This window comes from Papaver somniferum, chromosome 5, assembly GCF_003573695.1.
Source record: "Papaver somniferum cultivar HN1 chromosome 5, ASM357369v1, whole genome shotgun sequence".
NCBI classification, from domain to species: domain Eukaryota; kingdom Viridiplantae; phylum Streptophyta; class Magnoliopsida; order Ranunculales; family Papaveraceae; genus Papaver; species Papaver somniferum.
The window spans coordinates 110201355-110273443 of NC_039362.1; the positions used below are offsets into that span (position 1 = coordinate 110201355).

The following is a 72089-nucleotide window of genomic DNA, read 5'->3' on the forward strand; positions in this document are numbered from 1 at the left end:
GAGTTCAAAAGGGCGTTCGTCGATGTTGGTACCGCTGTCAACATCATCCCTTTGAAAACTCTCAGAGCTGCCGGTATTACTCGACAGGAAGACACCCACGCTCCCATATCAATTAGGGACCACGAAGGAATCTTCAGAGACGCATACGGCTTCATCACTCTCAAAGTTACGGAAAGATTGATCTGCACTGAGGCCAAGTTTTCCATAATCCGGGAAGACCCTGGGTACGACATGGTCCTTGGAAGAACTTGGATTCATGCCGGAAGGATAACGATGCCTTCAACACATCCTATCATCGACAAGGATTCCGAGTCGAAGACGAAGCAGAGGACACACCACCGTTTGAGCATCTGGAAGAAGTAAAAACTCTGATGGGGCTTACGCAGGAACTTGGAGAAAATCCGCACACCTTTGTCAGAAGGTTTCGAGCTCAGGCAAGTCTTATTCCTCCTCTTGCTCCAATATTACCAATGTTCAAATACGCTACTATGGTCCAGGGACTTCTCCCCATGAACAATTTAGAAGTCATCAAAAGTTACGAGTGGGTAACTTCACCTCAACAATATTACACTCAATGGTTGGGTTCAGAACTTCTTCAAATCGGTCACTCCATCGAGAGGTTTATTGTTGAAGACTTGGCTAAGCATGATCAACACTATGCTGGATACTCTCTTCTGCGCGAGTGTCCATATGTGCCACAATCGTGAAATTCCATCAAACAGGAAATTCCGAATCAGCGGAAGATATTCAAGGCACGATCGACCAAGCATAACAAGTTTCATGAAGGGGACCTGGTTCTCAAAGCATTTCAGCGCGGTCTTCATTCTACAAGGAACTCCAATTGGGAAGGACCATTCATGGTCGCTAAGTCCGTGGCCGGAGGATACTACAAATTGATCAACACAGATGGCAGAACCCTACCAGTAATTCACGAAAATTGGCTCAAGGCGTTTATCTGAAATTATTGGACATTTAAGGTATTGGGCGTTCGAAGCATTCATGGCATTGGGATTTAACATTTAGGATTTTCTTTCATTTGTATTTCAATTCCTCCAGAACATTTGCAATACTTGCAATCAGTATTTGAATTCAGCAAATTATCAAAATTCAGTTCATATTTCGTAAAAGAAAATCTCTATCAAATCTACAAGAAAATCCTTAACCATCAGTCAATCCAAAACCATCTAAATATCAAAACCCAAGTATAAACCTCACATCTCTCAGAAGTTCAGAAGTTCAAGAGATCAGCAAGAAAAGGCTTTCGCTCATCAGCATCCTTCAAGATTTTGCAAAGCCGCCCTCTCCTTGTTCAACTCCTCGGTCAGCTTGGCAATCTTGTCCTCCTTCTCCTTCACAGCATCATTGGGAAAGGTATGTTCTTCTCACATGAATCCTTGATAACGTTTATTTGCTTACGAAGCCATTTCACGTTGAGTCCAAGTCTTTCTGAATTCTCCAAGTTAAACTCCCAATCAAAGAGTATATCTGGAGTCACGGTATTCCTGGGTCTCGTATGCATATCACTCACGACACGCAAGATAACGCCTACTTGCATGGTTAAAGCATAAGCACGCCCAGGGTTCCTACTTGCATCGTACAAGCGTGCATATCCAATGGGAACGCTGAATCCACCGACTAGTTCATGATACGGGAGTGAAGTGTTAAAGGGAGGATCGAAAGCAACCCCTGCAGTTGGATATTCATACACTATTATACGGTTCCCAGTCACTGGAGCGGCTCCCACGACCAAAGCAACAGTTCCTTCGGTATTCTCCGCCACTATCTCGGTTTCTTCTATCACTAAGGCAACAACCATCTGGTTTTCCATAACATCAGCAGCGACCTTCTCATGGCCTCGAAGTGCAGGGATGTTTGTCTCTTCATCAATAACTTCAGAAGGGTTAGAGTTATCATCATTGGCTCCAGTATCCTCAACTTCGGTATTTAGCACCTAATACGAAGATTACATGAGGTTAGAGTCACGAAGCCAAAGGAGATTATGAAACACAGTATACCCGCAAGGCAATATCATCAAAGTTCATCATACTACATTCAAGGCACGAGCAAATAACATGAAAGTCATGAAAACACATTTTACGATGAGTCCGTCTGAAGAAACTGAACTCTGCCCTGTACTAATAGACGAACTGGGAACAATATACAAGGAATATGAGGATGGGTCATATTCCATTATCTTCGTATGGATGTCCTCTATGACATTTCAAAATTTCATGACAATCCGATGAACGAGCGAGTAGATGTGGCCAAAATATCAAGTGATGCTCAATCTGAAAAAGTTCTGGAAGTCTCCTGGAAGTTTACTATTTCGCCTTTTTCAGGCTCTGAACGTGCTCAAAACTTAAAAAGCTTGTTAGTTAAATCTTGGAAATTTTCCGGGATTGAATTTGCACATGCAGATCATCAAAATCCGACTCCGGACAAAGATTCTACAGCGTTTTTACTAAAAAGCTGGGTTCTGAATTTTCTGACGACGAAGTTCGACTAAGTTTTCATATATCACATGGGTTCTCATTAATTCATTCACAAGTCAGCACTTTTATACTTCTATGGAGAATATACAGGATGTATACTTACTTGAGGAGTCTCCAAAGTGTCCAAGGGGTTGGAATTATCCACATCAATGACAAGAGGAACATCACTTCCATCCGGCTCCGAATCTTGGGAATTACCTCCATTCCCATTCCCATAGGATGATTGAGTCCCAGAATTCTCCATCTCCATGAAGACATCCTCCTGTACACGTCCTTTACAATCAATATTTTCATCTATGAAGCACCACATTTGAACATGTGAAGAAATACTTACAGTTTCTTCGTCACTCAAATCAGCGATTGCTTGTTCAGTAGCAGAAAATTGAAGACCTTCAAGACTTGATGGAGTAAAATTCTGCAACAAAATTAACAACATTGGCTTCATGATTCTAATGTTAATAGCAATGAAATTCACGGTGAGAAATATTGGGAACTCACCAAAGAACGAACTGGGGACTTCACGGTATTAGGTAACAGCTCATAACTTTTGTTCCTTCCTTCTCCGCCGTGAACAACTTCTCCAACCGTCCTGTAAAGAATTCGAGATCTTACGCTACGACCGTCCTGTAAAGAATTCAATAACATGATCAGAATACAGTTACCATGGTTTCATAAAAGATATGTGGAAAATCTTACTTGAGAACATCCTGGAGATAATTTTCGTTTATCACCAGAAAGGTACTTCAGTCTTGGTCGACCAGAGATCATCTCAGCAGATGGAGGAATCTTCACTGGAGGCCGACTAACTGTCACGAATTCATGCAATCTCTCGAATTGTTGATGCCAGAATTCTATATAACCTGGGATTACATATGCAAATCTATCAGAACCAGGAAACCAGTAACTATTCCCTTCCACGTGAGTGTGATCTAAACGAGACGCAAGTTGATCAACTGATGGTTTCCTTCTCCGGATAGTTGGAACACATTGATCCATACCCATTTGTCGATCCGCCCTATCAATGTTGTATTCTTCTACGGCCCACTCTCCATGCATAACGGATAACAAGTGACCAGGAGTACAGCTCAACATGAAGGATCTCTCACCATCATTCAGGTTCACACCAGATTTCAGAGTCGTGCTCTCTCCAGTACTGAAAGTCATTGGTTGAGAAACATAATCAGGAACCGACACCCACGGACGAAAGTCGAACTACGATTCTTCATCCAACACATCAATGAGGCGTGCTTTAGATCGAGGCTGCTTTGTAGACCAACGCATTATTCGAGCATTATCTTTCTCGGCGAAGATGTGACGGGCATCAGTATTTGGTCCTTGCAGGATATTACGTGGGATAGGCGCACAATTCTTGAAGTGCTCCCACATCAAAGCTTGAAGAAACATCATGTTAACATAACACTCAATCTTCATAAAGCCATTCGACACGCTGGAATATAACACCAAGGAGTCTAAGTTAGAATACAAGGAACCCATGAATAAGCTACCTATTTGGAGTTGCTCACCTTGAGCCATCTTAATATCAAAGGAGATTACGAAAGGCTTCAACAAATGTCCACTGTCTTCGAATATGTCTCTGGATAACCATAAGCATAAGAAAGCGACAATAGGTAACATACCGGTGATAGGACTATCAGAAACTTCATCTCTTGGCCACCAACGTGTCAACCAATGGGAATAACAACCTTTACTACCAGACGCCTTGTTCACTTCTTCCATCGCAACTGTCAGAGTGTCAAAAACCACTTTTTCCTCATCCAAAATACCTCCATAGAAATTACCTGTAATCGGGAGATGCATCAAAGCAGCCACATCTTCTAAGGTAACAGTAAATTCTCCCCATCTGCATATGAAGGTATGAGTGGGAACACATCAACGAGCCATCAAAGCCACGATACTTTTCATATCATGATTAATAAACAAGTTTCCAGAAGCTTGAATATCTCTCGTCACTTGCGCCTGGTTGAGCATAGCCCTGACATGAGGGAAACCCAACATATGCCTTGCCCATCCAGGAAATTTTTCCAAAGGGCGTCGAGAAAGCTTAAACTCTATGGTCGATGCAAGGAAAAGCCCTCGTTTGAGACAAAGCCGTATTACCATCTTCGGGGTCACCAATTTCTTCTGAGTCACAGTCCTAGGGTTGATCAGAAGACGATATACTGGGGACTTGAGATATGCTTCAGATCCTTTTGGATCCTCCTCAAAGAATGCATCGTCTATATTCGGAATGTTCTTCACGCCAGTGACATCCTCCTCTTCTTCACCAATGGAGGTCTCGTCCATGCGTGCATCATCCCTGGAGATGTCATCATCAGAATGCGATTCGTCCCTTGAAGTATTGTCGGCTGAAGAATTGGTCATTTTGCTAAAACAACTGCAAAGTACACATTACATTCTACTTCAGGATGTTGGCCAGACGTGAATCAAGGAAATACGGCAAAAAATGGTAACTCTTAACTCTTACATTTTGTACTCCCACTAACAATAGTGATAGTAACGGTAGAGTTACACCTCAAAATCGCTTGTCTCCTCGAAAAACTGCAAACACGGACACAATTTTCATAATGTGAACATTCACACAACTGACCTATGAAGTTCATAACAATACAATATTCTATCATAAATATATTGTCTATCTTTGAAGAATCCTCAAAACCCACGTTTTGATTTTTCGAAAAAACAGCAATTAATGCAACTTGCATACATAAATTCTCAAGGATTTTATCTAACGAAAACAAACTCATGCAAATAAAATATATCATCATATTTTGCACAATATATGTCACGGCTGCATATATATATAAAAAAAAAACTATTTTTCCTTCGTATCGTCATTATTTGTCTTTAAAACGAAGGTTTATTTCAAAAAAATATTGTGAAAGCTCACATCTCATACATATGATAAAGTTTTGTATTTACATGAAATCTCATAAGAAAAATTTTATCACTGGACACAAGTTCATCATATGAATTTTCCTTTGAGTCGTCGTAATTTGTCTTTAAAACGAAGGATTATTTCGATTTCGTGAAAATTTACTCCTTTTATGATAAAACCGTGGTACACATGAAAGCTCATACACTAAGTTTTATCACTGGACCTAGGTCCATATACTAAAAAAAAAAAACTCTCCTAAATCAGGGATTATAGTTAGTTTTCAAAACTAACGATTGAACGAGCATACGTTTTCAAAAAAAAACGAGGTTTTTTTCATAAAACTCACACTAATATACACACATGTATATAACTTCATCATGATCAAAGCATGAACAACCCATGATACTCATGGACATCAGCAAAAAAAAAAAGCACCTGGTCGGCCGGAATTTGGCCGGCGGCAACGGCGACACAGGCAGCGACGGCGCTGATCGGCGGAGAACTTCTCCTGCTCCTGTTGACGTGAAGGTGGTGGAGGGGTGATGGAAGCACTGGTAGTGGAGTTAAAAAAAAAGGATTAATCCCTTTTATATCAATTTTATTTCCAAAACCTAATTTTCTAAGGATTTCCTTATTGGGCCCGACCCGCGAATCCTAACCGACCACGGACTCGTCGTCCAAACCAGCGGTTCAACACCAATTTATGCTCATCAAACGACTCTCCAATCATGATATTGAAGCCTTCATCAAGTCGTGGTTTGCTCATGCTCTCTAAATCCGGTAACGTCTCAACTTACGACTAAGTTCAATTACTGGTATTATTATTTATGGCCGGAAAATCACCATTTAATGATGACTGAGGAACACAACTTTCCTCAGTAAGAAGGGGACTTAATGTAGATGGTGGATTTTCGACAAAGGCTAAAATCATAAACTCATAATTATACGAAGCTCTGATTCAGCAATCAGACGTGAGTATCGAGACACGGGTCTCTCATCAAATTCTCAATGGAGAGTACTTTCTCTCAGAGTACATGTATATATGTAGTCTCACGAATGGACAACGGCATATCTCATGAATACTAAATACTTTCAGTGATTATTTCTATATAGTATCACGAGATGGACGTCTCCTAGACAACTTGCTCTGCTAGTATAGAGCGATAACGTCTTCAGGAACAAACAACAAGTTTACCCTGACTATATCAAGGATATGAATTACCGACAAGCTCATATCGGGATAATTAATGCTCCTAGACAGCTTGCTCTGCTAGTATAGAGCCACAAAGTTAATTATTCCTAATTAAGATTAATTTTGTCGTGACATTCACTACTGAATTCCCAGAATAATCTATTATTGCTCCTATTCCATGGTCGAATCCACGACTGGTCCCATGGAATGGCAATAGCAATTGCTCATACTCCATGATAGAATCCACGACTGGTCCCATGGAATGGCACTAAACAATTGTTCTGCTTCTATGATCGAATCCACAGCTTGATCTCATAGAATAGCAATAATTATATTATCTCATTACTCCAATTTCATGATCGAATCCACAACTGGTCTCATAAATGGTAATAGATAAATCTTAGTTACTCCGATTCTATGGTCGAATCTAAGATCCCATGGAATGGTAATGCTCACTTTATTATTCTGAATTCGTAGTCGAATCCTAAGTTGATCCTATGAATTAATAATAAACATCTTATTACTCAGTTTTGTGAATTATTCTCCACTGAATTCCACAATTAGTAATAAATAATCAACAACCGGGCGTCTGAGCTACCTCTAAGTAAGCCCCGATTCAAATGGTGAAAGTGTATTCAACGACGATACACTAACAGTCACCGCACGAACGAGTATTTCAAAATACAACGAAACGATGAACCTATGAAAAATAGGGAAGAAAATAATAAATAATTAAAAATATTGACCAAGGTGCTGGGAACACGGACACACGACCTACCGACCGTGCCGTGGTCAGTTCCACGCCAGTTTTATATTTTTAATACATTTTTATTATTTTCCCTGATTTGATGAAAATTCTCTCATCTGATCAAATCTCCTTCGTCTCGAGGAAGCTCCTCGGTTTCATGGTACTTCCATAAATCCATAACAAATAATATAAAGTTAAGGAAAGGAGTGTGGGGCGTGACCATTGGCCAACCGACCATGCCTTGGTCCCAGCCGGCCCCACACCCCACGATTCCTTATTATTTTATTATTATTATTATTATTTCTCTAATTTCATGAAAAAACTCCTTGATTTCATGGTATTTTTTGCACAAATCATCATATAATAATAAAATAAAATAAAATAATGAAAACTTGTGGGACCGGGCCACTAGCCGGCCGGCCATGCCCTAGCCGGTCCCACACGCCCTTTGCTTTATTATTTTATTATTATTTATCCTATTTTTCCTTGAATTCATCAAATTCCTTGATTTTATGGTATTTCTCTCAAATTAGGAAAAATTCCCTCAAATCATCAAAAATACCTAAAAATATTTAAATAATTATGAAAAAACTCGTGGGACCGGGCCATAGCTGGACGGCCATGCCTCCATGGTCCCACACGCCCGTGTTTTTTATTATTTTAATATTTTGTTTCCATGAACTCATGAAAACTCCTTTAATTCATGGAAACTCCCTAAATTCATCAAATTTCTCAAAATTCATGAATTTTTCATAAAATCATCAAAATACTATAAAATTAAGGAAAAGGCACCACGGGACCATGGTCATGACCGGACGACCATGCCTTAACCACGGCGGTCCCACGCCTCCTCATTCCTTATTTTATAATTATTTTTCATCATCTCATGGTGTTTTCCTCATTTTCGTCGAAACCCTAATTTTGGCATATTTTCTCGAATGGATGCTCAATTGCACACCAGAAAATATCAAAATTCTCAGGACTGAGACGCGGACGCCTTAGGGACACGAGCACCTATCTTGACCGACCAAGATTGGCTCTTTGGCTCACGGAAGTCGGTCCCATCAATTTTCACAGTTTTGACCTAATTTGCACAATTGCTCGTATTAGGTCCAAAACTCTTCCAAACACTTTGGATTTTCATGAAGTGATCGTCAGGCGGTCACGTGACAACCCAGGGCCGGTTTCATGACCCCATGGTCGGTCCCTCACTCCGTCATAATTAATTAGGTTTTCTCACCTAAGGCTCAGACGAGCATTTTCGAATAAATGATTAAACCAGCATTTAATCATTCTTTCACCAACAAAACGTCAACTCTTCAGGAGTTCTTTGTATTTGCTCACGTGAGCATATGGACACTACATGGTTGATCCACGGTCCCATGTAGTCGCTCCCTCCTTTGTCCCATGGTTAAAATTATGACGAACCATGAATTGATCATCAATTGATCAAATTATGGTTTCTGAATCCAAGGATCATCATTCCAGATTCCAACCTTAATAATTTTACGACGACCTCATGGTCATTAATCTTATTAATTATGCTCGGTTCAACAACCAGTACTTTAATTAATATTTTGGTCACGCTGCCAATAATCCATCAGATGAGCAACACTTGCTCAGACGATCAAATATTCAACAATTCATCACACGAGCAACACTTGCTCAGATGATAAATATTTGCTCAAACCAAGGATTATCGGTTCAACAATCAATATTCAACGATCCATCGAATGAGCAATACTTGCTCACTTCATCGTAAGAACTATACCTCTGTCTCATGACATGTTCAATTCATGAGTTTCAGAACATCATGTTCAACTCAGCAACTACATGGACTCATCGTCCCATCAAACCACGAAGTCATCAATTGACTAACAAACCACGAGACGTCAATCGTGTCACTTTGGGGGATATCACTTAGGGTTTTGGTCTGCGGTCTACGGCACGTGTGTTCAAACACACGATGGAATATGAGCAAGTCGTGCAATCATTTGAAGGAATTCACGAGGTAGTGGGTGGAAAATCGACCAAGTCTCCACATGTTGAGAAACTGGTTTCAAACACGATCTCCACTTCCCCACTCCTTGATTCCATCAACTGTCACACTTCATGGGATCATGGTGTCTACAATTCCAACGATATAAATAAGTCTCTGAATCATGATTGAATCATCATCATCAGTATCATCAATCTCACATCAAACTGACAACACGGGATCATCAACTCATCAATTGAGCAACTACTCTCAATTGAGCAATTTCAATCACTCAAAGCTTATCATATTCAGAATTCACACACCCACAATCTTTGATTACCATTGATTCCACACATTTCTCAGCTTCCCTCCTACAGATCAACCCATCCTCTCTTGTGACCGAATTTACTCTGGAACGGTCATTGTCTTGATTTAGGCCGGAGTACTACAGATTGATCTCTCGAATCTAAAGCACCCCCTTTGCAGCGGTGCATCTGTGTGAGGTTTAACATTTCGCTCGGTCGAGGAGTCTCCTCCGTACGGTCGTCTCCTCAATTCCTTAGAAACCAGCAAATCGTTTTCCCCCATCTACAATGATGAACGTAGTTAAAGCAAAAATCTTTCCAACACATATTTTGAGAAAGATATAAGCGAGTTAAACTCAGCTCGAAATATCAAATGTGTATAATGTAAAGTCTATATAGCTATACGACTTAGTCTAAATAGGAGATAAAATAGAATAGACTTCTGAGTGATAGATGAGTTCAAGTATTCACATACCTTTTGTTGATGAAGTTCCTCCAAGCTCCCCTTAGTAGATCTTCGTCTTCAATCGATGAACACCGTGAAGTCTAAAGCTCAACTATACATTATATCCTAATCCGAGATATAGCTATAAGTAGACAAGAAATCAAGACTTGTAGTTTTGACAACTAAACTTGACAAACAAGCTTGAGATAGTAACGCTTGCGATTTCGACCGAGAAGAAATCGTGAAAAGACATGGAATGTCTCATAAATCGTGTGCGGAGCTTGAGAGGAGCTGAGGTTGAGATTCCTCTCTCCACGGCCGGTCACATATGTCATGTGGAGACCATATTATTGCTTGTGGGTCCCTTTGTTGAGCATGCAGATCTCAAGAGAGTTTGTCCATGTTTTTGGATAAGCATGTATAGTTCAGGCTCAATTTACTAGTCGTGAGTGTGTTTGAGAGGATGAGAAATAGGCTTGGATGAGGCCACCCGAGGTGAGTTTTATGTGTGTATAAAACTCTTCAGATGAGATAGATCAGTTTGGACGAGGACACCCGAGGTTTGGCTGACGCGACTGAGGCTGTCGGAGGTTAGACCGACGGATTTGAGACCATCATAGATTTGGCTGACGGGTTTGAGACCGTGTGATATTTGGCTGATGGGTTTGAAGTCTGTTTGAGACTTGGCCAACATGATTGTCTCTCTCCGAAGTCAGGTGGGAAATGTTTGGGAGAGAAAAGAAGGCTTGCACAAAAGGGCCGACATGACCAGTGTATCTCAGAAGCATGTTCTAGGAATCTGTTGAAAGGGCCCAGAGGCAGAATAACCAGCGTATCTCACGGGGATGTCCTATGAATTATTCGGAAACCTCAGTAAGTCGAGTTAGAGCCTAGAGTAGAGATGACCAGTGTATCTCACGACGATGTACTAGGAATCAGTCCTTGATCTCATATAGGATGAGTCTTGCTTACAGGAGACATGTATGTCTCCGCTCTGGGTCATAAGTCCGCCCGAGACGTTTTTACGCATCTAAAAAGCCTACATGACCAGCAGTATCTCGTCGAGTATGTATACTAGGAATCATGGTATCACAATCAACTGCGTCTCGCGAAGACATGCTGGAATTATGGTTGTTCTGGTTCATAAGTCTGTCAGGGACGTTTTACGCTCCAGAGAACCTATGTGACCAGTAGTATCTCGTCGAGAATGTGCGCTAGGAATCACGGCATCACGACCAGCAGTGTCTCGCGGGGACGTATACTAGAAATCGTGTTTATGGGTTCCTTGAGGACCAAGGGATTAATCTCTCCCATAAGAGTTGAGTTTTGTTTATGGTCTTGAAATGACACTTTTTCCCCCTATCCAAATTTCACTATCTACATTAGTCCCCTACTCAGAGTAGAACCTTGTTTGTTCTATGATGAATATATAGATGGTGACGAACCACTCAGTTTCGAAAATACAATCCACTCGTTCTTTTAGACTTACAGAGTCCCCAAATTGATGCTTAGCCTTCGATTGTTATGACTCTGATCTTGGAATCGACTCTGGACTTGGGAACCTCTTGGGATTCTATGTTTGGAGGCATTAATGGCATGATAATGGAGTCTTTATGAGACAAAATTCCCGTCTTGATCGAACGGAATTGTTAATTAGGGTTTAATTGGACAAAACCCTAATTTTATCTCTTTGTGCATCCTTGAGTTTCCGAGTTTATATAGGCGACTATGTGAGGAGAGATAGTTTTGAACGAATTCCTAGCTGGCTGCGATGTTGATGAAAATCCATGAGAGAAGAGAGATACTCTTTTCTTTATTGCACTTAAACTCTAATTTCTCTATTGTTTGCGTCTGATTCCTTCAGACATTCTGGAGAAGCTTTGTTAGAGCATTGCTCGGTCGAACTCACAAGTGTTGCTATATCAAGCTTTTTGTCAAATTTATTTGTCAAAACTATATCTTGATTTGTAGTCTACAATTAGTTAAGTCTCGGTCTAGGATAATGGAGTTGAGAAACGAACCAGTAATCATTTGCGTTCTACCATTTGAAGGCGAAGATCAACCGAAGCTTTTGGAGAACTTCATCAACAAAAGGTAAGTGAAGACTGAACCACCTATTTCTCAAATTATATTCACTTTTCTATCTTGAGACGATTGTCGCATAACTAATTAGACTAGCTTGCATAGACAAGAATTTCGAGTCGAGAACTAATTATTTAGTTTACGAATTTCTCGAAATATAATGACTAATCTTAATGAACATTTGTTCATACTTGATCAAATTTGGTGGACAAAAATTTATTGTACGGAACCAAACCATGATTCAAGTTTAAAATAGCCTGGAATAGTGATATGTGTCATTGATGTTATTCAGGAATGTTTCGAAAAGAATTAGAGAAATATAAAACTACTATATTCGGAATTTGTCTAAAGCCATATTACATGTATTCGTACACGTAGCGGAGTAGCTATATATCGACTTTCAGATTTGTGTGATATGCATACTCGTATGCACATCATGGGAAAATATGTTTGTTTGGTGATCCGGATAGGTATGTATATTCGTATACAAACCATTGTGGAACTGTGGTAAGGGAAACAAATTAAAATAATCAAATCAGTATGCGAGCCAAGACAGTTATATGTTCTAGAACCAGTTTAAAACCGGTACATAAACTGGACGTTCTGTGAACTCCGAAACCGTAAAAGGTCCAAAGTTTACAAACTGGAACGTGAAATAAAAAGTTCTATAGACTTCAGAACTTTAAATTAGTTCAAAGTTTGAAAACCGGTACGTGAACTGAAAAGTTTTGTAAGATTCCGGAACTAGGTAATTGCATAAGTGTCGGTTTATGAACTGAGAAGTTCTGTTGACTCCGGAACTTGGTCATTGCATATTTGCAAACCAGTCCACGTACTATGACTCAGAGATTTATGAACAGTTCAAGTACTTGTACTCTGTATATTTACAAACTATGTCGATTGTGATTCAATTGCGATTAGATTATTTCCTTGAAGTAATTTGCATTTGATCAATTATCTAATTAACATTAGACTCATTTGAACACATAATTGTGACTCAATATTAATGTCTTGTGAACATGAAAATGAGTGTTAAGCTTTTAAGTTCAAATAGGCTAGTTTCAGCTAACCATATTGAACATAGTCTTTATACACGGTTCAGTTACGGTTTGCCTAACCATAGTGTATATCTTGTATATGTGAATAGGATTGAAAGCTTTCATCTAACGGTGAATATTGATTGCTTGGTTCCAAAGCTATCTTAGCTTAAACCTAAAGCAACCTAGGCTTTTAAGTCTATATAAGGAGAACTCTTGGAAACTGGGATCTCTGAATCCTGACGCTACTTTTTGGTGGGTCCTAGTTGTATCTAGAGTCATCCTCTTTATAAACCATTTTAGGGTTTAGCGACTACAAAGACTTCATTGGGATTCGTAAAGCTAGGTCCAGTTTTCTTTTATCTTGATAACTTGAGTATCCTGATCTTGATTGTTTGTAGAGCCTTACTCCATCAATCAAGATAGATAGTAAGCAATAAAGTCTCTTCGTCTCATACTTTGTTGATCTGCAAAGTCTGGATTTTTAGGATAGCCAGACTTTTGTCTAAGTTGTTGTCGATTTTCATCACCTGGTCGTTTGATCTGATCATCCGTTTATATCGTAAATAAAGAAATCACTAAATAGGCTAAATCATTGGGAGGAAGATCTAGTTTGAAGTCTTCAATTGAGTTGAAGAAACTCTTAGTTGGTGTGAGACCGTGTAATCAATTTCACAGAAACTTGTTGGGTTCAAGAGGTGTAAGGAGCGCGATTGTACCTGAATCAGTGGGAGACTGAGTTCGGGCTCAATTACATTCCAGACCGAAGTTAATTGGTAGTAGGCTAGTGTCTGTAGCGGCTTAATACATTTTGGGGTTCAATCTGGACTAGGTCCCGGGGTTTTTCTGCATTTGCGGTTTCCTCGTTAACAAAACTTCTAGTGTCTGTGTTATTTCTTTTTCAGCATTATATTGTTTATCCTTATAATTGAAATATCGCAGGTTGTGCGTTGATTAATCACAGTAGCTAGGTCCAACCTTGTTAGTTGGAAAAGACTTAATTGATCCTTGGACATTGGTCTTTGGTACCGCCCAATAACTCTCTTTATATTTTGGTTCATGGATTCAATTCTGTAAACGTTCTAATAACAAGAGAGGGAGAGATATAACTCTAGGAACTTTCCTTGATTGAGTTTTTACTCTCGGAGTTGTGTTGAGTTTGTCCATACATATTTCCTAAGAAAAAGTTGGTGGTGTATTTTTGTACCCCCGGCGTTTTCATTTGGTATCTTAGCAGGCAAACACATTAAGACCTAACAAGTATGTATTTCAAGCAGTCTGACTATATGGACAGAGACGAAATCTCTACAGACGCACTCCAGAATTTCTTAGCGATTCTTTAGGATCTGTTCTCCTCAAGACTTAGTGTCTCACAAGATGATCTCGATTCACTAAAGACTAATACCTTGAGTGATTGTGAAGAATGGATGAATAAAAATTAAAGAATCCTCTGCAATTGTTAAAAACAAGAAACATCATGTTAAGAGTAAGAAGCTTTGTTGTCTTAAAAGATTGATTAACAATTTGTTTAAGGAATGCAACATAACGGGATCTGTTGACGAAGATCTTTTTATGGATTTTAAAAAAATATTTAAGTTCTTGGAATACATTGTTGTGATCATAAGTAGGGAAGTGCCCCCTTCGTAGTCCTGTCGCTGAAAAGACGTGCTATTAGTGTGGGAAACATGGGAATGTCATAAAAATGTGCATAACTGCTACAGTTTTGACTATTTCAAATGATATTGTTAAATCATCCCTTGATCACCACGAGGATGAAGAAACTATTCCATAAAACTTTCACGCCGGAGTTGTTTATGAGATGGCTGCTCATCCAACCTCTTGTTAGCAACATTCTGGCTTCACCCCATCGTGTATCAATTTAAGATGGGAAAGTTGTTGTAAAGGATTGTTTCTTTTCAGTTCTGTATTTTTCTATCATGCGTTTAAGATCACAAATCACACAACTAAAAGAAGAAACTTGTAACAAATTGATCATAACTTCACAAGTCGTTTAGCAGGCTCCGATTTCACGATGTTGTAAGATCAATATAAATTACGGGCCTTCTTTTTCCTGTGATTATCCATCTGTTTTCTTATGCTCTGGATTTTTCCATAGAGCTAAGAATAAGATTAGTTGTCTTATTAAAATTGATATTCTTGTCAATTTTTGGATTTGATCCGCATTTCAAAATACATGATAAGATTGTATCTCCTGACGGAATATTTTTTTTGAAAAAAGAAAACAAAAAGGAAAGTCTAAATTTCGAATCCCACACCCGAACTTGGTCAAGCCATTAAGGCTTTATTAAAAGAGTAATCATACTCCCCTACTCCTTCTTCTTCCGTGAGTTCACTAACGGGATTAGAAATTAAGGTTAGGGTTTCCATAACGGTGTGTTGCTTTCATAAATTGAGGTGTCAATTCACAATCTCTTGGTTCTCTCTTTTTTTGCAAGGTTATACATCAAGAAGGAGCAAATCAAGCAATCATCTTTAAAAGGAGCTATTCAAATAAGATCAAATCTTTTGTTTTTGTGTTTTCATGGCTAGAACAAAAGGAATTAGTAAAAATCCCAAGCATAAGAAAATTCCTGAAAAACCTAGGATCCGTTTTATTAACACGGATTGTAATGAGACCTTTGAAAGAATTGCAACTAGAGAAATTATTCTAGAAAAGAAATTAGAAGAAAGGTATGTTAAAACGGAAGATCTTGTTTGTTTTGATGAATATGATCTAGAAGACATTTTTAGTGGCTTGGGAGAAGGTTTGATCTTCTTACTAGGATGTTTTATGCGAACATGTACGATGTTAATCTCGATAAGATGAGCTTTAAATCAATGATTGGAGGAGGAACAATTGTTGTTAGTCAAGAGTTCTTTTCGGAACTCACAAATATTCCTCTTGGTAATTTTCAACTTCCAAGACCTAAAGAAGAAACACCATCCCTTGAAACCATTTCTCTTGAGCCTTGTGGAAAGAATGTTGGTTGGAAAGATGGGAAGCTTCCTACTTCAGAACTTAGCATGCCTCTTAAGGTTTTTGGTAAGTTGGGTATCCCCAACATTTGTCCATCCAAAATTGGGGATGCATATTGGAGCCATGATTTGCAAAGTTAGTTTATTTCCTTAAAACAGGAACTAAAAATCTTGACATTTGTGGGTTGATCATTTCTCAAATGGTATCAATGACTATATCCCAAGAAGATATTAGAATTTCCCTGTCTGATTGGACGCATCTGTGAAGAACTTGATATTGATCCAGTTGGGAACTTCATTGGAGCTCCCACTTTAGTTCGTGAAAGTAAGTTTAATCGTATGAGAATGAATGAGAACAAAAGAAAAAGGGCCTCTATTTCACCTCTTGACGGTTCTTGTGTTCCAATAACCTTGAGTTTTCTTCAATGAATTCACAAGGATGTTTGTAAGATCAACTCCAAGGTAAAAGGTATGCAAAAACAATTATGTATGATTGCTACAAAATTTCCCGACATCAAGGACGAAATAGACAAGATTCAAGCTTCCATGGGTGGTTCCGATGATGAAGAACATGAATAATCCTCTGACTTTTTCTTTTGTTATCTAGAAAACTTCTTTTGAGGATTTTATTCTTGAGAAGGATAACTAGGGTTTGGTATAGCAAAGATTGTGATTACACATAGCTATTTCCAATGTGCATGCAAGGTTAGAAATCCTCAGTATGCGGTACACCATAGACTAAGGTGTTGAAACTACACATGGTGGAAGTGTAGTTGAGGTTGTGGATCCATAAAGGAAGATGGAGACACCACCAGGTTCGATCAGTGCTCACCTAGAAAGGAAGTAGGTGAACAAGGCACAACCTAATATATCATTAACTAAATCATCTCATTATATTGTCTCTGATTATGTCCATGAATCAAATTGGAGGACGCTTTGAAGTTTCATGATTCAAGAAAACAATGACATCCTAAAGGATCATGAGAACACACACGAGTCAATGGAAAAATCGTGCGAACATATTAATAACCATTATTTTTATATATTGCTCAAGGAAATATAGCACATAAGATCGAACCATGTTTAATATCAACAAATAACATATTTGGCCTACACAATCCAGGTAAAACTTGGTTCTTTGACAAATATACATGTGTTTGGTATGGTAGTGCTAACCAACCAAGTGTAAAGCCTATGGGACATAGATGATTATTTGTCACAAAGCGCAGTGAGAATAAAGTCTTAAAGTATAAAGACTTTCCTTGTGGCGCTTTGTGATCTTGGAGTTGTTTACTAGATTGTAATGAACATTATAGCGTTCTTCTACTTAGTTAGCTTGGTAGTTTCAAAAGGACTTGAAATGCAACATTTTTTATGTGGTTAACACATATCTCTGCAAGGATTGAGGGATAAAGATGTTTACAAAAGTGCATGATAGCCTTTTGTTTCCCAAATCAAAAGACTCTAAACCACGGAGTCCATCTGAAATTAGAGTGGAACCCTCACTTAAATATTGAAATAATCAGGCGGATTTGGTATACACGTCTAAGTGACTATTTGATTGGGAAGGGATAAACAAGTAAGGTATTATGCCTTGCATACTCACAAAGAAAGTTACTGAATTGGAATTGTATCTATCTATGTCGGTGATATGGACATGATATGTACTCTTAATGAAATAAGATATTTTACAAGATGCTTGAAATTAAATTTGAGATGAAAATCTGGGAAAAGCTTGATCGAACACCGAGATTGTGGTATATTATTCCACCAGTTTGCATATGTCCAAAGTTGTCAGGAAGTTTAACAAGGACATGCATCCTGCTAGCACTCCCAAGATTAGTTGAGGCTCAAATGTAAATAAATGAATATGACGAAGATGTGTTGGTAACTAAAATTCCCATATTAAGTGCAATAAACGCATTGTTGTACTTAGTATAATGTACTCGACCAAATATTACATCCTCAATGAACTTGTTAGCTAGATATAGCTCAGCATCGATGCATTGTCTTCGGAACGGTATAATGAATGTAATCATATACTCTTTTTCCTTAGTTCATCTTTTGTCCCTCTGGTTTTCCTGGCGAGGTTTTAATGAGGCAATAGACTTAGATACGGTGGTCATCGAGGAGAGAACTACATTTGAAGAACTACATATGAAGGACTACATGTGAAGCACTACATATGAAGCACTAATATTGGACCGCATAAGGGGGAGTGTTGTAGGGACTTGGGCCCATTTATGTGCGGCATGTATAGATGTAACCATAATTTACCTCGTAACCTATATATAGAGGCTTAAACCTATGTAACATGTAACTTATCTCTAATCAATAAGAGTTTCTCTTTTTCTGTTCTTCCATATTTGTTTCTACTTCAACAAAACAATGTATTTTGTTTTTGTTAGGTATAGTTTTTTATTTTGGTTTTAATTAGGTTTAGTTTAGGTAATTATGTAAGTTATCAAAGAGTATTTTTGTATTTTTATTATAGATTAGGTCCCCTCCATCCGTATTCAGGACATTTGAATACATAGGAGTCCTCAAAACCAAATCTTTGGAGCTATATAGATGGATTCATTGATAGATGGATTCATTGATAGATGGAATACCCACCCTTGGATGAGCGTCCCCGCCCTCTTGAAAATTCTCCATTCCACTTTTTCTCAAATTATATGAATGTAACACTAAATATTTTTTTCGATCAAAAAAATGGCATAAAAGGGAAAACACGGATCCGGGAACAAAAGAAAAAAAAAAAACATAAAATTTCATTATGAATAATTAGAAGAAAAAAAAAACCTAAACCTATACCATAACCCTAACTTTCATCTTCTCTTCCACTTTCTTCTCTACGAATGTCCTTTAGGTTTTTTTTTTTTTGTTCTTTCGCTGATCGACCATTGGTCATTTTAATGATCTAAAGTATTTAAAGAGAAAAGAAGCCTCTTAATCGATGGAAAGTACGATCCAGATCCCTTTTTGTCTCTTCGCTAACTTTGATTTGTGGTACCTTTATGTTTTCACTAATCTGCAGGAGTATGATACCAGCAGGATAACTAGGATGGACATATATATTAGTGATTATATTGACCACTTTCTCCATAAACCCTAAAACTTCTAACTTTGTGATTATGCTGGGAGGTAATCAATACAATAGCTACGTTTCGTCTACTTTGACTAATACTGTATTTTATATTATTTATTTGCTTTGCAGGATAGGACATTACTCTGGATGAAAATCTTGAACTCGATGTGCCTCTTCATAGGGAAAGGTAAATGTTTCGAGGATTTTATTTAAGTTTCTATTAGTAGATAAGTATAGCCAACAGAAAGAATGAGTTTGCTTTGAGTTTGTATTGATATGCCGGTTTTGCACCATTATTGATATGTCGGTTTTGCACCATTATTGCACCATTATTAATGAAATCCGTAGGACACCTCCTAATCTTCAAGATGATTTGATGGAAGGAACAATTGTTATCTCCCTAACACGTCTTGATTTGAATTGAAATGTCCTATAAACATTGTGTTTTCTAATTATATGATTATTTTTTTAATTTTTTCCATGATCATTCAAATTCTTAGCAATATTTACAGATTTTATTAGTTTAGATACATAAGAATGGAAGATATTCATATTAAACAGGATGATACAAACTCAATTATATGGTTGTTGCTGCTTCAATAGTTTGTTGTAGTCAAGCATATGCAATATAAGTAGTCAAGCCTTTTCAATTACGAGGCTTAAGCCACAGCCTGAAGTACAAGGTAATGTATCACTGTTTATTTCTTATTGTTCCCTATTTAAACTAACATATTGATTAAATAGGGAATTGAAAGCCGCACGCAGTTGCAACCTGCATCAGATGTTGTTATCATTGAAGCAAGGGGATTGCATTTTCGTATGAACGGCTAATGGGGCGATGAACGACGAACTGTGTACACCTTTCTGATGAATCATTTTGGAGTAATGGGGAAAGCAAAATTTTGTTTTATAGGGAATATTAAGGAACACAGGTCAGTGATATGCTTTCAAATTATGATTAGAGAATTAGCTTACCTCATGGGTGGAGTTACTTATGTTTATCAGAATTATATGAATGTAACACTAAATAACTTTTTCGGTCAAAAAAACGGCATAAAAGGGAAAAAACAGATCCGGGAACAAAAGAAGAAAAACATAAAATTTCATTATGAATAATTAGAAGAAGAAAAAAACAGTTAAACCTAAACCTATACCATAACCCTAACTTTCATCTTCTCTTCCACTTTCTTCTCTACGAATGTCCTTTAGGTTTTTTTTTTTTTTTTGTTCTTTCGCTGATCGACCATTGGTCATTATTCGTTTTTAACGATCTAAAGTATTTAAAGAGAAAAGAAGCCTCTTAATCGATGGAAAGTACGATCCAAATTCCTTTTTGTCTCTTCGCTAACTTTGATTTGTGGTACCTTTTTGTTTTCACTAATCTGCAGGAGTATGATACCAGCGGGATAACTAAGATGTACATACATATTAGTGATTATTTTGACCACTTTCTCCATAAACCCTAAAACTTCTAGCTTTGTGATTATGCTGGGAGGTAATCAATACAATAGTTACGTTTCGTCTACTTTGACTAATACTGTATTTTATCTTATTTATTTGCTTTACAGGATAGGACATTACTCTGGATGAAAATCTTGAACTCGATGTGCCTCTTCATAGGGAAAGGTAAATGTTTCGAGGATTTTATTTGAGTTTCTATTAGTAGATAAGTATAGCCAACAGAAAGAATGAGTTTGCTTTGAGTTTGTATTGATATGCCGGTTTTGCACCATTATTTATATGCCGATTTTGCACCATTATTAATGAAATCCGTAGGACACCTCCTAATCTTCAAGATGATTTGATGGCAGGAACAATTGTTATCTCCCTAACACGTCTTGATTTGAATTGAAATGTCGTATAGACATTGTGTTTTCTAATTATATGATTATTTTTTAAATTTTGTCCATGATCATTCAAATTCTTAGCAATATTTACATATTTTATTAGTTTAGATATATAAGAATGGAAGATATTCATATTAAACGGGATGATACAAACTGAGTTATATGGTTGCTGCTGCTGCTTCAATAGTTTGTTGTAGTCAAGCATCTGCAATATAAATCGTCAAGCCTTTTCAATTACGAGGCTTAAGTCACAGCCTGAAGTACAAGGTAATCTATCACTGTTTATTTCTTATTGCGTATCTCATTTGGTTTGTGATATTTGAAAAGGTTCATTCTTTTCATTGCAGAGACTACAAAGAGTCGGAGTTTGAGATTGGGTTGTGGTAGATTCGACTATGATAAGGTATTTGTATTTTTTATCCAGTCTCAGTTTGGTTTGGTTTTGGTTTTCTTGACAGCAAAAAAAAAAAAATCTCATTATCCCCCCCACCCCACCCCAACGTAACTTTATTTCAAATCGTAGAACATGGAGAGTGAAAAAAAAAATTCCCTATTTAAACTAACATATTGATTAAATAGGGAATCGAAAGCCGCACGCAGTTGCAACCTGCATCAGATGTTGTTATTATTGAAGCAAGGGGATTGCATTTTCGTATGAACGGCTAATGGGGCGATGAACAGCGAACTATGTACACCTTTCTGATGAATCATTTTGGAGTAATGGGGAAAGCATAATTTTGTTTTATAGGGAATATTAAGGAACACAGGTCAATGATATGCTTTCAAATTATGATTAGAGAATTAGCTTACCTCATGGGTGGAGTTAGTTATGTTTATCAGAATTGTTGTCACTGTGATAGATATACTTAAGGATTGGCAAGTTTGCTAATTGAGATACCAACACTATCTCTGTAGATCTATGGAGAAATCGTTCAAACCCTAGTTAATCATCATCTGTATTTCCATTAACTTTTTTTGGTTTGATACAGTTGTTGTAAATCAGGATAAAATAGGGATATTTTATCATAACTCTTAAACTAATTCAGGGTTTGCGGTGCGGAGAAAATTAAGTTTTCCAGTTCTCTCTTATTCTCTTTCCACATTCAGGAAAAATCTGATTTCTTTCTCTCTTCAAGAGAGCACATGAAATCACAGGTAAAATCACTATTATCCTATTCTTTCTCTCTACTTTGGGTGTAAGTCAGTAACCACGTACAAGTGTGAATTATCTCGATCACTTATCATGCATTATCTTTTTTTCTTGAATACAGATCTGCAGATAGGAAAAGACGGGAGCTTTTATTTGTATTTGCTTCCCTTTCTTTTTTCTGGTGTGATTGACACTTTTATGTTAGATGGTCGGATTTCCTTTGAAGATTGGACCGAGAAACTGATCCCAATGTTTAATTCTGGCACTATTTTTTGTTTATGAAATTGATGCATCTTAGTAACTTCCTATGTTATCTCCATCTAAGGTTTTTTAACTTTTCAATGCCTAGCCTCATTCCTGTGGTGGTAAAAGCATTCGAAATGGCAGGAATCTACTGACAATGGACAAGCAATCTTGGTAAACATGTTGTATTTGAACGTATTTTTTGTCACCCACCGTTTATTGATTTTGGTACTAGAAACTGCATCAAGCCACAATATAGTTTTGTTTTTCTCCTAACTATTATTTTCTTTTCAGCCTTAGATTGTGTTTGTTTTTCTCTGGATCAGTTGTGGGGATCGTTTAATTTTGATTTGCGTCCAGAAAGAATATGATAAATATACCTATGAGTCGATGACTCTATGGCGGCAGCTTTGGAAGGAAGTTACAGCGCTTGACACGTGGGACAACGAAAAGCACAATGAGTACATGCCTTCTAAGCAAGAGCTAACATGTACTTACCTATGGCGGCAGCTTTGGAAGGAAGTTTAATGGGTCAGGGAGTATTAATGGCGCAAAAACTTTAAGTAGGGTAGTTATAAGGTCCAAAGTGGAGTAGAAGATGCACACATTTTTCACCGAGTAGATACTGGCAGTGTGGCACTAACGTCGAACACAATTGGTACCTAGACTTTTGACACAATTGCTAACAAATGAGTATCATCAGCTAAGCAACAGACAATTGATAGTTGAACATCTAGGGATCAGAATTGGAAACACTCAATTCATGGAAACAAGATGAGAATATGAATACAAACTTTTATTGCATAGTTTATTAAGTTTCTGAAAATGAAATCCCAAGGTTTTAATAGTGTATTTATATCTGTGTTTGTTTCTCTCTATTTGAGTTACACGGTATCAAAAGAAACTAATGAATTTTCATGGTTCATCTCAGGTGAAGAACATGCACATATTAAGCAAGATGGTGTAGAAATGGAGGCAACCATTTTTACAAGAAGGATGCACCATTGAAAAAAAGAATAAGTGTGTAAAGCAGAGTTGCGTCCACCTTGAACGCATCTGAAGCAGCGAATCCGGGATATTTCCTTTTATATGAACTCGTAAAGCTTTATTTGTCAGTGGACGAGGAGGAAAAGACACCAAGGAAGACATACCCATACACTTCTACTTTATTTATGGTAAAGTCTTATTTGAGTAGGTCTTTATGTACCTGTATTGTTGCTTACTGTACATGTGAAAGAATGTTAAAATGTTTTGATATTTTAACCATTTGTCTACATAATCCTGAAGCAATCTATTTGAAATGCCGTGGAAGAAGATAGCCAACAAGAAATCTAATCAATGAATATCTATAAGTATTGAATGATGCGGTAGGATGTAGCACATAGCACTAATGGCGTAACTAATAAACCGAGGCATCTCTTATCTCCCATTTTACAGTGGTGTGAATTCATTCATTAAAGTTATACTTCACTTGAGTATAAAATAGCTCATACTCCTCCGTGTTCATTTTTAGATCCAAACGAGATAAAAATGAAAATATTTGGGACGGGGCGAGGCGAAGCCGAGCCATACCAAATGAAATATGTATCGGCACGAAGCCGAGCATACCAAATAAAAATTGCATCGTGACGGAATGAGGCGAAGCCGCGCGACACCAAGTAAAAAATGCAACGGAGTGGGGCGAGGGGAAACCGAGTCACACCAAATCAAAAATGCATCGCACCGCGACGGTCCCGCAACACCGAATCAAAAATGCATGACGGGGCGAGGAAAAGTTACATCACACCAAACCCAAAAATATAGTTGAAAGAAAATAAATGATGCCGGATGATTTTCGGATCCGCCCGGTGCGTAGCACGGACACAAAATCTAGTGTAAACCAATTCCCCGCAAAATTGCATATGACGAAATCTTGGATGAGGCGGGATTTTTCACTATTTTTGCGTTTCCAAAGGAATTCACGGAAAAGAAAGAAAAAAAAAAGTGCCTGCCCTGCTAATGGGTACCACCAGCTAGGGGTGAGCAACGGACGGACGGATGCGGATTAGGAGTCACCCGCGTCCAAACCGTCAAAGTTGCGGATTTGGAAAATCCAACCGTGTCCTGCCCAATCACCCGCGGATTTCACGTCCGCGGATTAGTGGGTGATACGGACCGGATGCGGATTAACCGCGGTTGTGAACTAAAACTTCTAAATACAGAACTTGGTAGAATAGCTATGTCATCTGCCATAGTTTATGATATTGTGTATGTATGTTTATGACGGATTCAACCGGAACTCACTCAATTTTTGGTGCATTTGTGGGCAACTACGTACTGTACTGATAGAAAATTTGGAGGATTTCTGATTTTGTGTCTGGTTTGTTATTGCCCTTGTTTTTGCTATATGTGGGTTGAGGACTGATGTAGCAAAAATGAAGGTTACAACCATGCGGGCAGTTAGGAGAAAAAGAGTTAGATAAGCTTCTATATTGACAGTGGTCACACCAGTCTCCCCAGAAGATGAAACAACATTTCTCTTGCGGATTGGGTGAATCCGCGGATTTCGAACTCCAACCGCCGAAAGTGCGGATTTGAGAATCTCACCTGTGTCCGGCCCATTGATCTTGCGGATTGGACGGATACGGGTGAAATCCGCGGTTCCGGACTTTTTGCTCACCCCTACCACCAGCTACTTTTGTCTTGATGGGTTTTCATATCCCACGTTAGCAGTTTACAAGTATAAATTATCTACAGTGGCAGTGGGACTTGTTTCGTTCAACAATAGATGCATACGGGTTCTGCTCATGAGATTCATAGGTCGCAGAACATCTTAATGTAGCTAAAGATCAAACTTAAAACCCGGAATTTACAAGTACAGATTATCTACAGTAAAACTTGTTTCAGTGAACAATGAGATGCACATGGGTTCCGCTGTGAGATTCATAGGTCAAAGAACATCCAACTGTAGCTAAAGCTCAAACTAACCATGTAATATAACCATGGGTGTAAAAAGTAAAGCAACAAACTAGGGAGATTATTCGTCTAAAAAGTAGCTGAAGCAAATTAGCAGCTCTTAGACATTAGTCGAATTCTTTCGAACTTAAAAATCTGAAAGGTCATCATCATAGTCAATAGAAAATAATAAAGGATACTGCAGGTAACTATACAAGATTCAATAGGCAATAACAAAGTTGCTGACAAACCTGCATCTAAAGAGAAGATAGAGCTTGCAATAGTACGACATTGTTAAGAACTACAACAGGGAACGTCCCTGGAATGCCTCCACTTCGCTCAGTTAAAAAATTGACTGGACTTCTTACAAGATGAGGTTTAGATGCACTAACTGCAGGAAAAATCTACAACCCTGCACTCATTTCACATGAGTAACCTACTACTTAACTACAAACACTTTACAGAAAATACCCCCAATTGAGCTTGAAACAAAAGCCCCCCAAAAATGCACTCTACTTGTGGAAAAACAGACCCTTTTTCTTCCCTTTTCTTTTCTCAACAGCCTGCAAAATGAAGAGTATGTTTATATATACACTTTCCAATGAGCTGAGCAGAAGGCTGCAACAGGTTTCAACAAAAATAAGTACTAAATAGAGATAGGTCATCAAATAAAAAGATGATGCCGCTTCAATTTATGTTATCATTGATATGAGACCATTTCTGCTACAATCTAAAAGATAAACTGTCCAAGTATGCTATGATTCTCAAGAGATTTGCCTAGTAAAATTCTTGGCCCCTGAAGTCCACTAAAATTGCTACCTGACTTCTGATATCTATGCAGTTTATACAGTACTAAAATATATCTCTAATAGAATCTTGCACACAGAAGCGAGAACAAGAAAAATTACTAACATGGCCTTTATAGAATACTATGATAGTATCATCACAATTTCAGCTAGAAGTAAGTTTAGAATAACAATACAGTGCCTAAAGAACCCTAACAATGCAAAGCCAGTTTTTAAAAGACTACATCATACGATATGTGCTGCATAGTGCATGGAATTACCAGTTGCCACATAGAAACAAATGCCAACTTACAAACAAATGTTCAATTTTAAAAGTCGAAGTTATACCCTCATGATAAATAATCTCATCGTGAGCACAATGGTATCTCTTAACCTGCATAAAGAAAATCAAAGTGAGATTAAAGACAGACTTGGTGAACAAGAGGTGGGATGTTGTTCAACAATATATCTCAGAAATAAACATAGAATTACAAAACTTTAGAATGTTCGCTAAATTATTTCACAGCAAAACAGCTGCTTCGAAATATAGATATCTACACTACGTAATGCGAGATCTAATTATTTAAGCTTCATAGAAGTGGTTAGTAGTTTTCCTAACAGATGTTTCATTCTCTTCATAGATATGGGCATAGAAGGGCAGTGAGGCTGCTAAGCTCTTCCACAAGTGACTGAGCATGAATAAAATAACAGATTGGGATGAATGTAGGCGGTAGGCTTGAATGATAGGGTATACTTGCAAAAAAGAGTGACATGGAGTTACAAATATTTATTCTTGGCAGACACCCCATATTTGAAGCAATCTCCTCCTGGTTTTTATCTTCTTCTCTAGCAACTAAGGTCTTCATATTGTCTACATAATGACCAATCAGTACTTACGCGCTACTATCTGTTGTTTTTAAAGGATGTTCAACCCCGCCAGCACCAGAAATCGAAAATGCTGTAGGACTTCCGTAGGGAATTGTAACCTGCAAAAGATGCAATGAAATAAGAAGATAGTTAATGCATTACCAGCATGGGAAGACTTGGGATAATGAACCTGAAGACAAATAATAGATATTGTATGCTAAGTTATGAAAACCGAGACAGTGACAGCATCAGTCTTTCAAAAGGTTCAGGTAATCATGACTAGATCAACATAAAGGTGAAAAATCGTACAGCTGTGATCGGGAGAAACTTTTCTGTGACAACAACACCACGAGGTCCATTGCACTTGATACTATAACCCTCTCTCTTAATGGCCAAAATAGCTGGCTCCCATATATCAAGATATCCGACCTGCATCAAGGAGAAAATATGGCTTAGTTGCATTTGGTTGCCTGCTGCATGAGATTAAGTAACAACAGAATAACAATCTTTATACATGAAGCTGTCGTACCGCGACAGAAACTTCATACGAAGCATGTCCACTATGAAGGGTTTTCTCTATCTGTTCTTGCATATCAGGATCTGCAACCAACAGCAGAGAAAAGTTTAAATGCAAGCAACTTGCTATTGACTAAAAGCATGAGCAGCTGGAACTAATAATTAAAACAGAAGGAATGCTCAAGAAATTCAGGCTAAGCTGGTATATATGGAACAAAAATTCCTAAAAGCACATTAGCATAAAAGGCAATTGGATTTCTATGTTTAAATAATCGCAACAGCAACAATACTCTCTTCGAACAAGCTACAAGTACAGATTTCATCTAGCATAATAAGATTCTGGAACAGATGTAGTTGAAAGACACTGCATTAATAAGCATGCTATGTAACATTTCTTGTGTGCTGACAGCATTTTCCGAAGTAAATGTAACAAATACCTCTTGCAGAGTTGTAACTAGGATCTTTAAAGCATCTTTAAAGCAGCATTTGGTGCACATTTCGAAACACATATAGTTCATATTCAATACAAAGTTTTCGCTTTTTGAAAAATGCAATTAACGTATAATTCAAGTCAACCGGGTTCTTCCTGGTCCTGGTGGGATTAAAATAAATAATGGTTGTTCTTTTGGCAATCTAGGAAATACAAGTGCTGGGGAAAACTTAAGGAATCATTCGCTGCAATCCTAGCATAGGGTATTGTTTAAATATAGGTTGGTCCAGAATTTGATTCGCGTGACTCTGAACTTCTTCTTATGGCTTTCAATGGTAAGTTTCTGATGCCTTGGTGTTTGAAAGTCCGATGAGATATTACACAAGTAGGCCTCAAAATGTCAACTTTCTCCACTCTCGAATTCATAGAAAACGTAATAGTTGTGTGGACTTTTTCGCTAAATGTAGAGCTGATTCTTCCGGATAACAGTGGCGACAAGCTTCGCCAAGTGAAACCGCTACTCTAATTGGGAGAGATATGAATGGTCTTCCCAACTGTAGAATTAAATAGTCTATTTGGAGGTTTTGGTTTTTTGTTCCCTTCATTTTTCGTGGAGTCCATGTTATTTCGCACAAACAAAAATGAAAAAGTGAAATGGGCAAACTTACCAAGGGCAATCTTTATTTGCTCATTTGCGAACACTTTTACGAGTTCACCCTGAAATATTACAAAAAATATTTTCTCAAACACAAGTAAAGGAACATAGGCATAACTTGTGTAAGCAGCCGTAAGGCCTGTGAAATTAGGTTCTTTCGTGACAAAGAAAAACTTCTAACAAACTACAGATTTTACAGAACACACCCTCAATTTTTTGACAGTTCCCTGAACAAGATACCACTATCAATTATTTGTAGTGATGAAAACATGAAAACTGAAATCTCATATATTCTCTATTATCTTTGAATAGGGAGATTAGAAAGTACAGCTGAAATTGGTATCCTAACTTCTCGGTTACACTTTCATAAGCTATAGCTACCAAACTGAAATACAGACAAATTTCATCTTTCTGAAAATAGTTATGCTAACATGTTAACACAACTATTTGAGAAAATAAATACCTTGCGCTTTCTGTTGTCAAGAGGTTGGACATGTATTGCAAGGTAGGAATCCACATCATCAGCAGTGACCAGATAGTTAGGCTGCTTTGCACCTGTGGACAAATATTATTCAGACAAGGCCGAGGATGAGAAATAATCGAACAGGAGGGAGAAAGTATCAGAGCAGAATCAGCAAAAAAGAAAAAACTTAGTACCTTCAATATAGTGTACTGATCCATCTTCCCGATATCTGACCCACTGGTAAAGTTCAAACACAGGTCAAGACTCCAAACAACTTATGTTTGGAAGAGATACTTTGTTTCCACAATTTAGCAATATTTTTCAGAAACTAGAACTATTGTACACATGTACTGGAATTACTACTTCCAGAATACAGCATATAGACACGAGATTTAAGTCAAAAATAAGGTCAGGCAGAGGTTACAGTAACCTACATTTGAAGCGTCCAGGTAACATCCCACCAATGGTAGTCTAATACCCTAATCTCCAATAAAATGAGACTAAGAAATGCTAGCAATATTTAAAAGCTCAAAAATTACCTCAAAATTGCAGCTGGTTGTTCCATTAACAGAATAGCCACAAGCTTGAAGATCCCTACCCGGAAAAGCTTCACCTGAAATCTGGAGCCCTTCTATGCCAGGTAAAGGATCATCTTCAGCAGCTGCAAATTAGAATATGATTTAAGTAGTAGGCCCGGTGATCAAACTGACACTTAAAAGTAAAAGAAACTAACCTTCAGAAAATGAGGATGAAGGCTCCTCAAGCACTGCGGGTAAATAAGGAGAATATGAGGTGCCTGGATCATCATGTGTCGGTGTCATATAAGGAGAATTTCCAGAACTCCAATGAGGTGAAGGCTCTCGCCCACTATCAAGTCCAACAGCGTCCGGGTCGTCCATCCCACCACTACCAAGGTAGTCGTTATTAAAAGAAAGTTGTTTAGCAGCGTTTTCTTCACTGAAATGCTTATTATGAAAACCACCCTGGCTGATGTTCAGTGATACATCTTGGGTTGCAGGATTCCTGGAGTAAGATTAAACATCGAGGTGGAGACATTCATTAAAAGCAGTTGAACACAAGCCCGAACAATCACGTACTTTTCCAACAAAGACGAGCATCAGTAAAGAACCTAAAAAAATTGTCGCAGCGCACCAGTGTTATCAAAAATCATTTCACTCATTTGTTAACAAAATTGAGTTCCAGTGTAAGAAGGCTCAGTTAATTCAGCATGCCAAATACTCCATAACTTACTGGCTATTCATGGTCCTAATTAACCAAATTGTAGGGGACGTCCTTCACAAATTCAACTCAGTAAAAGAAGCTTTGTAGATTACAAGGAGAGACTCATCTAACATGCTCTCATAGAAGAAAAGGGATCTTTGAAAAACAAATAATGAACTATGCTGACGTATGATGATTATTCTCTTAAACAGTACTGTGGACCTTCATTTGAGTAACTTCAGGCTAAATCTCTAGCTAATCAATCAACAATTGCAAACATTTTTCTTTACAAATTTAAATCACATAGATCAAACTGCTTATGAAACAGGTTTAGAACAGAAACCATTTATTCTCCTCCAGGTCCTTACATGGTTTAAGCTTAAGATACCCCTTTTTGTGCTATTGACAGATGATACTCACTTCTTCTATTTAAAAGCATCAGATGTTCATAACAATAAGCAAGACTACTAATTGCATTAACAAATGAATCACCCATGACTGATTTCTATTTCAATACATGTCAATGTAACAAATCAAACAGCAACACAATTGTACTAGAAATTTTATGTTTAATCATCTAGTCTTCAGTTCAAACTCACCTGCTTGTAGAAGGAAATGGCTGTCCCAAGTTATCAGGTTCCGGGCTTTTTGACCCATCACCAACAAAATCAGTTTGGTGTGTATGCTGCCCCAATGAGTTCCAATCTGTGGCTGCCGGAGCATTTGCCCGAGCTGAAATAGGCGTCTGACTATGAGAATATGCTGGCTGAGGCACCAGTTCAAGCCCATTTTTGTTCTGCTACGGAAATGTGAGAATTAACACAAGTCATTTAAATATGAAGGAAGAAAATTACAGAAAGGCATGCCGTCATACTGATGTATTCAGCGCTGGACTCCTGGAAGGTGATTGTGCTTGTGATTGTGATTGTGGAGTAAAAATTGGGGGATTCAAAGACTCGGAACGCCATGGCGCCAACTGGTAATGAGATTCCTTTAACTTTGCCTGTGACATTTAGAAAACTACATATAAGTTTTGACACCTGTAAGAAATCGAGCAATTTCAATAGTAATTCTACACCTGACAGTAATGCTCCCCCAATATCCTTCGAAGATATTGAGTGCAGGTACTTAATAGTTCAAAACTTTTGCCAGTGAGACAATCAAACCAGAATAACTAATAAATACAAATAAACAATTGCTAAAGTTTTTCTGATCTATGTAAATATACCTCTGTAAGAATGAGTTTCTCCTGCAGGTGTTTAAACAGAACCTGCAAGATGGAAGAAACTATTACATAGGCTAATCTAAACACAGCTATCTGACATCTATAAGCACAATAATTTTACGCATGTAGCTTTGTCCATCTTATTTTTATGAGAATATATATTCACTTTTACAGGCTCAAGTTTTGCACATTCGGAAATTGTGCCAGATTCCAGCCTTCGATAGACCGATAAAATACCCAAAGGATTCCTGATGAAGCCACATCATTAATCATAACTATTAGACACATCTTTTCTCCATAAACCTGGACCCTTTCAGAAAAGGTCCATGTAAAAATTCAATAGCTTGATTTAGGCAATCGACAATTTGATCAAAGCGTAAATAGGTAAGGACGGTAATAGTTCAAAGAGATAATCAAATGAAAATTAATCAAAGAAAAAAAAAACTCCACTACAAAACTTAGAAATGCAGGAGCAGTTAACTCTATAATACATTAATTGCACATTAAAACCTTTAGGTTGCTGACAATGGATTGAGCATCAAGCACCGGTGGCTGCAGAGAATAATCTTCTAAAAGAGGTAACAAAGACGATATGAATATTGATCTTTCTTGTTGTGCTGCCTGAAAGAATCAAACCTCAGACAATTTCATTTAGAATGCAGCAGATACAGCTTCGATAAACAATGAAAACGAAGTTGACAAAGGCAAACTAGCAACAGTTATCAAAATCCATCAAACAAAACGATGTGAAACCAGATATTCTCGAAAAGGATTGATTACTTTTAACACACAATAGATGATAACCAAAATAGGTCACCGAAATTTCTTAAAAGGATTGATTTCTTAAAACATTCTACTAGTCTACCACTTGCACAGGCTCACAAGTCACACGTGCATATCAAAATTGGAGAGCTCGTTTGCCTAGCATTTTCAGACACCACACCGAAAAATTCAAAGCTATGGCTTTTGTAAGGTATATGCAAACTTACGCACACAAAACCATACCTTTAAATGAGCAAATAACGGGAAAGTACCTGCAAAGCATATGTAAGGCGTATGTTTTCCTCAATTATGTCTTGTCTGTATGAGAGAGATTTTGATGCAGCATCAACAAGGTCTTGCTGTTGCTGATCAAATGCCTGGCAGTATGTGTTGAAACACAAGTTTCTCAGAGTTAGCTATAGAGGTAGAAAAGAGTAACAGAAGAAAGGGAAAGAGGAAATGTAAGAAACAGAAGCAGAATCTTACGCACCATACGCATATAAGCAATACGTTTCTCCAGAGCATATTTTTCATTACGTATTTGTGCTTCCTATTGAAGTGTCGATGAGTTATTCAATATGCAAGTCAATAAGGGCATCAATAAGTTGAAGTTATCAGGTAAATGACAACCATCCAGAAAAATGACAACAAACAGATGAGCCAGCATTACCCTAATCGAATATTCACCGAGATGTTTTCGTAACTGCAAAATCTCTTCTTCGTGCTCTCTAACCTTGAGAACAAGCTCCTGCAAAGAATAAATATGTTGGTCCATAACCTCTGATGCATACTCAAATCAACTGGTTCATACCAACAAAAGCAGTACCTTCTTCCATGGGCTGCTCTGACTATCCTGTTCAGAAACTGGAACCAGCCCTTGTCCAAACAGATTCATCTTGGAATCAAACTCTCTTTCTCGGAGGTACCTATTAGATTATAAAATTGTAACAAATCTGCTATGTAAATAATAATGTGAAAACTCTGGCACGGAATCAATTTGAAAGGTCATATCTAAAACCAATGAGTTAAAGGTGTCTTGTGTTCCCCTGGGAACTACCTGTTTGGAGAATAGGACCTTGGAGATGGTGAGGATAACTGACTTAGAGTACCATTCAACTTGTTGGATTCAGTGTAGTGCTGACTTTCACCAAAAGTATGTACAGCAGGATGCTCGCTTCTTGGCGCTCCATTTTGTTGCAGAACAAGAGCACCCTGTGAACCAAGTACTGTCGCATTATCTGTCCATCTAACCCTATCGTCTTGATTCCTTGAGGTATTTTCAAATCGCTGTGCTTTGTAACTTCCCTGAACATGCTCATCCTGTAAACCATCCGATTGGAGTCTCGGAGAACTTGACTCATCTGATTTCTGCCGGAGCACAGTTTACCACAATGTATGATCAGAAGGTAAAACTAAAAAGGCTACATGGTGTTTGATGTTGAAAAAAAAACAAATGAACAAGAAGAAAAACTGCCAAAAAATGAAAAAGAAAAAAAAAAGAAGAAGATTGAGTTTATTCTGGCACGTAATGTGCAGAAGCATTTCCCTTCCAGCAGAGTTTGAAATCCCTCTATATGGTTCTAATGTCAGTAGCCTTGCCTATATAAGTACCACTGTTTGGTAAATTATGAAATGTTAAGGTTCCAATCAAATGATTAGATCATTACGAAAACAAATATAACAAACTATTTATGAGGTGTCGCCAGTTCGCCGGTTAATACTTCAGAACCTCTCACTTCTATGATAAAATAGTGAATAGGTAAATTAACATACTAAAAGAAAGAAAGAAACATGTGCAGAGAAGTGTATTTTGAGAAAAATTTAAATTATTATCACAGGTTGGGAAAAAACTGCATACAACAAAGGCAAAGACCATTAAGAAGTTTAGGGATAACGAATTAGCGTGCTAAGTATACATATATTAGAACGATAGAAGTATGAGCGCTTACATATCTGTCAAGCTCCTGTGTTCTTTTCTGAAGCTCCACCCGTAAGCGATTATTCTCTTCTACCTAGGAATATGTTTACAGACAATATGAGCCCCACCCTTTTTGAGCCAATAAAAAGGGAAGAAGTTGCAGAGTAGAAAAATGAAACAAAATAACCAAACAATATTGTCGCTATAAGTTACACCGAGAACTGTGGCACTGGATGCATGTCAAGCATGTTGCCTCAAGAACCTCTGTAAAGACAGCTATCAAAGATTAGAAATGACTAATATCCTTATTTCAACTAATGTTATTGTGAGGGAATGTTTTCCTTCCGTCTCAGCAGTATTTCTTCGTAAAAATATCCAAGTATAAACCAGCGACCACTTGTACTTTCGTTTTTCTCTCACACTCTATCTTTGGAACTGCTAGTTGCGCTACGAATAGCTTGTACTTAGCCATTTTAGATGGCCTCCACTTACCAGCTCTCTTACGTGTTAAAGAATTCTACCAAATTCCTAAAGTTATTGAACCTCAAAAACATATTCAATCACTTACAACTTAATGCCCAAAGCATGCTTGATAAGTGGTTTCAAATGTACCAATAGTTAAGAACATCCAAACCAAGATCTAGGCTACATGAATTTAATGGACGCCAAGATAAAACTCACTTAACATGGAAACGATTACATTTTAAGCCTAAATCATAAACAATTTCTACACATTTTATAACCTAATTCAATAAACTTACACAAAACCAATTCAAATAGGTAAAAGAAGAACAAAGAAATTTATCTAACCTGTTGTTTAATAGTAGTTTCAGCAGCTTCAACAGCTTTCATAACCTGAAATAGACTATTATCTTTAGGAGTAGATTCCTGGTGTTGATGACTATGAACACCTATTTCTGAAAACTTATCAACCAAATTCCCAATCCCACCGCTTTCCATATTAGAATTAGTATTCCATTGAGATCGAGTTTCTCTTATGTAATCTGATTCATTTCTGTAAGCTCCCATATCCAAATCCAACCACAAAAAACACACAAAATCACAACTATTACGTACCCAGTTCCATCAAAACTTAAATAAATCTAAAAATACTAGGAATTACGAAATTCACATAAGATTCTACGATGATCCAAAGAAACCCTAGAAATTTAAACAGTGTGGAGAGATTATTTAATAAGAAGAAACCCAAAAACAAAAGAAAAGAGAGTGAAAATGAGTATGATTTTTTTTCCTTCTCTCTTCCGAGGGAAATGATAGATGTTTTTATGATTGGCCGATGAGGGTTAATCAATTTCTGGTAATTTACGGTTGGGGCCATGCGATTTATTTACGTGTTACTCTTTGATTTGATATAATTTACGTGTTGATTATGATGCTTATTAAAATGTAGGCACTAATGAAAAAGTAGGTGGTGTGACGCATACGGATCTTCCCATTCCCAGTCCTAGTTAGCAATTCGGGATTCGGCAAACGTACGGAACGGCAAACGTACGAGTATTATACGGTTTTGTAAAATCCAGATTCGGTCCAAAATTCGGTCAACGGGACGTGATTCGTCAGTAATTCGGAACGACATACGTATGTGTATAATTCGATTTATAAATGTGAGTTCAGCTCTGAAAATTCGGTATCTATATATACCAAATAATTTGTATTTATAAGGTCATAGACCAATTTTTATGCATATGTGTGAGTTATTTAAAGAAAAAATAAAATTAATATGATGATATTAATAATATGTACAACATTAGTTATCCAAGAGGACGTCGTATGGTGGTTTAGATGCTTGGTTAGTGAGTTTGAGATCTCTCTCACCTTCACCTTCAAATCTCTTCAGTCGTTTTTGTTTCATAAAAATTACAACACGTCTAATATTCGGTCGTGTATGCTCGGAAGGCAGTAAAGCCCAAAAAGTGGAGTCTTTGAAAAGTAAAAGCTAAAGAATTTATGGCGAATTAAACGGACGTATCATTCGGAATACGTAAAATTCGTGAACGCTTCGCGAATAATCCGGGAATGCCACATAATACGCGACTTGGGTTCGAAGTTGCAAACGTACGCGAATAAGACGGTAAAATTCGTGATACGGAAAAATTCGCGAATCATTCGCGAACTTACTAACTAGGTTCCCAGTGGCGGTGGCAGTAGATTTGCAAATCCTAATTTTGGTTAAAAAGAATTATGGTACTCTAATACGGCGTTGCGTTTTTGGATACAAAAAAATCAATTTTTTTTTGTTGCTATAAGTCGTTCTGAAATTCCACACCCAAACTGATTTCTTGCCTTTTGATGTATCCAAACGTGTTATAAAGCAAGGCCTACGCAAATTATTCGACGCCTACCATTAAATGTTAAAAATTTACTTAATGAGATACACTCTTAAATTTACACTATTCCGGGAGATACTTCCTCTGACCCTAAATAGGTAACATATTTATTTTTAAATTTTGTCCTACTAATAAATGACCTGTATCGTTAAATAATGAGATATTTTTAAAATTATTTTTTTAACTGATTATTGTTAGTATAAGAAATATGTATAATTTGATGGACATGTTTATATTCGTCATAGAGATGTTTTAAAATGCTTTTCATTGGTATAAAGTTTACAAATATTGGTGATATAATTTGGACTCACACTTCTACTTTCACACTGTCTCACACTTTAAGCGTCTTTTTTTCTAAAAGATCGTAAACAACATGTTTCTCCTACATAGCTCTATGTTCCTACCAAAAATGAGCACATTCTGAAATGTATAACACCAACATCTACTTTGGAAATTGGTCGTCGAAATTGGCCGTCGAAAATTAACGGATTTTCAACTGTTAAAATTAAGATAGACAGATTATGAGGGTTGGAATTTTGGAATCTACACGTTTTTTGTGGGTATGTAGAGCTTTACAAGAGTAATGTACCTCAAAAATATTGGTTTCAAATCCGTTATCGTTTAGGATTTTTTTAGGTAAAAAGACTCCCGAAATGTGAGATAGTGTGAAAATAGAATTGTGAGTGGATCATCCCTCTATAATTTGAGAAATAAATCATTTCTAAATTTTACTAATTAATATCCATAGGGATATAACTAAGTCATCTATTTAGGGATGGAGGGAGTATTATTTTTGATGAAACTTAAACGGTAGCGTATTTGAAGCTAATATTTTGAGGATATGCTCGTCTTACAATACTCTACATACGCACAAAAAATGAGCACATTCTGAAATACTAAACCTAACCATCTACCAATCTTGATTTTAACGGTTAAAAATTCGTTGATTTTTGACGGTTGATATTCTAAGTAGTAGATGGTGGAGTTATACATTGGGTACATTATTTATATGTCCCTACTTTTGACACTCAATAAATATATCCTTATACAACAATAAATATGCCCTACTTTTTAATAACCTTATCCACTTAAAATTAGATTACATTAATAACCTCATCCATATAATATTTTTCTTTATTTCAAAAATGGAACAAATTTCTTCCTCTACCCCTTCACCACCACCGCCACCACCAACAACAACAACATTCAACTACCATTCCACCATCACCGTTCAACAATCACCACCTACCAACCGCCACCACCACTAATATTCCACCACCACTCCTTCACCACCACCAACAGTCCTCCACCACCACTAGTCTGTCGCCGCTACCACCACTAGTTCGCCGTCGCCGCCACTACCATCGCCACCTTCGTCGCCACCACCACTGATTTAGATATTTTGTATCAACAACAATAGTTGATCCAAATAAAAATAGAACCAACAGTAGAAGTTGATCCAATTAAGGGGATCAACAACGATAGTTGATCAAAAAAAAAAGGATCAACTATAAAAGTTGATCCAATTTATGGGATCAATAATGGTAGTTGATCCCCCTAAAATGGATCAACAATGAAAGTTGATCCATGTAAATGGAGTGAACTTGGCGTGAGTCGAACACGCATCATCTGACATGGAGTCAGTCATGCTACCATTGAACCACAAGTTCAACATTGGAAGATATTTAAATGATTTAAACTACAAGCATGATTATACTAATTCAATAAAATGTTGTTGAAAGGATCAATCACCTCGCAATAATCTTAATCGATTAACGAAACAAGATATTAAGGAATCACAAACGATGAGACGAAGGTATTTGTGACTACTTTTCTATCTTGCCTATCGGAGATATAAATCTCAAGACAATTTTACGATTGTACTCACACACGATAGAAAACAACAATATCGGATTAAGCAACTACAGAGAAAATAGTTGGGGTCTGGCTTTACAATCCCAATGAAGTCTTCAAGTCGTTAGCCTACATGGTTTCGTGAAAAACCTAAGGTTAAAGGAGGATCGACTCTAGCTTATACAACTAGTATCACACAGGAGGTGTGGGGCTAAGGTTTCCCAATTGCTAGAGTTCTCCTTTATATAGATTTCAAATCAGGGTTTGCAATTTAAGTTACCTTGGTAACAAAGCATTCAATATTCACCGTTAGATGAAAATCTGATTAGATTCAAGCTAATGTCTTTCAACCGTTAGATCGAACTTAGCTTGTTATACACAAATGAAATGCACCTTCATTTAGGTTTGAGTAACCGTACCTAAACGTGTACACTTAGTCGGTTCAACAATAGTTAACCAATGGTTAGCCATATGAGCACTTTCATATCAACCTTATTCATCTCCACCATAACTGGTTCAAATGACTCAAATGAACTAGTTAGAGAGTTGTCCAATTGATTAGATCTCATAGAAGTATACAAGACACCATTGAAGCAACATCAATTTTGATTCACTCGAATCAATTCATGAACATTATAGCCACGGTTTGCAAAGATTGCATTCCTTATTATATAAATGTTTTAGTTCATGAATAAACCGATTTTAGAAAGTGACCTACTTAAGTATGCAAACGGGTACGCATACCTAAGTAGCCGGACCGAGTTTGGTTACGCCAATACACGTACGGGTGCGCATACCAATTCACACTTCCAAATTCCAGCAGAAATTCACGGACGTGAAACTTCCGCCAGTATGCGTACGGGTACACATACTTTCCCAGATTTCCAACAACCGCCGGTAGGCGTACGGGTATGCATACTTTAGGTTCCCGGTTTTGGACTTTTACACAAATGTGAGAACACACTATGTTTATATCCAAACATGGTTACTTGTTCTAAACTCTCATTTCAATCATTGAAACTTTTTTGGAGGTGTTTGAGGGTGAAAACGATTTCTGCTGATTTTGGTAATTTCGGGTGTGTGGGTGAGAAACGAATTTAAACCCTAAACAATGTACTGCAAGGGAGTACTTTAGATTCGAGAGATCAATCTGTACAAATCCGGCCTAAACCAAGAAATGGCCGTTCCAGACTTGCTTCGGTCACAAAGTAAAGGAGAAGGGTTGGTTTTGGGAAGGGAAGCGAAGAAAGTGTTGAGACCAGAATAGTTGATTCTGGAAGAGTAGTTGTTTTCTACGACTTGTATCAGAAAGTGGGAAGCTAACATATGGAAATCTAGCAAATGTTTTCTGAGGTTGTATGCTCCTGACCTGAACTTGTTGTTCGGTGGAAATAGGTAATGCCTATTTATACAAGTCGAAGTGAAACGTACTCTGGTCTCATTAAGAAATGGAAAACGGGTGAGTAAATGGGAGGAGGTGGTAACCGGTAACACCTGGAATTGATGTTCCATAAAAGAAAGTGTTTCACCATTACTCCTTGTATTTACTAACCGCCTCATCCTTATGACACTTTCTTATAACGGGCGTAGTGTACGCCGCACGCTGTAAACTGCCAAACCAATACCCAATGAGCATCCCCCAGTTTGTGACATGCGTTGATGTCTCGAGTGTTTTCATGGAAAACATGTAGCACGTTGTTGTTGTCTGGAAAGTTGAGCTTGGGAGACTTGCCGGCTCGGTGGTGACCTTCGACGGTCGAGATTTTGCATCTTAAGAGGAAAGGTAGTCATTGATTATTGCAGGCCTTCGTTTTGGTAGCCGCACAGGAAGGCCAGAATGGTATGGCGGGGCAAGGTGGTTGTGGTTCTGCTTTTTGCTGACTCCCTTCCGCGACAGCATTTGTTGAAGGTTGCAGGTTATACTGCTTGTTGATCAGACGCCTGCTTCCTCGAGTGTCTTTTGAATATTCAGTCTTTGTAGACTTTGCTCTTTCCAAAAGAGCGTGTGCAGTGGTTGCCGACCTCTTCGCAGCTTCGTGAAGCTCTGAGAAAGTCTGGAATCGAAGGTTTTCTAGCAAGGCCCTGTAGACCGGGAGCATGCCATTGATGCACAAGTCCACCAGTTGTTGTTCCGTGACGTTTGGGTCGTGACAATCCAGGGCTTGGACTCTGAACCTTTTCACATAATCATTGGGATTTTCACTGACCCTTTGAAACATTCTTCCAAGGTCGGAGAGGGTGACTTGTTCTGACACGAAGAAGTATTTATTGTAAAATGCGTTAACCATTTCTCCCCAATTGTTGATGGTCCCTGGTGTGATGCTGTTATACCAGGTTTATGTCCTGCCTTTCAGAGATTTTGAGAATTCCTTGAGACGGACGACATGGTTATGTTCATGTTCTCCCAAGGCTTCGAGAAAACGAGAGACATGTTCCCGAGCATTGCCAGTTCCGTCATACAAGGTGAAAGTTGGAGAAACGTAACCTTTGGGGAGTGGAATCCTCTGCGTAGCGGCAGGATAAGGAGGTTGATGACAATGGTCATGCGATGTCTTGCCTTTTCCATGGTTCTCTAAGAGTGCTCCAGATCCTCGCGAGTGATGAAATTCGGTGATCCCTTTGCTGATGAGTTGTCAGCAGCAATTTTGTGGATTTCATTCTTCTTCTACTGTATGGATTGGAATTACTTCAGGACCGTCGTCCGAGGATTTCTCCTTCTCCTTTCCCTTCTCTTGAGTCTTCTCTGACATCTTGTCAGTAAGAGTTTTGAGATAATTGCACAGCTCCTTCTGTGTAGCAGCCATGTCAGTCTGATTCTTTGCAAGAGTCTCCTGCGCTTTGATAAGATCGGCAATGGTAGGTGGTGGATCTCCTATGACTTCTTCAGGGTGTCGTCCGGACAGTGGATGTCCTTCGACGTGAGGAGGAGTAACGTCACCACCACCAGTGTTGGAGGTCGGAATTGTCTCCGGGATATTCTGATTATTGTTGTTGCTAGTGCTAGCACGGTTTGTATTAGGATTTGTAACTGAACCCGACCTGAGATCAACCATCTTGTGAAATTTTGAGATTGCAACCGAGAGATTAATCTCCCGCTGTGGTCGCCAATCTGTAGATGGGAAAAAATGATTTGCTGGTTTTTAAGGAATTGAGGAGACGACCGTACGGAGGAGACTCCTCGAACCGAGCGAAATGTTAAACCTCACACGGATACACCGCTGCAAAGGGGGTGCTTTAGATTCGAGAGATCAATCTGTAGTAATCTGGCCTAAATCAAGAAAATGACCGTTCCAGAGTAAATTCGGTCACAAGAGAGGATGGGTTGATCTGTAGAAGGGAAGCTTAGAAATGTGTGGAATCAATGGTAATCAAAGATTGTGGGTGTGTGAATTCCGAATACGATAAGCTTTGAGTGATTGAAATTGCTCAATTGAGAGTAGTTGCTCAATTGATGAGTTGATGATCTCGTGTTGTCGATGAGACGTGAGATTGATGATATCGTTGATGATTCAATCATGATTCAGAGACTTATTTATATTGCTGGAATTGTAGACACCATGATTCCATGAAGTGTGACAGTTGATGGAATCAAGGAGTGGGGAGGTGGAGATCGTGTTTGAAACCAGTTGCTCAACGTGTGGAGACTTGGTCGATTTTCCACCCACTACCTCGTGAATTCCTTCAACTGATTTCACGACTTGCTCACATTCCATCGTGTGTTTGAACACACGTACGGTAGACCGCCAGACCAAAAACCCTAAGTGATATCCCCCCAAGTGACACGTCTCGTGGTTTGTTAGTCATTTGATGACTTCGTGGTTTGATGGGACGATGAGTCCATGTAGTCGTTGAGTTGAACATGATGTTTTGAAACTCATGAATTGAACATGTCATGAGACAGAGATATAGTTCTTACGATGAAGTGAGCAAGTATTGCTCATTCGATGGATCGTTGAATATTGATTGTTGAACCAATATTGAGCAAATATTCCTCATCTGAGCAAGTGCCGCTCATGTGATGAATTGTTGAATATTTGATCGTCTGAGCATGTGTTGCTCATCTGATGGATTATTGGCAGCGTACCAAAATATTAATTAGAATACTGGTCGTTGAACCGAGCATAATTAATGAAATTAATGACCATGAGGCCGTCGTAAAATTATTAAGGTTGGAATCTGGAATGATGATCCTTGGATTCAGAAACCCTAATTTGATCAATTGATGATCAATTCATGGTTGTCAGAATTTCAACCATGGGACGAAGGAGGGAGCGACTACATGGGACCGTGGATAAACCATGTAGTGTCCATATGCTCACGTGAGCAAATACAAAGAACTCCTGAAGAGTTGACGATTTGTTGGTGGAAGAATGATTAAATGATGGTTTAATCATTTATTCAAAAAATGCTCGTCTGAGCCTTAGGTGAGAAAACCTAATTAATGATGACGAGGCGATGGATCGACCATGGAGTCATGAAACCGGCCCTGGGTTATCCCGTGACCGCCTGACGATCACTTCATGAAAATCCAAAGTGTTTGGGAGAGTTTTGGACCTAATACGAGCAATTGTGCAAATTAGGTCAAAACTGTGAAAATTGATGGGACCGGCTTCCGTGAGCCAAAGAGCCAATCTTGGTCGGTCAAGATAGCGTGCTCGTGTCCCCAAGGCGTTCGCGTCTCAGTCCTGAGAAATTTGATATTTTCTGGCGTGCAATTGAGCATCCATTCGAGAAAATATGCCAAAATTAGGGTTTCGACGAAACTGAGGAAAAACACCATGAGATGATGAAAAATAATTATAAAATAAGGAATGAGGATGCGTGGGACCGCCGTGGTCAAGGCATGGTCGGCCGGTCATGACCACGGTTCCGTGGTGCCTTTTTCTTAATTTTATAATATTTTGATGATTTTATGAAAAATTCACGAATTTTGAGAAATTTGATGAATTTTGGGAGTTTCCATGAATTGAAGAAGTTTTCATGAGTTCAAGGAAGCAAAAGATATTAAAATAATAAAACAAGGGAGTGTGGGACCGTGGAAGGCATGACTGGCCAGCCAGGGCCCGGTCCCACAAGTTTCCCTAATTTTATAATGATTTTATGAAAAAATCATGAATTTTGAGAAATTTGATAAATTTAGGGAGTTTCCATGAACCGAAGGAGTTTTCATGAGTTCAGGGAAGAAAAAAATATTAAAATAATAAAAACAAGAGCGTGTGGGACTGTGGAGGCATGGTCGGCCAGTTTGGTCCCGGTCCCACGAGTTTTCATAATTTTTTAATATTTTTTAGGTATTATTGATGGTTTGAGGGAATTTTTCCTAATTTGAGAGAAATACCATGAAATCAAGGAAAACTAATAATAAAACAAAGGGGCGTGTGGGACCGGCTAGGGCATGGCCGGCTGGCCAAGGCCCGGTCCCACAAGTTTTCATAATTTATATTATTCTATTATTATTTGATGATTTTTGCAAAAATACCATGAAATCAAGGAGTTTTTTCATGAAATTAGAGAAATAATAATAATAATAATAATAATAATAATAAAATAATAAGGAACCGTGGGTGTGGGGACGGTTGGGACCAAGGCATGGCCGATTGGCCAATGGTCACGCCCCACACTCCTTTCCTTAATTTTATATTATTTTTTATGGATTTATGGAAGTACCATGAAACCGAGGAGTTTCCTCGAGACGAAGGAGATTTGATAAAATGAGAGGATTTTCATCAAATCATGGAAAATAATAAAAATGCATTAAAAATATAAAATCGGCGTGGGATTTGACCACGACACGGTCGGTCGGTCGTGTGTTCGTGCTCCCAGCACCCTGGTCAATGTTTTTAATTATTTATTATCTTCTTCTCTATTTTGCATAGGTTCATCGTTTCGTTGTATTTTTGAAATACTCGTTCGTGCGGTGACTGTTAGTGTATCATCGTTGAATACACCTTCACCATTTGAATCGGGGCTTACTTAGAGGTAACTCAGACGCCCGGTTGTTGATTATTTATTACTAATTGTGGAATTAAATGGAGAATAATTCACAAAACTGAGTAATAAGATGTTTATTATTAATTCATAGGATCAACTGAGGATTCGACTGCGGATTCAGAATAATAAAGTGAGCATTACCATTCCATAGGATCGTAGATTCGACCATAGAATCAGAGTAATTAAGGTTTATCTATTACCATTTATGAGACCAGTTGTGGATTCGATCATGAAATCGGAGTAATGAGATAATATAGTTTTTGTTATTCTATGAGATCAAGCTGTGGATTCGATCATAGAATCAGAACAATTGTTATTGTCATTCCATGGAACCAGTCGTGGATTCGACCATGGAATAGGAGCGATTGTAATTAGGAATAATTAACTTTGTGGCTCTATACTAGCAGAGTAAGCTGTCTAGGAGCATTAATTATCCTGATACGAGCTTGCCAGTAAGTCATATCCTTTATATAGTCAGGGTAAACTTGTTGTTTGTTCCTGAAGACGTTATCGCTCTATATTAGCAGAGCAAGCTGTCTAGGAGCCGTCCATCTCGTGATGCTATATAGAAATAATCACTGAAAGTATTCAGTATTCATGAGATATGTCATTGTCCAGTCGTGAGACTACATATCTACATGTACTCTGAGAGAAAGTACTCTCCGTTGAGAATTCGATGAGAGAGCCGTTTCTCAATACTCGCGTCCGATTGCTGAATCGGAGCTTCGTATAATTATGAGTTTACATTTTTAGCCTTTGTCGGAAATCCACCATCTACATGTGTAAACTGGTTTTGGAACTTCGGCTACCAAACGATGGTGATGACGCTGGAACTTCGGTTATCAAATGGTAGTGATGACGCCTGACAACTTTGTCTAAATTAGGGTTTGGCATGCCGAAACCCTAATTAGCGCCCCTTACTAGAATCGTTGTAGAATTCTCGTACGAACTCGGATTTTGACGGTCCGCCATTCTATCTGACCGGAAAGGAATTTCCTATCTTTCTTCGCGGGAATATTTATGTTTTGAGCTCGTTTTTGGAGGTGAAAACGGCCCGACAGTGAAACTCATGAAGAATTCAGGAGGGATGTTGCGGGCCCGGGATATCATAGTCACGCCGAGTCATCTATTCCCGTTCATGGAGCAAGAAGGAAACTTTATTCTGTGCAAACTCTAGAAACTCCGTCCATATGAAAAGAGGTATTGACTTTTTTCTTTTTTCTGTCGCTCGTCCGGATCCGTGCTTTCGTCTGCAGTGTCTCTCCAGTGGATTCCAAAATTTACCAAACTCCATTGCATTCTTGGGACGGATGGATGCGGTTGTGTTGTCGATCCATCCTTGATTTTAGGTTGTTCAGTCCTGGACCTTCTGATCGCGATGACAGTATGTTGTGGATGCTTGTATGGTCGAAATCTTCCGGAGCCACTGGATGAAATAGATGAGTTGGGAGACGTTTCGTTACCGAAGTGCTGCTATCAAGTCTTCAAGGACTTTGTTCCAAGAGACATCCTTCGAACCATCTTCTGAATCTTGGACTATCGTATGGAATGAGATGCGGTGAGCAGTCCCCAGTTATATTTCTGTTAGATCCGATGGCACGGCCGAACATGTGAATGTATCTCTGTGGCGTGCTTTTGGAGTCTTCGATGCACATGTACGACTTTGTGTTGAGAAATTCCCGTGGCTCGTAAAACTTCGACAGCGATGATGTTGAAATCAGAAATAACCTGGTAGAGGGGAGTGAAAGCGTCCCATGATGGTAATCCCCATGTGTAGCCTACTTTCATTGCATCGTCTTGACTCCACGTCCACGGGGTTTGATACAAGCTTATTGTATTCCTTTGGATATGACGCTGGGATGCTCAGAATATCACATGGACGAAATATTCTGGATATCGAAGAGGTAGAAATGAGAGAGTTATGTTTTTTATTGTGGCTTCCTCTATTTCTTCGAGAAAATGTTTCAGCCGCGTCTCTGGAGTTATCTCATGAGTTTTTGATGGTCGTCGAGTGCGATGAGCAGTCCCCAGTCGCATTTTTCTTTAGTTTCTGAAGTTCTTTTCCTCTAAGCAGGCTTGGGATCCTCCTCGGCCTCGAAAAGTGTTGAAGGCGTCTTCTAAACAGAGAGGTGATGATATTCTTGCACTGCACCCTTGAAGGGTAGATGACCTTGTTGTGGCTATGGCCTTTTGGTTGACTGTGTCTTCTGAGCTTTGACAGTGAAGGGATTGTGTGTATATCCTCAGTCCCCAAGTACGGTTTACATGTTTTCATCTTTGTAGCGATTGCTGCTGTGGTGAAGCTCTGGCTGGTATCAACAAATGAGTGGTAACAGTTCTTAGTAGTAGATGTAATCAGAAGAGACTACATTGACGTGGTAACAAAGTAGGTTGGCTGGAATTGTATGGGCATCCATGGAAGTAAAAGGATTGGCTGAATGCGTAAGCGAGCAAACTTTCCATGATCATGAGTTTTGGCGGGATGGATCAAAAGGCGGTCATGACTACGAAGATTGGATGGCTGCGATCATGATCCTTGACATGGGGAGCGTGGATGTACGACCCTTTGCAGGAAGGAGTGGCGGCCCCGGTACGATCCTTGGCAGGAGGAAGCAGCGTTGAGGCGGCTTCGTCTCTTGGGGAGGATGTTGAAACTTAAGAAGACAAACGCTGAAGCTTCGACTTCGATCCTGGAGCAGCTTATGAAGAGAATGCTGAAGCGGAGCGGCTGCTGAAGTGAACGTTGAAGCGGAGCCGCTGCTAGAGGACGTTGAAGCGGAGAGGCTGCGTCAATCAGTGTGCTGTCAAACTGGACACCCTTCAAGCGAACAGTGGTTAGGAGTCCCCAGTTCCATCTATCGTGCTTTCCAAGAGAGGTAGGGGTTTGGGAACGGCTTCTTGGCTGGAAATAGATGTTTTCCTGACACAACACGGTTGAGGGATGCAAATATGTCTTGAAGTTGCACCTTGGTAAAATATAAAATCTCTCATAAATGTTCCACCATAGACTGCACAATTTTGTGGGCAAAGTCCCCCGAAATCATGCATCTCCTGACGGGAAGAGAGTCTTTGTGAACTTAGAGGGGTTACTGATCTCCTTGCCTCGATTTTGGAGAAGTCGTTCCTGATCTCTACGTGTGATGAAATTGGATTGCTGATTCCCTTCTACTGAGCGTTCAAGAGCAACGCTGGAAGGATGCAAGCTGTCAGCGCTGGAAGAGATGAAGGCTGCTGGCGCTAGAAAGATAAAAGGTGTTAGCGCTGGATGGATGCAAGCTGTTAGCGCTAGATCGGCTTGGAAGGGGCGCTGGCTTGGCGTGGACGCTGGCTTGGCAAGGCGCTAACTTGGCATGGCGCTGTCTTGGCGTGGCGCGGTAGCAATAAAGTGGGAAAGCATATTCCAGGTATGTACTCCAGCGTTTCTCTTTCAATTTGTTTTCTTGTTTTTCTTGCGTTGGTGCAGACCTTATCCATAGGTATGCCTTCCAGAAATCTGTAGAAATATTGTTCTTCTGAACTGGTGTAAACCCTAGCCGTAGGGATGCCTTTCATAAACTTGTAGAAATAATTCATCGTAAACAATTCCTCTTCGAATATCACCGTAGTAGCGTCGGCTACCTCATGAATAGTGACGGGTAATCATTATTATGCAAAGTGGGTACTACGGGTAGGTGACTGATTCCACGAAGAACCAGGCGTTAGGGTTTTCCTCTTCTTTTTTTTTGTAAGTCAAACAAAGCGCCTGGTTTATGGTTTGATTTTCTGGATTTTTGGGTTGATAGACAAGTCTTACCTATGAGGGTTTTGGATTATTATTCGGGATGAACTGTTTTAGGATGATGCAGTTTTTGGTTATGATTGTAACCGACACAAACATCTCATGAAAGATATGGAACCGTGAACGTTGCGTGTCGGTAGATGACATGGGATGAAACATAACATGGCTATCGGTTTTATCATTCCCGTGAAAACTTGAAATAATAAACCATGTATTTTGACTAGGCAAGACTTACTCGGTTTTTTGGATCTGCTAACGAAAAATGAGTCAGGTGCAATTCCGAGTTTCATGGGAAGCACCACGATTGTGGAAAGTCCCCAGTCGTCCATTCGAGTCGTCGATCCCTGGGCGGAACGTTTGCTTTTAACCTCTGGGAAGTCCCTAGTCGCCCCTTGCGGTGTCATGACTGGTAATCAGGTCGTCTGGTAACTGAGTCGTCGATCCCTTAGCGGATCGTATCGGGCCGTCTGGTAGCTGAGTCGTCGATCCCTGAGCGGATCGTATCGGACCGTCTGGTAGCTGAGTCGTCGATCCCTGAGTGGATCGTTTGCCTCTACCGTCCTGACGTCTGGGTCGAAGTATGAGATCGAGGATTAAAAATTGACATTGTAACCGAAAGATCAATCTCCCACTGTGGTCGCCAATTATTTGAGGGTGAAAACGGTTTCTGGTGATTTTGGTAATTTCGGGTGTGTGGGTGAGAAAATAATTTAAACCCTAAACAATGTACTGCAAGGGAGTACTTTAGATTCGAGAGATCAATCTGTACAAATCCGGCCTAAACCAAAAAATGGCCGTTCCAGACTTGTTTCGGTCACAAAGTGAAGGAGAAGGGTTGGTTTTGGGGAGGGAAGCGAAGAAAGTGTTGAGACCAGAATAGTTGATTCTGGAAGAGTAGTTGTTTTCTACGACTTGTATCAGAAAGTGGGAACTAACAGATGGAAAGCTAGCAAATGTTTTCTGAATGTTGTATGCTCCTGACCTGAACTTGTTATTCGGTGGAAATAGGTAATGCCTATTTATACAATTCGAAGTGAAACGTACTCTGGTCTCATTAAAAAATGGAAAACGGGTGAGTAAATGGGAGGAGGTGGTAACCGGTAATGCCTGGAATTTATGTTCCATAAAAGAAAGCGTTTCACCATTACTCCCTGTATTTACTAACCGCCTCATCCTTATGACACTTTCTTATAACGGGCGTAGTGTACGCCGCACGCTGTAAACCGCCAAACCAATACCCAATAAGCATCCCCCAGTTTCTGACATGCGTTCATGTCTCGAGTGTTTTTATGGAAAACATGTAGCACGTTGTTGTTGTCTGGCAGTTGAGCTTGGGAGACTTGCCGGCACGGTGGTGACCTTCGACGGTCGAGATTTTGCATCTTAAAAGGAAAGGTAGCCGTTGATTATTGCAGGCCTTCGTTTTGGTAGCCGTATAGGGAAGGCCGGAATGGTATGGCGCGTCAAGGTGGTTGGCATGCCATTGGCACATGTGGCATGGCATGCCTTGGTGCGGTTTGGCGTTGCCAAAACTAGGGTTTTGGGCCAAAGGTTACCATGCGTTGTTTGGCGACCTTGGACGTCTAGGATTTGTATCTAAGATTGAAGGATGGTCGTTGATCGTCGCACGCCTTCTTTTTGGTAGCCGCATAGGGAAGGTCGGCATGGTATCGCGCGACAAGGTTGTTGGCATGCCATTGGCACATGTGGCATGGCATGCCTTGGCGCGGTTTGGCGTGGCCAAAACTAGGGTTTTGGGCCAAAGGTTACCATGCGTTGTTTGGCGACCTTGGACGGCTAGGATTTGCATCTAGGTTTGAAGGGCGGTCGTTGATCGTCGCACGCCTTCGTTTTGGTAGCCGCATAGGGAAGACTGGCATGGTGGGGCCAAGGAAAATGGCGCAGATGGCTTCGCATAGTGGGGCCAAGGGTTTGGCACAGACGACTTGGCATGGTGGGGCCAAGGCAAGGTGCGGTTGGCTTGGCATGGTGGGGCCAAGGCAAGGTGTGATTGGCTTGGCATGGTGGGGCCAAGGGTTTGGCATTCCATTGGCGCATGGTGCGGCTAGCATGGTTGGCATGCCTTGGCGCGGTAGACGTGGCTGGCATGGTTTGCCATTGGCACAGTGGTGTGGATGGCATGTTTGGCATGCCTTGGCGCGGAGATGTGGATGGCATGGTTTGCCATCGACACAGTGGTGCGGCTGGCATGGTGGGCATGCCTTGGCACGGAGATGTGGCTGGCATGGTTTGCTATTGGCACAGTGGTGCGTCTGGCATGGTCGGAATGCCTTGGCGCGGAGATGTGGATGGCATGGTTTGCCATTGGCACAGTGGTGTGGCTGGCATGTTTGGCATGCCTTGGCGCAGAGATGTGGCTGGCACGGTTTGCCATCGGCACAGTGATGTGGCTGGCATGGTTGGCATGCCTTGGCGCGGAGACGTGGCTGGCATGGTTTGCCATTGGCACAGTGGTGCGGCTGGCATGGTCAGCATGCCTTGGCGCGGTAGCATGAGAATTAGGGTTTGTCATGTATGATGTTAGTCAATGTTAAAGGTTTTCCCGTGGAACATGACCCATGTAAAAAAAAAGGTACCCCGGTAATTCTTACGTAGGCATGCTGATTGATTTAATAAATGCGCTAGTGGTCATAGTGACGTCATGTCAGATGTATGGTTTTACGATTTTAACCCTAAGCTAAAAACCACCATCAACAGGAGGATATTAAAATAGTCATTATCCACAAACTATTTTCATCAAAGCGATTTTCAAGTTATTGAAATAATCAACATGACTTTCGTCACGAGTAAAGATGAACTTGGCCAAAGCGAAAGCTTACCAACATATATTTCGAGAAATATATAAGCGAGATAAACCCGGGTCGAAATAGCAAATGTGTATAATTGAAGTCTATATAGCAATACGACTTTTGTCTCAAAATAGGAGATATAATAGATAGAATTTTGAGTGATAAAAGTTCAAGTCTCCACATACCTTTTATCGATGATGTTCCACAAGTTCCTTGAGTAGTTCTTCGTCTTCATTTGATGAACGTCGTGAAGTCTAAAGCTCAACTACACTTACTATCGTAATCCGAGACTTAGCTATAAGTTGACTAGAAATCAAGACTTATAGTTTTGGCAACTAAACTTGACAAACAAGCTTGAGATAGCAACGCTTGCGAGTTCGACGGAGCAATGCTTTAACAATCTCCCCCTTTGTCAATTTTAGTGACAAAACTATTAATACATATGGATTACATACCTCAGTCGATTTTTGAACAAGTTTGAGCTTGTTATCTAATCGATTTGCTCTTCGTTGAAGTTTGTTGACATATCTTATCTTATGTTTGTAATTGAAAATTTTCGATAACTCATGACCTCTGAGAGTACAATAAGAACATGTCAAATTGGAGGAAGGTTTATACATCTCATCTGTGCAAGTTGCTAGACATACTGCGGAACCTGCAAAATAAGAAATAGAGTTTTCAGAGAGTAAAGAGAAATCCATTTTATCCTCCAATGTGGTAAAAGTTTCTTCTGGAAGAATATCGTGGTTGATGAACGTATTGCTACAGTTACCAAAATCGGTGTTTTCACAGAAGAGTGCAACATTTGATTTTTCGTCTTCATTACAATCATAATGGTCAGACATTTCATCAAGAGTTGCAGCAAAACCTTTGTTTCCAATGTACTTTCTACGATTTGGACACTCATTTGCAAAATGACATAAACCTTTACACTTGAAGCAATGTGGCATATCCTCGTCATCAGTGTCGTCAGTATCCCTGTTTTAACTGATGGGGTTTAACTGATGACTTATGTTTGTCTCTAGTGAACCGTTTACTTCTCTTCAAAATAAGATCTCTAAACTTCCTTGGGATCAATGAGACTGACTTGTCAAGATCTTCATCTGAAGAATCAGTCTCAGAAAGATCATCATCGGAGATGCCAACACTTTTACTTTTATCAAGCAATTTAGTGTTCTTTTGTGCCTTGAAAGCAATATCCTTTCCCAATTTGGATATATGCTCATGATCAAAGATCTTTAACTTCCCAACAAGAGTATTTTTGGAAAGCACATCAAGGTTATTTCCTTCAACGATGGCGTGTTTCTTAGAATCATATCTAGATGGCAGAGATCTGAGAATCTTCATCACAATGTCCTTTTCAGGAATAGTCTTACCCAATGCAAAAGATGCATTAATAATTTCAGAAACTTTGTGATTAAACTCATGAAATGAATCTTCATCTGCCATACGAAGGTTTTCCCAATCAGAATTTAGGTTTTGAAGCCTAGCTTCCTTTTCACGGGTATTCCCTTCAAATACGGTTTCTAAGATATCCCAAGCATCTTTAGACTTTGTGCAAGTAGTCACATGATGTTGAAGATATGGGGTAATGGCATGGATGATTGCATTCAATCCGTCAGAATTTTTCTTCGCAGCAAGAATCTCTCGGCAACATCAAAATCGCCAATATCCTTTGGAACCGTTACAGTGCCTATTGTAACAACCGGAGGACTATAGCCATTAACCACGTAAACCCATGATTGAAAATCACGCGCTTGAAGAAAGGCACGCATCGTAATTTTCCACAATAAGTAATTCGATCCATCGAAGACTGGTGGTATGTTTATTGAGATAGCACTTCTGTCCATAGAGTCAGATCGCTACAAACACAGACTTATGAGGTTTTGAACGTGTTTGCCTGCTGTGATACCAATTGAAAAAGAGGGGGTCTAACAACCTCACCCAATATTTTGCTTAGAAATCTGTATGGACTAACTCAATTATACTTTCAAGAGAATCAACTAGACAGTTAGACTCAATCTTAAGAAAAGTATATCAAAGAGTTATATCTTACTCTCCCAATTCAATCCGCAATCAAACAAATAAGAATTTGCGAGCCTGATTGAATATAAGAGAAATAACTTGAACGACACCAAAGACCAATGTTCATGGATCAATAAATTTCAATCAACAACCAAAGGTTGGATTACCAATTGATCGATACAACGCACAACCTGTGATATTTTAATTATATAACAAAATATAATGCGGAAAAAAAATAACACATACACTAGAAGTTTTGTTAACGAGGAAACTGAAAACGCGGGGGTCTAACAACCAGACCCAATATTTCGCTTAGCAATCTATATGGACAAACTCTAATATACTTTTTAAGAGAATCAACTAGACAGTCAGACTCAATCTTAATAAAAATATATCAAAGAGTTATATCTCACTTTCTCGATTCAATACTTACTCAAGCAAATAGAAATATGCGAGTCTAATTGAATACAAGAGAAATCACCTGAACGGTACCAAAGACCAATGTTCAAGGATCAATCAATTTCAATCAACAACCAAAGGTTGGACTTCCCAATTGATCGATTCAATGCAAAACCTGTGATATTTCAATTATATAACAAAATATAATGCGGAAAAGAAATAACACAGACACCAGAAGTTTTGTTAACGAGGAAACCGCAAATGCAAAAAAAAACCCAGGACCTAGTCCAGATTGAACACACACTGTATTAAGCCGCTACAGACACTAGCCTACTACAAACTAACTTCGGTCTGGACTGTAGTTGAATCCCAATCAATCTCAGCAGGATACTACACACTTGATTCCCTTAGGTGATCTCACCCACAACTAAGAGTTGCTACGACCCAAAGTCAAAGACTTTAATAAACAAATCTGTATCACACAAAAAGGTCTACGGTAATAGATAAATTTGTCTCCCACAGAAATACCTACGAGTTTTTGTTCCATCTTTTGATAAATCAAGGTGAACAGGAACTAATTGATAACCCGGACTTATATTCCCGAAGAACAACCTAGAATATCAATTACCTCACAATAATCTTAATCGACTAGCGAAACAAGATATTGTGGAATCACAAACGATGAGACGAAGTTATTTGTGACTACTTATCTATCTTTCCTATCGGAGAAATTAATCTCAAGCCAATATTACGATTGTACTCAAATACGATAGAAACAACAAGATCAGATCACACAACTACAGAGAAAATAATTGGGTCTGGCTTCACAATCCCAATGAAGTCTTCAAGTCGTTAACCTGCAAGATCTCGATAGAAACCTAATGTTAAAGGAGAATCAACTCTAGCTAATAAAACTAGTATCACACGGGAGGTGCGGGGATTAGGTTTCCCAGTTGCTAGAGTTCTCCTTTATATAGTCTTTCAAATCAGGGTTTGCAATCAATGTTAGCTTAGTAACAAAGCATTCAATATTCATCGTTAGATGAAAACCTGATTAGATTCAAGCTAATATCTTTCAACCGTTAGATCGAACTTAGCTTGTTACACACAAATGAAATGCACGTTTATTTAGGTTTGTGTAACCGTACCCAAACATGTACATTTAGTTGGTTCAACAGTAGTTAACCAAATGGTTAGCCATATTAGCACTTTCATATCAACCATATTCATCTTAACCATAACTAGTTCAAATGACTCAAGAGAACTAGTTAGAGAGTTGTTCAACTGCTTAGATCTCATAGAAGTATATCAGACACAATCGAAGCAAAAACGATTTGATTCACTCGAATCAATTCATTAACTTTATATCCACGGTTTTCAAGTATGCATTCCTTAGTTTATATAAGTTTAAGTTCACGAATAAGTTCACGAGTAGTTCTTCGTCTTTTTATGATGATCGCCATGGAGTCTAGAGCTCAACTATACTTTCTATCCTAGTCCGAGACTTAGCTAATAGTAGACTAGAAATCAAGACTATAGTTTTGATCACTAATATTGACAAACATGCTTGAGATAGCAACGCATGCGAGTTCGACCGAGCAGTGCTCTAACAATCTCCCGCTTTTTCAGTTAGTGACAAAACTATCAATACATATGAAATACAAAATAGATAAATAAACTTTTGTAGCTTCTCTTCCACATGCATGATCTCCTTGGTTCTTCAACATTACTCGAAATCTTCGCCACTTCCAAGTACTCCAATGATTCCAAAGGTTGTAAGTTTAGCATCATCGTTGTTGAAAATCCGTAGCTATAACAATGAGAAAACAAGAGTTCTCAATCATTCTTACATAGTGTCATAGTATTATTACACAACATCAAAGTTGAATTGTATCACAACTTCGACAACAATACTATGGTGATATGTATCACTCCCCCTTTGTCAATACTCCATCTCACATGTAAACCACTCCCCCTTACATAATGATCTGAAAACCATATGTATTTGTAGTGTGAACTACACATTAATTCTCCCCCTTTTTGTCATTAAAATTGGAGAAGGTACGAAAACTAGTGGGATCCTAATGAAATTTCCATAGAGACATTTCATGACCAAAAGAAAGCACATATCAACTTTTTAGATGCCATCATATATCCGAAGCTAAATGCATTCATCAAGGAGTTTATAAAGATACAAGATAACCCCTATAATATTCCACATCCGTACTCCCCACAAAGATTTGGCAATTAAGCACAAGTTCAATTAAGAACTCTCCCCCATAAAATGTCATTCCCGAAGAACAACAAGAGCGACCTTACTTTCACAATAAAATAAGGATTTCTTTGGACATAACAAATCACATACAAATACGAATTTGAATTCAAGATACTCAATTAAATTAACCACAAGAAAACCCATGATTAATTTAATCGGAAATGCTCAACATAAAAGAACTTATGGAGCTGCACAATATGTACATAAAAATATGGATTATGGAAGATCAGTACTGCGGAATATACAAGGATTCATTCTATTTTTCATCACTATTTGCACAATGACATACAATAGACATAATCCTCGTAAACAAAAGTTTTATCCTTTCTTCCATCAAAACAATGACATAAAAGGCTTTAACTTTTGTAATGTCAAAAGTTCATTTTATCTTCTATCAATACATTCATACGGACATAATAAAGATAACTTTTGAAAAGGTATTAAAACTTCTCATGGATGCAATACTTTTAGCATGAAGAAAAAAAATTCAAAGCTAAATAAAAGTTAAAACAACCTTCAGAGTATCACTTAACAAAGAAGTTTAAAAACAGAAAAAGAAGAAACTAAGCCTGATTGCGATTATATTTCTCAGTAATCTTACAAACGTGTTCATTTAATTCAGGATGAATTCCCAACACGTAGCTCAGTTGTTCCTATAGGCACTCAATTCTTTCATTAAGAAGATTGTCTTCAGAAGTGACTGGCTTCTTCATCTTGTTGATGTCTGTCTGGGATAGAGGAGAAGCATAACCAATGCAGGTGCCAATAGGTTTAACCTTAAATTGACTGCAAATTCTACTAATAAGACATGGGAACCCAAGATTCTTTTTCTGGGAAACCATATGAATCATCTGACGAATAATTAGACCACATAAATCAATCTCTTCACCAAAGATAAGATAGCAAACCATCTCAGCAAGGGTTTTTCTCCATAGATTCTTATCAAGTGTACTGGGAATCAGATTTGCAACAACCAATTTACTGAAGACTTTCAAATGAAAGCTAATGTTGTCAACAGACAACTTTCCCCCATACCACGATTCACTTATATTTAGAAGCAATTTGGATAGCTGACCCTGAGTTGGTCTGTGATTCTCAGGTTGAGGGAAAATGAGCGATCAAGTGATAAGTTCAACAAATATGCAATCACTTCACGATTTACCTCAAATATTATCCCTCCAACCATTGTCTTGAAGCAATAACTGATTTTGTTGGCAGCATGCAGGTTAGCATAAAACTGACAAGTCATCTCATGATAAGAAGACCCAAGACCATCACGAATATAACCCCATTCATGTTGGTTCATAAACCTAGTGAAATTCAGGTTCGCTAACAGTACGATCATAAACCCTTTCTATGACAAACTTCCCTTTAAGAAACTTGACATATTTATTCCTAGCAAGAAGACTAGTAAAACTAATTTGTAAAGCAGGGTCATAAAAAGGTTGTAAAACGTCTAAACCAATTTCATCATATTCAACCTCATTATCACTATCTAAGTTTCGATTGGGTTGAGAACTTGAACTTTCTCCACGGCTTAACCTTTTCCTAGAATCCATTTTTGAACAAAAACACAACAGAGAGGATGAACAACTTACTTGGTTCGTAAACTATTGGCTTTTCCTTTTCTGTTCACGAACTGATGCTAATGGTGGAAAATTTGTTCAACAACGAAGTGAGCAACAAACGCCAACCTGTGTAATAAATTTTTTGTTGTGAAGACAATGAATCCTATAACACTCAAAAAGGTTAAAAAACGAGATTTAAGATGATTAAACGTTCACGAACAGTTGGGTTTCTTTCTTCTCGTTCTCAAACAGTTTATGAAGAAGAAGAGGCGAGGAGGACGAAGTTAGTTTTACTCTTTTAATGTGTCGAGCGGTGGTACTCGAACCAGTTAACCATGTTCTAGAACAAGGTTCATTAGGTCCAGAGTGTGTGAATTGCACATATGTTGACTAGGGCTTGTTTGTTTTAAAAAATTGGCCATCATATTTGGAGCAAGGCTTATCAAATACAATCCCGGGTTGCCCATGACTAATCATACATGTAGCAAAAGATATCGAACACCATGACACCAAGAGAGAGTCTCATTTCAGCAGCTCTTACATCTTACAGTATTGGAGAAACCCCAAGGAATTGTTTCTATAAGTTTTTCGAAGAACCTCCAGAGAGCACAATAAGAATCGTGTTTCTGATTTCTTATTTTCAACCTTATGAGAAACAATTTCTGCAGATAATTTTTAGCATTGGAAAGGGAAACTCTATTGGTAAAAAGAGACGTCCTTGCTTCTTTAATGAAGACAATACTATTATCTTGATAGGAAGTGTCAGGAATTGAATACTGAATCAATTCATGCTTTAAGGTGATAAACTCAGATGACTGAGATTTAGACTCCTTTTGTAAATCGTTTAGTTTGTTACAACTGATTGGATTACACAGAGGAGGAGCATTGCTCTTACTGATTAACAAATCAATATCGACCTCAACATGATTGTTGGTCATCATAACTTGATTTAGCCTGTCAAGAGATTCTTGTTCATTCTGGAGATATGGATCAACTTCAGAAGATAGTCTTTCAAGTCTCTTTTCAATTCCAAAAAAAAACTTCAAAGGATTTTAAACCTGGTGGAGGTGTAGACAGATTTTTTCTAAAGATTTAATTAAATCAGACGTGGAAGAGAATTCTGAAATCCATGGATCTGGTGGTGCATTTATTGAGATAGCACTATTGTCCATAGACTCAGATCGCTACAAACACAGACTTATAAGGTCTTTAAACGTGTTTTCCTGCTCTGATACCAATTGAAAAAGCGAGGGTCTAACAACCACACCCGATATTTCGCTTAGCAATCTGTATGGACAAACTCCAATATACTTTTTAAGATAATCAACTAGGAAGTCAGACTCAATCTTAATAAAAGTATATCAAAGAGTTATATCTCACTTTCTCGATTCAATACTTACTCAAGCAAATAGAAATCTGCGAATCTAATTGAATACAAGAGAAATCACTTGAACGGTACCAAAGACAATGTTCAAGGATCAATCAATTTCAATCAACAACCAAAGGTTGGATTTCCCAATAGATCGATTCAACGCACAACCTGTGATATTTCAATTATATAACAAAATATAATGCGGAAAAGAATAAGTTTAAGTTCACGAATAATCATTTTTAGAACCCGGAGTTTGCAAGTATGCACTCCTTAGTTTATATAAGTGTAAGTTCACGAATAATCGTTTTTAGAAACTAACCCACTTAAGTACACATACTGGTATGCGGACTTAAGTACCCGGAATAAGTTTGTTTTCAGTTCACAAACTCCAGCAGAAATTCACGGGATGTGAACTTCCGACAGTTGCGTACTAGTATGCGGACTTCAGTTCCGGTTTTCCTGAGTAGCAAAGTACGCATACTTTGGTTCAAGGAATAAGGACTTACACACGTATGAGTTATCACACAATGTTTATATCCTTTCAAGGTTATATTCTAAATTCGCATTTCAATCATTGAAACATTCTTAGAGGACGTTATATATTTGTTGTTCACAAGCTATTTTTCGTCAAAGCGATTTTCAAGTAATTGAAACTAATATGACTTTCGTCACTAGGAAAGATGAACTTGTCCAAAGTGAAAGCTTACCAACACATATTTCGAGAAATAGATAAGTGAGATAAACTCGGCTCGAAATAGCAAATGTGTATAATCATAGTCTATATAGCAATACGATTTTTGCCTCAAGATAGGAGATAGAGTAGATAGACTTTTGAGTGATAGATAAGTTCAAGTCTCCACATACCTTTTAGTCGATGAAGTTCCACCAGTTCCTTGAGTAGTTCTTCGTCTTTGTATGATGATCACCATGGAGTCTAGATCTCAACTACACTTTCTATCCTAGTCCGAGACTTAGCTAATAGTAGACTAGAAATCAAGACTTATAGTTTTGATCACTAATATTGACAAACATGCTTGAGATAGCAACGCATGCGTGTTCGACCGAGAAGTGCTCTAACAGAAACCGCAAATGCAGAAAAACCCCGGGACCTAGTCCAGATTTGAACACCACACCGTATTAAGCCGCTACAGACATTAGCCTACTACAAAGCTAACTTCGGTCTGGACTGTAGTTGAACCCTAATCAATCTCACACTGATTCAAGGTATAGTTGCGCTCCTTACGTCTCTGATCCCATCAGGATACTACGCACTTGATTCCCTTAGTTGATCACCCCCGCAACTAAGAGTTGCTACGACCCAAAGTCGAAGACTTGATAAACAAATTTGTCTCACACAGAAAAATATATTGAATAGATAAATTTGTCTCCCATAGATATACCTACGGGTTTTTGTTCCTTCTTTTGATAAATCAAGGTGAACAGGAACCAATTGATAATCGAACTTATATTCCCGAAGAACATCCTAGTATTATCAACACTACATCAAAACAGCCGATTTGGGACGCTTACTGCCGTTGCAAATGAATTTAACCAACGCTTATATCCGTTGGTAATATGGCGTAACAAATTTTTTGTGCAACGTATATAAACGTTGGTCAACAGGTTTAGCAACGTTTTATTTTGCAATTTGAGCAACGCATTCTTAAACTTGTGCAACGTTTACATTAATTTAGGAAACGCATTACACTAATTTGCGCAACATTTATATATGTTCCAAAACTATTTACAGGTGAAAAAAAATAAGTTCCGACGATAATTCTGGCAGATTTCTGCACCTGAATATATTCTTTCATATACCATTGTAGATCAACTAGAAGACCCAATTTTACATATATAGTTGGTCATCACAATCCATGATGCATCAAGATATATGAATTATTTGTAATAAATATATGAATCATATGAATTTCTCAAGTTGAAGTATGATGAACTATAATAAACCATACAATTATTTGGTTGATTCAAAGATAAATACTAACAATGGTCACTAAACCAAGTTTCTCAATTCGAAAATATGAAAGTTAATGTTAATTTGTCTAATATTTAAGTTGACGCCTGAAAAGAGGTAGATAAAACTTACATCTTGTCAGCCTTGTCCACTATTGTCTGGATAAACATATCACTAAGCTCAGCCAATTCAGCACCGAGGTAATCCATCTCAGTTATGTCGCAGCACCTTTCTGTGCCATCTCCATGAATACGTGCAGTAACTGGAAAAAAGTTTGATCATATTAAGAACTGAAGAAATTTAATGAAGAAGAAGAAGAAAAACAATTACTTACTGCAACCCATAATTTGATTGCCATAGGATACACCAACAAGAGCATAATCAAGGTTATATACCATGCCATAATACAATACAGATCTATAACTCTACAAAAACATTTTTTTTAACAGTTCCCTCATCCAATTCATATTAATGTTGCGTCTGTAACAATAAAACACTCAAGAAATATGTTACAAAGATGTAAGAATAAAAGGATTAATTTCTGGAAAGTAAATAGACACTCAATTGGACTGCAAACAGAGGACAGAGTCACGTGTTCAACACGCTGTCCTTAACACGATAGTTGACCGTTACGCCTCAAAATGAGTGATGCTTATACCCTGTGGTCAAGTCGTATCCAGGATAAAACTGCCCGTTGCAAGCACTGTTAGCACTACAGTACTTTCCCACTCTTACGACCTCAACAACAATTGCGCACAGAATGAAAACAAAGGACCACACAGGGGGAGAAGACGAAAAGAAGAGGATAGTAACTCTTCTGGACACAAATTGAAATGAAAAAAATGATCGACTTATATAGGGTAGAAGTGAGAGAGGTCTCATTAACGCGCATTCAAACAATTAGAATTAATTTCCAAACGGTTTAAAACGTTCATGCATCATAATGTCGATCTAAAACGTTCATGCATCATAATGTTGATATAAAACGTTCATGCATCATAAATATAAAACGTTCATGCATCATAATGTTGATATAACGTTCATGCATAGACATAATGTCGCCCAAAGATTTATTTTGTTTGAAATCTTTTAAGTATTAATTCAAAAATTCAAAAGAAGTTTTGCCAAAAAAGATAAGTCTTGACCCACACCCACACCCGAACCCTAGCCCGGCCCGACCCGCACGCACGGACGGACGGCGGCGTGCGTGCTTCGGTGCGAAGCACCGTGCGTGTGTGAAAATGTGTGATTGCACCAACTAGCCCATTGCCTAAGTCCTCTCCCTCGCACAAAAGTGCTAATGACCCAAGGGCCACTCTAATATCAAAATTTTCAATACTTATGGAGAGCTATCATCTTTAGTTTTCCCTATGTGGGACTAAAGGTTCATTCACAAATACTGAAAATGAGATAGTGTCCTTAGTGACCAATAGATCCTAAGTTCCAATCCCACCAAGACCAAAAACCAAACTATTTTATAAACTCATTTTCTCTAACAATCCCCCACATGAATGAAATACCGATAAAAAATCAGAAAACGGAAAGCGAGAAATACCACTTAGGCAAGAGGTGTCCATGAGGTCTTGAACCTTTGCTTAGTGAGAAATTGCCGGAATTACTTGATGGAAAGTGAACGCGATGTCTTGAACTAACATCGTTTGGTGTAATCCGCGATAATAACCACGCGTGATATCTCTCTAGGTGCTGTCAAGTTCGTGCCGTTGTGTCCTTTTTGGCCCTGGACAAATCCCGTTTCTCCGAATGCTCTAGAGAATCAGCTCTCTTCTCATAGGAAGCGACCCACTTCCACATTCAGATAGGTGAGTTCTATCAAGAGTGTTTACTGCTACACCCCACTTCAATCTAAAATTGAAACTATAGAACTCATTGAGACTTAATAGAAAGTCATCCTCACATGCAGTCACACTATCACGTCTACACCATAGGGAAGGGGCAGAGAATGAATTCTCTGATAGTGTTTACCTTGACCCGCCACAAATTAGTTTCTCATTCGAAACCTTGATCTTGGGATCTCCAGTCAGCAAGGTTGAGTATCCTTCATGGCAAGTTTATTTAATGAGCCTAAGCCCCATCCCCTTAGATGCATTACTAACTATCTCCTTGGACAAACCTTTCGTCAAAGGGTCCGCGATATTCTCCTTGGACTTAACCCAATCAATGGAAATAACGCCTTTTGAGATTAGTTGTTTTAGGGTATCGTGTCTTCTTTTTATATGTATAGACTTCCCATTATAGTAGTTGTTTTTAGCTTTAGCTATGGCAGCTTGATTATCACAATGTATAGATATAGCCGGCACAGGCCTATGCCAGAGAGGAATGTCTTCTAAAAAACATCTTCTTTTTATATGTATAGACTTACTTCAACCTTCACACCACTAAGGCCTTTTTGATCTGCAATCCCAAATTTTTTTTGGTAGATGGACGTATGTCAAATTTAAAAGTTCAAATCAGTTCAGTAGAGCACAAGGTAAGTTTACCCATAGAAGTAAGTTGTATACCTTGACTCGATCAGTATCAGACAAGGGTCGAGCAAGTGCATCCCTATTCAGGACCTGAGTAACAAATTCTATGACAAGTACTGGCTCAATGAAAGCCGTAGATGACGTACCTACAAAAAACAAAAAAAACATTGAAGAGTTAGCATGGAACTGCACATTAGTCTTTTTGCTAGAATGAGATGACCAAGCAATGGCTCTAGCATGTAGGACATAGATAATCTTGAAGCTCCTATAAAATGACCAGATCATACAAGTTGAAATACTAGATTGGCAGATGAAATATATTTTAGCACCGTGGTAATGGCTCAATGAAAGCTGCTACAAAATCTTTAGCACTGTGGCTAATGCTTGGCAATTGGCTTGCATTAAAAATCAGGTTCGTTCCGTAAGACCTGTATTATTTCAGAAAATTGCAGTCACTATTAACATTATTATAGTCACTAGTAAGTAGATTGTGAGCATGAATCCGTCTAGAGAAAATAACCAATCCATCAATCAACTTTTTGTGACGCTTAGAAAGACAAGGAAATCCCCTTGCATTTGTGAGAAATGCCTGTAAAATTAACAACCTGCTCATTATTTACTGAGCATAACTTAGGTCAAATAGAGATTGAAATGCAACCCCGACATGTTCAGAAAAACTTACAATGGTATGAAGGATGGCTGCCCTAACTGGCTCACCAAACCAACGTCCAAGTGAGTGTCCAGATGGCAGAGAACTCCTGAAGAAGAAAAAGTTGAATTGAGTTTTGAATATATTAGTGTTGATGGTGGTTTTTAGCTTAGGTTTAAAATCGTAAAACCTTGCATCTGATGTGACGTCACTCTGCAAGGAAACGGTGTTGTGAGTGCTAAACCTCTCCACTGGCATATTTATTGAGCCATTCGATATAGTTATATGAAATTTATCCAGACAGGCGAATGTAGCAACCATCCCAAACACTCTGTAAATTTCGGCACCTCGCCAATACAAGACTCACTGAGTACTTTCCTGTGCTACGTTCCCCGGCAGAACCCTTAATATCGGTATGGAATGATGGATTTATGTTCACTCGCAGCGGAATAACATGAACCTCCAAGTATCAAAGTTAAGGCCATCGAAAAAAATGCTCAGACGAAAAGCACACTGCATTCTGTAGATAAGGATTTTTGTGGCAGCATACAAAATCCAGCCAATTATTGTGATGACTCACAAAAAACTCATAAACCCGACTAATTTGCAAAAATCAGGGTTTCGCGCCCCGCGCAGTACACTAGACCCCGTTGGTCGAAACTATGCTTAGCCAAACTAGGGAATTAAATATTCCACAGCGCACTGGAAGTGTGGCCACGCCCTAGCTTGTCGGCCCTCTTCCCCTCGACCAATCAGGTCGCTTTAAATCCGCCACAACGCACGGGAAGTGTGGCCACGCCCTAGCTTGACGGCCCTCTTCCCCTCGACCAATCAAGTCACTTTAAATCCGCCACAGCGCACTTGAAGTGCGGCCACACCCTAGCTTGACGGCCCCACTTCCCATCGACCAATCAGGTCGCTCTAAAGCCGCCACACTCACACCAGAAGTGTAGCCACGCCCATGCTTGACCGACCCTCTTACATTAACCAATCAGGTTGCTTTAAACTCACCACAATGTTAAAAACAAGGAAACCGCGCCAGATGGCCCCAAATCCAATTGGCTTCCCAAAAACGCACCAGTATGCCAAGCGGCATGCCAAACATGCCAAGCGCACATACCAGGCACACATGTCAGATGCACATGCCAAACGTACCAAACATGGACACTCACCACACGCGACATGCAGTACATGCTAATTAGGGTTTCGACAAGCCAAACCCTAATTTAGGCAAGATTTCCACACCAACATGCCAAAATTTCAGTGGCCATGGCTACGCGTGCAACCGTGCCAAAGGCATGCACGAGCCATGCCAGCCATGCCGCAATGCCGCTAGCACGAGTTAAAGGTGCCACTGCCAACTAAAGGTAGCCATGATCGACGACTACCTTTTCTCCTGAGATGCAATCTCAGCTATCCAAGTTCGTCACCAAACTAACAGACTTGTGGCAACTTTTAAGCGACAAGCCACCTGAATTCAGTGGTCATGGCTACACCAAACGCCACTTGCACCACCACTGGCATGCATGAGCCGTGCCAGCCATGTCGCCAAACCCTAAACTTTGTCCACGACACGAAATCCCAATTTGGTCACGACGCCTAATTTCGGCTGCAGTGCCAAACCCTAATTTCGGCCACAGTGCCAAACCCTAATTTGGTCACGACACCAAATCCCAGCTTTGGCCATGCCACCATGCCACAGGCGCGGCTATGCCACTTACACAACCGTGCTAATAGCATACACGAGCCATGCCAGCCATGCTGCAACGCCACCGACGCGCGTTAAAGGCGACATTTCCTACAGATAGTAGCCATAATCGACGACTATCCTTCTTCCTGAGATGCAATCTCAGCCATTCAAGTTTTCCACTGGACTGATAGACTTGTGGAAAATTTAGGCAACCAGCCGCCTAAACCCAATGGTCGTGGCTACGCCGAGCGCCACTTGCACCACCGTGCCACTGCCATGCCGCAATGCCACTGTCGTACACCAAAACGCCATTGCTCCATTATCAGGCGCTAACATAAGGTAGCCACAATCAACAGCTACCTCATTTTATAAGATGCGATCTCGGCCATCGAAGTTCTCCACCGAGCCGGTGAGCTCGTGAAATTTTTTAGGCGACTAGCCAAAACGAGCCTAATATCACATGTTATTTGCTTGCGGCAAGCCTTTCAATTTTAACTTGCCACACGTAGCAAAGTGCTATATGTTGTCCACGAAAACACTCGAGACCTCAAAACATGTCACAAACTGGGGGATACTCATCAGGGTATTGGTCTGGCAGTTTACAGCGTGTGGCGTGCAATACGCCCCTTACAGGAAAGTGTCATAAAGCGGGGCGGTTAGTAATGGCAAGAAGTAATGGTGTAAACGTATCCTTCATTATGGAAATTCCAGGCGTTACCCGTTACTCCCTTCTTCCACCACTCAATCGTTTCCACTTACTACGAGACCAGGGTACGTTTTGTTGCGACTTGTATAAATAGGTCTCACCTATTTCCACCAAAGAACAAGTTTTGGTCAGGAGAACAATACCACATCCAGAAATCATCTGATAACTTTCATTCAGCTAGCCAGTTCAACTTTCTGATACAAGTCACAAAACACCTACACTTCCAGAATCAACTATTCTGGTCTCAACACTTTCTTCGCTTCCCTCCCTAAGACCAGCCCTTCTCCTTCACTTTGTGACCGAAGCAAGCCTGGAACGGCCATTTCTTGGTTTAGGCCAGGATTGTACAGATTGATCTCTCGAATCAAAAGTACTCACGTGCAGTACATTGTTTGGTGTTTAGACTCGTTTCTCATCCACACACACGAAATTACCAAAAACAGCAGAAACCGTTTTCACCCACAAACAATTGGCGATCACAGTGGGAGATTAATCTCTCGGTTACAATATCAATTTCCAATTCCAAATTTCATTCTTCAACCCGGACATCAGGATGGTAGAAGCAAACAATCTGCGCGAGGTTCAATGGCTCGGTCAGTTATTACACGATGAGGAATGACTGGGGACTTCTCACAGTCACAACGGCGTCGCCCATAAAACTCAGACTTACGCCCGAAAGATCCATTTTGTTGGGAGACCCTAAAGGCGAGTAAGTATTGTTAGACAAAGTACATAATCTACTACTTCAAGTTTTCACGTTGATAATATAAACCAATAGCCATGTTAGACCCAAAATTTCATCCCATACTTTCTACCGTCATACATCATTCACGGTTCCATGACTCTCCTGGAATATTTATGCTACTAACATTCATGATCAAAACAACATTATTCTAAAATTCATTCCAAGGAATAATCCAAAATCCTCATAGGTAACAATTATCTATCAATCCAAAAATTCAAAAAGAAAAAATCAAACCATAAACTAGGCGTTTCGTTTTCCTTTTCAAAAAAAAAAAAAACTAAGCAAAAGAAGTTTTGAAAATAAAAACATTCAAGGAAAATTACCTAGCAAAGGCTCGTTCTTCTTGGAGAAAACATCCTTCATGCTTTGAAGAGCCGCCTGCTTCAGCTTCAACTACTGGGACAACTTCTCGACTTCTTCCTCCCATTGATTAATCAAATCCGCGGAAGGGCCATCAACCGCTTCAGCCTGCAGCCTTTGGATCTCGGAAAATCCATCACAGAACTAGGAGGCATTAAACTCAAAGTTTACACACATATCCCGATGGAATTCCCAGCTTTTGACTACATCTCCAGAAACAATGTGTCCACTCACGCCGCACATGTCATGAATTGAAGATAAAGTTTCCTCCACGCGTTTAACCAATGCAAAGCGACTATCAACCTTCCTGGTCGTGGCGATGTGCCCATACCTCTTTCATATCTTGGTATATAGCTCCGCATACTTCACGGGCACACTGAATCCTCCAACCAACACATGACCTTCGAAAGGAGCCTCAAATGGAGGATTAAAAACGACACATGCGGATGGATGTGCGACTAGCAATGATTCTTTTGGAACAATCACGCCCGTCGTCACGACATCATTTTCCGCCATGGGAGACACATCAGCATCTTTATGATGATCAACCTCCATCTCCAGATTACCAGCATGTACGGTTTCCATGATTGGAGACACTGTTACATCTTCATTGACGTGAATCTCCATCTCAGAATGACTTTCAGAAGCGGCCTCCTCCTGTAGATACCACAAATTGGATATTTATTCGGTATAAGTAATTAGTCCAAGAGAAAGACGTGTGGGAGACTCACCGACTCATATGTGGTCCCACTGGGATTGGAAGAGGACTCGCTGCCCCGCTCTGAAAAACTTTCCCCATCACCGTCAGACTCTGAGTTTTCTTCTTCTTCATCTTCCTCTTCACTGCTTAGAGGCTCAGTATCGCCAGACTTTTCTTCAGAAGGCATCACCTTTTGGCCACTTGCAAGTCTGGTAAAGGCGTTTATCTTGTTGAGACCCTGAATCAAAAGGGAAGAGATGTTCAGTGGCAACAATTCAGAATATTTATGCAAGACGACCACAACAGGAAGAAAATCATACATACTCGCATATTGGAAGAACTAAAAGTCACAAGAGCCATCGAATCCGACTGAAAACCACCCGCACGGTTTTTAGAACTTCGCTCCTTTTTCTGGGGTCTGTCCACATCCGGGCTAGGATATTTTCGCTTAGCATTAGAAGGCTCCCTCAACAATGGATGTTCCGTTAAAGTCACAGGGGAAGGCTTGCCACGAGAATTTTCCACCACGTCATTCACAAATCCGTGGATGGCAAGAAACTCATCCTGCCAGAACATGTTGTACCTGGGGGTTGTCACTGGACTTCGTTATGAGAGCAAGAAAGGAAGGCTTTTACCTGGCGCAAGAACACGGGCATCAAGAAAAGCTGGCAACAATTCTTTCGGAGCAACTGGATGACGAGTAAATGGGACCCCTTGGTCAAATCCCATATGCCGAGCCGCCCTGTCAATATTATAAGGGACTGCCTTGAAAGACCCCCGGAAGAAAGATGGCACGTGTCCGGGGAGACATCTTCGCATAAATACAACCTCTCCCACACTCATATTCTCTCCAACAGAAAGCAAAGTCAAGTTCGGAGCAGCGGCGAAAGTGTTTGGATGAACTATGGACGCATGGACTGGAGCCCAAGGACGAAATCTAACGGCATAGGCATTGTCAAGGATGTCGATAAGCTTTGATCCATATTTTGGGTGCTTATTCAACCAACGCAGTATTCTGGAGCCGCCACAAGACTCAGGAAGTAAAGCCGACGGTTTGAGAGCATATTTTACGAAATGCTCCCACAATCATGTTTGGAGAAAAGCAACGTGGACATACGAGTCCACTTTCATATAACCATTTGAAGCGTACATGTCCGCGACCAGATGATCCAAATGGATGTACAAAGAGCCAAGAAACAAGCCACTAGTGGGAAGAACGACACCTTTCGCCAATATGATGGCGAATTTAATGAGCTCATGTCTTATCTCCTTCTTACCAGAGCCATCATCGAGAATATCTCTGGATAACCAAAGAACCAAGAATGCCGCGACATGAAGCGTACTATTCACTTGATCCGGCTCCGACTCATCCGGGAACCATTGAGATACCCACCAGCTATAGAAGCACTTCGTCTCGTAATCCTTCCGAACGAACCCTATTGACTCCGCGACAAGAGTGGCACACAATTTTTCTTCATCGTCAGACAACGTGATATCAAGATTCCCTGTTATGGGAAGGTTCAGCAAGACGGCTACACTCTCTAAAGATATGGTCATTTCTCCCCACCTACATATGGCCGTATGAGTATATGGACACCATCTGGAGATAAAAGTGATCGAGACCGGGATGTCTTTCCTGATTTGAAGTGTTGCAGAAGCCATGACAACATCAATGATTTGCGCCTTTGGTCAAATTGGCCCTCACATAGTTTTGACTTATCATAAATTGCATCCATTTATCAAAAGAGCGCAATGGACTTTGACAGATTTTGGAGTCGATTGGAGAAGCAAAATACTCTTTTCTCTGAAGGCAAAACCGCATTACACGCCCCGGCCGAACCGACTGGACCTCTCCTTCATTTTCTGAACCGGTCAAAAGGGTCGCCACATACTTGGGATGGGCTCTCCTAAGTGTAGAAGACTTTGTAAAAAATTCATCATTCGTGTTTGGCTTGGAGTTGCCAACATTCTTCAATGCGGTGGCGAGACTTTTCTCAGGTGACATCCTAACGGAATTTCTTTACGCTGCTTTCACTATTGAAGTAACTACAACGGAGCAAAACCAGTAAAAGTTACTACTAAGAAAATGATGCATGAAAATCATTTTGTCAACGGTGAAAGAAATCATCTTGGTCACAAGCCAATTTATTGGGTCGCAAGCCGCAGGATGCACGGCCAAAGGTGGCGCATAACCATAGGAGTGGTAACCAAAGGAATGGGGACTAGCATCTGCCCCAACTTTATGCCACGAGAGATATACCCTCAGCCAAGAGGGTGTAACAGGAATAATCACATTCGAAAAAAAAGGGAAACCCTAGAATTAGGTTTTTGTGGGGAAAGTTTAAACGACGGCTACCCGATTATGTGTAATTACTTCGCATAAACAATTGGCTTCATTACCGTTAAACATGGTGGTTGATGTTATTGCGATACTACTGACAAAGGGAAATTACTCGGATTAAAGTATTTCACGAATTTATAATGGATGTACGGCTAGGGTTTACACCAACACAGAAGAGAAAACAAAAAGAAGAAACACAGAGATGCATACCTGGAATACGCTCACCTGTTGTGTTGTTACTGCTTTGCTGCTAACTCCAAGGCGTGAGAATAAAACTGATGATACAGGATAAAGAAGATGGGCAACGCCTTTTATAGGCACGACTTTTGGGAGTTCGAAAGGAGGAAGGTTTCCTATTTTTGGTTACACATGAAAAGAGGCAACCGGACCCGCGCTGGCAAAGCTCCATGGCGCCAACATGCCATGGACAAGCTAGCGCCAAGCCCTAACCAGCCATCCTCTTCGTGTCCCAGCCAGATTAGCGCACGCCACCCCAAGCTAGTGCCAACGGCTCCACGCCAAGCCAATGCCAACGTCTCCACGCCAAGCCAAGCCAGTAGCGTCACGGCCAAGCCAGCAATGTCAACGGCTCCACGCCCTAGCCAGCACCAACAGCTTGCATCCTCTCAGCGCCAGCTTCTCTGCTCGATAACCGATGCACCTGCATCTTTCTCAGCGCCAACTTTTCCGCTCCTGACAAGTGCCATCCGCAGCCCAAGCCAACTCCAACCGCGTCCTAACCAATGCCCTAGCTAGCAGCGCCATGAACCATTCCTTAACCAATAGCCAAAGATGCCACACTAGCGCCAACATCCCGTGGCCAAGACGAATTTATGCAAAAGCCGCCAACACAAGGATCACGGATTCCTCATGACTTCACCAAAGGTTAGTTGAATTTCCTTGGAAATTTCTTCACGTCTTGCTCTTTCGATTTTACTCTTGTCTGTCACCATCTTATGCTTACCCCGCAACAGTGCCACTGTTACGTGTTAAGCAGGGGACTTAATGTTGATGGTGGTTTTTAGCTTAGGGTTAAAATCGTAAAACCTTGCATCTGATGTGACATCACTCTGCAAGGAAACAGTGATGTGAGTGCTAAACCTCTCCACCGGCATATTTATTGAGCTCGATATATTTACATGAAATTTATCCAGACATGCGAATGTAGCAACCATCCCAAACACTCTGTAAATTTCGGCACCTCACTAATACAAGACTCACTGAGTAGTTTCCTGTGCTACGTTCCCCGACAGAACCCTTAATATCGGTATGGCATGACGAATTTATGTTCATTCGCAGCGGAGTAGCATGAACCTCCAAGTACCAAAGTTAAGGCCATCACACAAAATGCTCAGACGGAAAGCACACTGCATTCTGTAGATAAGGATTTTTGTGGCAGCATACAAAATCCAGCCAATTATTGTGATGACTCACAAAAAACTCATAAACCCGACTAATTTGCAAAAACTAGGGTTTCGCGCCCCGCTCAGTACACTAGACCCCGTTGGTCGAAACTATGCTTAGCCAAACTAGGCAATTAAATCCGCCACAGCGCACTGGAAGTGTGGCCACGCCCTAGCTTGTCGGCCCTCTTCCCCTCGACCAATCAGGTCGCTTTAAATCCGCCACAACGCACGGGAAGTGTGGCCACGCCCTAGCTTGTCGGCCCTCTTCCCCTCGACCAATCAGGTCACTTTTAATCCGCCACAACGCACTGGAAGTGTGGCCACGCCCTAGATTGCAGGCCCCACTTCCCATCGACCAATCAGGT

General features: G+C 39.4%; 1 protein-coding gene and 1 long non-coding RNA gene across 15 annotated transcripts; one reads left to right on the forward strand and one right to left on the reverse strand.

The window, feature by feature from the left end:
* The first annotated feature begins 18880 nt into the window (after positions 1-18880).
* Positions 18881-23790, forward strand: LOC113282401. 12 transcript variants are annotated; one of them, XR_003326896.1, is made up of 6 exons: positions 18881-20171; positions 20808-20865; positions 21190-21353; positions 21434-21489; positions 21666-22241; positions 22358-23790. It is a non-coding gene; the product is annotated as an uncharacterized LOC113282401 (long non-coding RNA). The 12 variants fall into 12 exon arrangements; XR_003326892.1 differs by having other exon boundaries at positions 21195-21353; XR_003326898.1 differs by having other exon boundaries at positions 21274-21353.
* Positions 23791-25502: 1712 nt separating this feature from the next.
* On the reverse strand, positions 25503-35528 carry LOC113282402. 3 transcript variants are annotated; one of them, XM_026531392.1, is made up of 21 exons: positions 35066-35528; positions 34287-34349; positions 33395-33705; positions 33164-33263; positions 33008-33085; positions 32828-32887; positions 32610-32714; positions 32086-32196; positions 31579-31620; positions 31225-31353; positions 30950-31149; positions 29863-30152; positions 29669-29790; positions 29324-29366; positions 29130-29221; positions 28680-28728; positions 27595-27665; positions 27375-27494; positions 27096-27184; positions 26547-26592; positions 25503-25976 (listed from the first exon to the last, which is right to left on the reverse strand). In XM_026531392.1, exons 1-21 carry the CDS (start codon positions 35282-35284, stop codon positions 25926-25928), a joined length of 2391 nt encoding a protein of 796 aa, XP_026387177.1. In that variant the 5' UTR covers positions 35285-35528; the 3' UTR covers positions 25503-25925. The 3 variants fall into 3 exon arrangements, with proteins under 3 accessions (XP_026387177.1, XP_026387178.1, XP_026387179.1); XM_026531393.1 differs by having other exon boundaries at positions 30950-31146; positions 35066-35527; XM_026531394.1 differs by lacking the exon at positions 32086-32196.
* Between the last annotated feature and the right edge of the window lie 36561 nt (positions 35529-72089).

What these genes read in the sequence shown, in the direction of transcription:
- LOC113282402 (XM_026531392.1), bottom strand. Translation starts at nt 35,284, where the DNA reads ATGGGAGCTTACAGAAATGAATCAGATTACATAAGAGAAACTCGATCT. An exon ending in CACAGGAGCTTGACAGATAT is followed by an intron (nt 33,706 to 34,286) that starts GTAAGCGCTCAT and finishes GTGCTCCGGCAG; the next exon opens with AAATCAGATGAGTCAAGTTC. An exon ending in TCGGTGAATATTCGATTAGG is followed by an intron (nt 32,888 to 33,007) that starts GTAATGCTGGCT and finishes ACACTTCAATAG; the next exon opens with GAAGCACAAATACGTAATGA.